At 37.5% G+C, this 72,089-nt stretch overlaps 1 protein-coding gene and 1 long non-coding RNA gene across 2 annotated transcripts; one reads left to right on the forward strand and one right to left on the reverse strand.

The window, feature by feature from the left end:
* Nucleotides 1-19,848: 19,848 nt before the first annotated feature.
* On the reverse strand, nt 19,849-28,149 carry LOC117660893 (uncharacterized). Its single transcript, XR_015731381.1, has 3 exons — nt 27,789-28,149; nt 22,811-22,895; nt 19,849-19,927 (listed from the first exon to the last, which is right to left on the reverse strand). It is a non-coding gene; the product is annotated as an uncharacterized LOC117660893 (long non-coding RNA).
* Nucleotides 27,836-57,602, forward strand: SPACA1 (sperm acrosome associated 1). Its single transcript, XM_034408954.3, has 7 exons — nt 27,836-28,319; nt 28,920-28,976; nt 35,790-35,891; nt 37,257-37,363; nt 38,529-38,664; nt 55,672-55,792; nt 57,095-57,602. Exons 1-7 carry the CDS (start codon nt 28,160-28,162, stop codon nt 57,300-57,302), a joined length of 891 nt encoding a protein of 296 aa, XP_034264845.1. The 5' UTR covers nt 27,836-28,159; the 3' UTR covers nt 57,303-57,602.
* Nucleotides 57,603-72,089: the final 14,487 nt, after the last annotated feature.

Genomic DNA, 72,089 nt, shown 5'->3' on the forward strand with positions numbered 1-72,089 from the left:
CTTAGGCTTCCAGCTACATTTCTCCTCTAAAACGTATGTACCGCAAAAGACAAAGCCTTTCTGTATGCTGAATACATCTTCTAAGGAAGGGAGATAGCCCAAAATCCCATTTAGGCATTTGTTTCCTCACAAATCCCCTAAATATTTGTGGGAGATTGTTTTCCCTGGGATTCCTGGAAACCTTTGGATGTATCTATCAACTACCAGAGGACCTTCAGGTTTTGTTTTGTTTTTCTTCCCCAAACTGCGTAATTTGGAGTTTCTAGAGTGATAACCAGAATGATGGCTTTGTAAGGCAATTCACAGTCTCTGGTTTGGCATGCTGTGCCAGCTAGCTGAGTAATGCTTGCCTGCTTCAGAGCGATGAATTTACAAGTGTCTATAAAGCACTCTGCCAGGACCTGTTGTAAGGTGTTATATGAGGGAAAAATAACAGAATTCATCTGCCTCTCAGGAGTGATAAGAGGAAGCAGTCTGCCTTTAAAAGAGAAGCAATATGCGGATTCTCTGGAGAAAACAAAGAGAAGTGCTGCATTTAAAAAGTAAAGGAAATAATTTTGTATTAAGTTCAGAGAAAAGTTTAGAGAGACTTAGGCTTGTCTGAAAAAAGAGTGACCAAACATTATGACTGGATATATGGAAACAAGATTTGAAAAAAGATAATTGAATTTAGACATGCATGTGGGTTTCTCCTTACTTTTCAAGGTCACTGCGAACCTTAGAGTGAAAATCCCCCCCCCCCCCAATACTGTCCAACATACCCATCTTTCATCTCTACATTTATGGTTATAAATCCTGAGAGATGACAAAATAATTGCTAAAGGTAATTCGATTTCTGATTTCTAGTTTGAGTCATGCAGTGTCCAAAAGATCAAGGAGAAAGGGAGAGGAAAAAGTTGCATTGCTCTCCATACTATGCCATTGCCAACCAAAACACCTTTAGGAAGTCCTCTGTTTTCTTGGGTTTTTTTTTAATATATATGCTAATAATGTATCTGAACAAAAGCCTGTTCATCAAAGCAGAAGCCAGTTTAACAATGTTTATATGGGATTTTCCATTATATATTACTGGACTTAGTTTGGTGCTCATGTATCTGTAGCCCGGGGTGAAATTCAGCCAGTTCTATCTGGCTCGGGAGAACCGGTAGTGGCAGCTGCGGGAGGCTCCACCTACCCACGCGGATGTCATGAAGTCGCTTTTTTGCGATGATTTTAAGCCTCTGTGCATGCGCAGAAGGTTTTGCGCATGTGCAGATGACGGCACGTGCAAGTGAAGCAAGAGCGTGCGCGGTGCGCGCACATTTGCAAACCAGTAGGGAAGGTAAGTGAATTTCACCCGTCCGTAGCCACAAATTCCCTCAGCCCTAGTCCAAGAGGATTAACATAATTGTATTATTTATCACTTTTCCCTTCCAAAGAGGTGTAAGGTAGGAAACAATTTATCAGTAGCCTTGATCATTTGGAAGCAGAAGGTAGTAATTAATATTATTTACCAATTGTTTTGCCTTTTTTATCTTAAAATGAATGGTTCTGTTCAAACAGCATGCCTAACCTGGGTGTGGAATTAATTAATTTTTGGGACTGATGCAATACATCAAACCAGAAACAGACTGGCTGAATTCACACAGTAGCTTTTACCCTCCTTCCCAAATCTAAATAGTTTAACATTAACCAAGTTTACTATATTTTGCCAATGCTGACACTCGGTCTGTCAGATTGAATATGTGGGAACACAGCCCCTATGTGTATGATGATCATTCTAGGATCATTTTATGATGGATAGGGAATAGGGAATATAAGAGGGGTGGGGTTGGTTTGGTAAAAATAGGAGAACCAATCTTTCTTTCAAGAATTGCCTATACTAAAATATTTTATGCTGATGATAGTTTAAATCCTATTGCTTTTTGAAGCACATATTTTCATTAAGATTATGTTTTCTTCTTAATTATTCTGAAGCTGTAAACCTACTGATAAATATTATGCTGGCATTATATCACTTAAATAAAGGTAAGTGAAAGATAACAGCCTAACTTGATCTTGGAAATCGGTCATTTTCAAATACTTTGAATTTGTGTTAAATTGTAGATAAACATGTGTAAAGCACTATTATGTACAATTGTAAAATTTTATTAGCTTACCTTGTCCTGTGCACCAGTCACATTGTTGAGATATCTGATGGTTCAACTTGATTAGACAATCCACATTTTGAGAGATCCTTTCTACAAAATGTGCTTGGTAGGGGCCCTCTCTGAATAGTTATTGTTTATTGATTTAAATTATAAATTGCCTACAGTACATGACAGATATGTGATCAGGCAGTGACAAAAGGAGGAGACTGAGATTGTATCTCTAAACATTGGCAATGGATCCTCCCAGTGGTGAAATCCAATTTTTTTTCTACCAGTTCCGTGGGTGTGGCTTGATGGACGTGGTGTGGCTTGGTGGGTGTGGCTTGGTGGGCATAGCAAGGGAAGGATACTACAAAATCTCTATTCCCACCCCACTCCAGGGGAAGGATACTACAAAATCCCCATTTCCTCCCCACTCCTGGGTGAAGGATATTGCAAAATCTCCATTCCCACCCTACTCTGGGGCCAGCCAGAGGTGGTATTTGCTGGTTCTCTCAACTACTCAAAATTTCCGCTACCGGTTCTCTGAACTGCTCAAAATTTCTGCTACCAGTTCTCCAGAACCTGTTATAACCTGCAGGATTTCACCCCTGGATCCTCCTACTAGGCTGTAGACCAGAGGTGGTATTCACTTACCTTCATTACCAGTTCACAAATGTGAGTGCAAGTGGAACCAGAGATGAAATGACCAATCAATACAAGGGAATATTAGTAGCTCAGGGATGAGCTGTGGAATCTTTGATGTTCTCTGAGCTTGGTTGTTTGCTTGCAGAGCTTTCACTAGTTTAGTTTTAATGTGGGTCCATTTGCTGGGGTAGGAATGGAGGAATTAAGGCATTAGACGGTATCCAAAGGAGTCTGTGGTTGGAGAGGACCAGCATCATTTTGCTTTCTGGTAAACTGGCTACTTTGTAAATAGCCACTCCCACTGTGTTGACAGTTTTACACATGCACATAAAGTTTTCTTTTGGGATGCACAAAATATGCCATCCAAATTTCAAGAAGTCCTAGATTTCTTATTGCACACAAAACTGAGTGATAACGTCTACAACACCATCAGCTTTTCCATTTGCTAATAATTCTCAGAACTTTAGAATGAAACCATATCTTGTCCATATTGACCTTCCCATTAATTAATCAAAAGGGCATTTGATATGGCATTTTCTGTATGTTTATGAACCTGGAGGTCACAGAGAAACATCTTCACCCAACATTGTTCAGATTTGGACAACATGACTTGGGCAAAAGCTGAGTGCATAGAATTCTGTATTCACTTTTCTTGTTTCAGGCTGGCCCATCAGTGAGCAAACGCTTTTCTAGGCTTTTTGAAAGGACAGCTGTTCACATCAATCAATTGACTTGCATCGCATACCAGTCTCATATATGTCATCATATATGGTGTTATGTTTGTTCATGAATACATTGGTAGTTTGCAAAGGAGTCATCTCAAAGGCTTGTTTGATAAGTTGTTGCAGGGGAAGATATATTTTTAAAACTAGTGCCTCAAAAGTTTTCTCTTGGCCAATTCTATATTGTGAAGGTAGCATTCTAACTAACAATAAATATTGCACTGCAACATGCTTGAAAAATTGGTCTTGCCACTGTGACATCCCAATCTGATTGGGTAATCTGTTAGGGGCTTAATTAAAAATAAGAGCTAAAAATATTTGTTAACACTGATTTCACCTAATGACACAGAGATAATTACTGCTCTTTAATCAGGACAGGATTCTGTTTAATTAGAATCAATTTAGCTAATGCTACAGCTATGCCAGTCATTAAAAAAAAACAACCCTAATGTTGGAAACTTGCAACCAAGCCTTGAGGGTTTTGTAACTGGCAGAGGGGCACTCACCATCTTCTGGAATATGCACCACTCTCTCAGCTTTTCTTCATCATTCAGATAACTCTTACCTTGAGTTGATTTTCCAGCCAAATTTGCAACTTGATGGTATGGAAGAGCAAACTGCTAGAGAAGATTGCAGACACCTATGCTCCTTCCTTTATCTCCCATTAGCAGAGTTGCTAATAAAGAAGCAAACTTGACACAAATGTAGCCTAGCCTGGCCTATTTTTGGAGCTCTGCAACCGCCAGTGAATGGAGAAGCCAAAAGAAATAAAATGTTATTTTCATTCAGAGAAGCTGGACAGCCTGAAGAAAAAAAGAAGTATAAAGGCCTAGCAAGGAACAGCACAATTTTGAAAGGTGTAAGAACTCTGCATGCTGGCCATTAACACAAAAAGCATTAACACAGAAGAAGAAAAAAATTAGAATAAATCCCAGAGAAAGAAAATAAGACAGAAGAGGCTCTGTAAGAAGAAAAAAATGTAATAGTATAGAGATAATGGAGTACAGGATAAAGGAAGCCCTCACAAACACTTTTAAGTTTTACATATCACAGTTGTAAAATACTTTGTTTTACAAAATAAAGTCTCCCCATCCCTTATAGGGTGATATTTGGGTCCAATGTTTTTGTGTCTTGCTCTTGAGTCTGGGTCAACCTAATTTGGTATGAATTAAAAAAAATCTGTGACAGATGGATACTGAGATGAGATTGGCTGTCCTGCTGTCCTATACGGACTAAGATAATAGATTTATTCTTGTAATTTTTATCAGATGTGACAAGTTTTATGCTAATATGTATAATGTGAAAACATTCATGTATTTTTTCAAAAAAATATATTTAAATATGGTCTTTGCTTATGTCTCATCAAATAATTGCATCAAGGTAATTATGAAGAAAAGACTTGTTTATAAAGGCATCAAAGTTGGCATATATGTGCAGGCAGTAAACCTCTCTCAACTTAATAGGTACTGTTAGTCAGAAGATGCTCGCCTCCTACTCGGAAGGTTGAGAGTTCAATCCTAGGTAGCAACAGATGTTTCTCTCCTAGAGCACAAAGGGAAAATATCTGCTACGAACTCCATGTGGTGTCAGGAAAGGCATCTGGCCAGTGAACACTCAGCTCCATCCAGTCCCCTGACTCTCCCTCGAATTAAGGGATTACGGGGTCATAAAATGGGAGTTTAAATCATAAATTATTTAGTGACTAAACTTACCTTTCTAACAAACTTTAGTGCAACTATAAAAACATAGTCTATCGTTCACTAGTTATGCAATTGTACCATATTCAAAAGCTAGAAATTCAGCACATTCTGCATAATTTATATATTTTTAATAATATGACAGCTGAGAAAAAATATTTAATACATGGGTTGAATGGGTAATGTATTAACTATGTTTAGATCATCAAATTAACATTTAATTGAATGGAAATTAAATGGAAATTAGCTTTTGTTTTGCTCTGCCCCCTTTCTTCCTGGCCTACCCAATCTTCAGGCTGCAGAATCAGCATACTAAATGAAATTCAAGTGTGGCCTTTAGGCTGAAAAAAAAAACTGGCTTAATCAAGCTTCTTTAAATGCAACTGAAGCAATCCTAAAAGCAAGCAAACACGAAGGCAGCACAGAATACGCTGCCCAGAGCGCCAGCACAGTAAGGTTTATAAGGTGTTATCCAGATTAGTGAAATTCCAGTCCAAATAATCAACTGATCACCCACCTAACTCAGTAACTTTGGCCCAATCATTGTCTCAACCTGATCTCTCTTTTAAGGTTACTGTCAAAATAAGATGGGAGACCAAGTTCTCAAAGAATAAGATATAGGCCTATTTTTAAAAATATACAGGTGGAAAAATGAAATATATCTTCTAATCAAAATCTATGAAATATACTTAAATATTCAGAATTTCAAGCCTCAAAAAAACAGAACTGTTGAAAGGATGGTGGCTTAAGTCTTCCAATTTATACAATTGGCTTATACAGTACATTTTGGGAATATTTGAAGAAACTTGTTCAGTATTTATTCATATCTAGATTTTCCAGAAATCCTTTCTTTTAAAGAAATGTTTAATTAAGAGGGCTTGATTTTATAGACCTTTGCTTTTAAAGGATGGAGCTTTGCTAACATGCCTCTTTTGGGTGTGTTGGAAGTTTAAGTGCTCTGTGTGTGCAAATGAGGGATCCAAAGACGATTCTAATCTGAGCAAAGATTTTGTAACAGAAAGGAAATTTATTTACAGGGACATGCATCCATAGGCAAACCTAGCACCTAGCTAGCTATATCTTGTCAGAAGAGTTAATGGGTGAGTACTTTTCAGGTTTGCAACCTCATGGAGAAACAGCAGGCAGAGGGACAATGAAGAAACACTAGTAAACCCTTAACTCTCTATCTGAAGCCTTATGCCTATATATCCTGTAGATCCTGACACAATGAAGAGTGTTACTAAATTTCAACCTCCAATACAATGACCAATGCTTTGATGCTGGATTAATACTGTTTTATGTGCTTCTAGGAATTATGATTATCCCTCTCACAGGAAGAACCTACAGTATAAATAGATACGATAAGTTTGACCCAGGTATGTTAGCTTCCAGGAGAGAAGATTAAGAAGGGACATGACAACTGTTTTCAAATATCTGAAGGGCTGTCACATTGTAGAGAGTTGGGGCTTATTCTCACTTGATTCAGATGGTAAGACTAGAACAAGTGGGTGAAACTTCAAGGATCTAGAACAATTAATCAGTGGAACAACTTGCCTCCAGAAGCTGTGATTGCTCCAACACTGGAAGTTTTTAAGAAGAGATTGGACAACCATTTGTCTGAAGTGGTGTAGGGTTTCCTGCCTAAGCAGGGGGTTGGACTAGAAGACTTCCAAGGTCCCTTACAACTCTGTTATTCTGTATTCTGTTTAGATAGAGATTAGTCATTAAGAAGTACTTCTTGATTGTAAGAAATCTCAATCTGTGGTCTTCCGGGTGCACTTCAAGGTTTTGGTTACCACCTTTAGAGCGCTCCATGGCTTAGGACCTGGCTACTTACGGGACCGCCTACTACCACAAACAGCCTCCCACCGGCCGGTACACTCTCATAGAGAGGGGCTCCTCCAGGTGCCGTCAGCCAAACAATGTTGACTGGCGGCCCCTAGGGGGAGGGCCTTCTCTGTGGGGGCACCTACTATCTGGAACGAGCTCCCCCCGGAGATACGGAGGATCCCGGATCTGCGCACTTTCTGCCGTGCTTTGAAGACACTCCTACTCCAGCAGGCCGGCCTGGCCTAATTTTTTCCCCTTCTTTTAAATTTTTAAACTCAAATTTTAATTCGTTTTAAATTATTGGGAGTTTTAAATTGTCTCGGGCAAAAATTATTTAATTGGGTTTTAATCATGTCTTAACTTTTGTATTTATGTGTTTTATTTCGTGCCTGTTCACCGCCCTGAGTCCTTCGGGAGTAGGGCGGTATACAAATTTAATAAAATGAAAAAAAATGAAATGAATCAATGCAAGAGACATGTCTTCCTCTTCACCTGAGGTTTTCAAAGAGGCTGGATGGGAGATGGTGTAGTAAAGAGCCTTGGTGGCACAGCAGACTAAAGAACTGTTAAGTAATACCAGCTGCCTGCAATTAATGCAAGTTCAAATCTCACCAGGCTCAAGGTTGACTCAGCCTTCCATCCTTTCGAGGTAGGTAAAATGAGGACCCGGTTTGTGGGGGCAATAAGCTGACTTTGTATAAAAAAGAACACCGCTTAGGGGGGCCCCGAAAGCCCTACTAAGCAGGTATATACAAAAGTATGAAGGCTATTGCTTAATGCATTGTAAGCCGCCCTGAGTCTCTGGAAAAGGCCGGCATATAAATAGAACCAAATAAATAAATAAATCGAACCAAATAAAATCCTACAGTGTGAAGGGGACTGGATTTGATGGTGTCTTAAATCTATTCCAACTCTATGATTCTGGGAATGATCAGATAAAAAGTCATCAGTATTTGCTAGCCAAAAAGAAAAAGGGTTGCATTTTCTTTTGATAGTTCTGAACCAGAAAGAAAAAATATTTCTTTTAATGAAAATATTTAGGTGGTATGTGAGATAATGTATACCAGAAATAACATTCTTATCATAAGCCAAATTTTTTTTTAATGGAACTTATACTATAGTATTGGGTAATTCTCTACCTCGTTTTTCTGCTGGATTAATTCTATCATTGGAGAAATAGATTAGTTTGGATACCATGGACAGTTCTCTTTGAAATCTCTATATTGCTGTAAACTACTTTATTCTTTAAAGAGTAGTTGAAATATCATTAATTCATTTATGTGGCTTGAACTTTAGTGATAAAACTACAGTTCAGTTGCTTAGATTTCAGAAGAGAAATTATTTCTTTTGGTGAGCATGTGTGCTATTCAATATTGCTTTAAAAAAAACACAAGGATGGAGGATGAGAAATGTGCAGAAAGGTTTTAACTACTATTACTATCAAAACATTTCTATCAAGAGGCACTCAACATGCAGAGAAAGGTTAATTCCATTTAAAAAGAGGGCAATTCCTTCCATGAGTCAGAAGGAAAGTCAGTTTGTGACACTTTTAAAGAATGTCAAATGGTTCATTTAAATATTTTAATCGGAAGAGTAGAGAGCGATTTGAAGATTTCTGCACTTCAGGCTTTAACATTTTCTTGCCTGTGGAGGCAATGAACCAAAGAGAGAGAAGCACTGCATTAAAAAACAGAGGGGGGGGGAGGTGCTTCATGATACAAAATAAATAAATAAATAAATCTTAGAAGTGTCAGTCATTCTGGACAAGTCCAGTGCTTGGACACCATCTCCCTCCCACTACATGTAGGGGCAAAAGCTATTTTAAAAAAAAAAAATATTTCTTAATATTAAACCCATGTTTACAGATTAAGAGTTGGAAGGGACCTTGCAGGTCATCTAGTCCAACCCCCTGCCCAAGCAGGAGACCCTACATCTGCCTCTACCTAGGATCAAACTCACAACTTCCTGATTGTGAGGCAAGAGCTCCATCCCTTGAGCCAGGAATTCAGCTTGAAAATATTGGGCTTGCATTAAAAAAAAAAACCCAGGAACTACCTAGGAAAGAAATTCTTATTATGTTTTTGTAATAATCTCTCTGCTGGTAGTAATTATTTCTGCCCAGATGTGCACCCATACCTTACAATATTTTAGTTGCTATTTCAGCCATTTCAATACCATTTTTATCCCATGCCTTAAAAATGGAACAATATAGCTGAACGATGGTTGCAATGGGGGTGTTGGAAGGTTGCAACTTTGATGGCATGATCTTGGAGTGCTGGGAATTAGACCTGTGTGTATATCCTTACTATAGCATGGTAATTATATAACATGGTAATTACTATAACTCTGCTTAACAACTAATTCCCACAACACTGTTAAATAATTTACTAAGACTGTATTACTATTATTCTTCTCTTCCTTACTAGTATCTATCTCTTCCCACTTATTACTATAACCATGTTGCTTGTATCTTTCAATTTATATTGTTTTTATTTGTTTCCTAGTACGATTTGATAGCTTATTAGTAACCTTGACTATCATTAAGTGTTGTATCTTTTTATTCTCGATGAATGTATTTTATTCTCCTTATGTACACTGAGAGCATATACACCAAAGACCAATTCCTTGTGTGCCCAATCACATTTGGCCAATAAAGAAGTCTATTCTATTCTATTCTTTTTTAAAAAAAAATTATTGGTTTTACCACAGCACCACACAACATACAAAACACAAACATGTTTCTTTTTACATATGTTTCATTCCTCTTACTTTCTACTATATACATTCCCCATTTTTCCCATTCTTTATCATTATCTTTATCGTCCCTTTACTTTTAATTTTCTTCATTTACAATATTTTGCACATTAGTCACCTTCTTCTCTGCATTGTTTATTCACATTTACTTTCTCTAATCTTGAGCCAATCATACCACTTAGTCCATACTTGATAATATTTTGTATCTTCCTTTTCTTTTATTTCTTTCGTTAATTTATCCTATCTCCACACAGTCCAGGATTATCTTAATTATTTCTTCCTCTGTTGGGATCTTTTCACTTTTCCAGGACTGTGTAGACTATCCTTCCTGCTGTAATTATATGCAGAATCAAATATCTAATTTCTTTACTGTAAGTTCTGTTCAATATCCCCAGTAAAAACATTTCTGGTTTCCAATCCACATTATAGCCAATTATCTCTTCTATCCAACTTCTAATTTTAATCCAATATTTTTTCACATTGGGACATGTCCACTATTCTGTTCTGTCCTGTCCTGTTCTATTCCACAGTAGTTGAGCTGCTAGGATCGGACCATATGATGGAGACTAAGAGCCCTGAAGCTGAAACGATCCCCCAAAGTTTTGATGCTTCTTTTTAAAATCAAGAAAAATCTTGTCTCTTTTCCTCCTCAGCCTTCTGTCTTCTCTAGAGGCCCTAACGATAAAATCACAGTACATATGAGAAGATGCACACGTAACTGGAGGGTGAAACTAGCAGGGAGCTCCACAATATGTGTTTCCCTCTGAAAGCCTCTTGGCTGTACAGCCTCAACTCCGGCAGGCCCAAGGGCCACAAGTACTGGTTGATAGAATCAAATACAATATTAAAATGTAAAAGCTCAGTGTGTAAAAAAAAAAAATGCAAAAGGATGTGGAAAGACTCATTTATGGACCTCCTTGTGAAAAAGGAGTCCAGTGATTCATTGTATTCCTCCGATTTAAGGAACAAGTAAATAGATCTTGGCAAGGGTTGTTGCTTGAAAGGGAAGGAACTGTCATCTCCTGAGCCTTGAGGATATTCTGAAATGAACGTGTGCTTTAATTTCAAGTACACAACTGGTGGGGGGGGAGGGAGGGAGTACACTCATTCCAAGCATCAGTAAGGTGTAGAACATGCTCCCACCAGGACTAAATTTAAAAAGATGTGCTTGGCAGAGAGGAACATATGCCTAGCATATGGACACAGCTGACAGAAGGCTTCTGCACTCTGTTCAAGATGAACACTCACATCTCAGCTGAACCATGGCAAATTTCAAAAATCCACGTCACTTCCTTGCCACGAAGAAGCCTGCATTTAGTCATCTGTTGTCAGAACACAGTCTCAAGCTAGCTTCACTGTTGCTGCAGATTGAGACACTTCGGTTCAGAGCCATCCATCTTAAATGCATCTCACAGCAAGCAGAACTTATCTGCTCTTTTCCACTTTAAAGACATAAGTAAAATGGTAAATGATGATATCCTTTAAACTCTGCTGATGAAAAGAACTACCTGATAAACTCTGCCCAGCATGTGTCATTTCGTTTGAACTATATTCTCATTCTCTCTCTGTCTCTCTGTGTGTGTCTCTCTCTTTCCTCCCTCCCTCTCTCTCTCCCCGTGCATGTGTATATACATGTGTGTTTATGCATTAAGGAACATGCAAGCTTTGCTCAGCACTTCTTTGTACTGATATAATGCAGTAGCATTTGATACTACTAAATAAAACGCTGGAGAAGGATAATGATTAAGTATAGCGATGTGGTAAATACTGTAATGCAGTTAGTTCTGTTCTATAAAGATGAAATCGAATTTTTGTCAATATTCTTTAATTCTGATAAAAAAAACCCAGAGTATTCTACATCATACCTTGTAAGGACTGTAACAGCCACCCTGTAGGATGGACAGACAGACAGACAGATGTAAGTGAACGGAATCCACACTGCTATTCAACATTTGCTTGTGGTAGCCTTCTTATGACACGTAAGCATCAAGAAAAAGATGTGCCATGGGAAATAGAGCAATATTTTTGTTAGCATATTTACAATGTTGACACCATAGAAAATGTCTTCTAGGGAAGGCTTTTCTGATTTATAAAATGGTTGCCATGATGGACATAGCTTAACTATAAGACCCACCTAAGCCCAAGGTATGGGAAGGATTTGAATTAGAGTCAGTGTAGTAATATACATATTGAGATTCAAGACCCAAATTCAGGGCTGCTCCTCCTAATGAGGAAGGGGCTACCTCTTCAGGGCCAGAAGTCCTTGGAGGTTGGAGAATCACAAGCACCTGTTAGGAGGAGCTGAAGGTAATACTTCTTCAGAAACAAGAGCAGCTGGATGTGAGGCACTGATAACATTACCCACAACATGTTGCCACTGGACCTGTCAAGGCTGAGAATGCACAGGCAAGAAACTCTCAGGTGAAATAATATTTTGGAATTCCCGCCACCATTCCCCCTCCCCCGCCAAATATGTGCATCCTCTTAAATATACTCTCACTTGTCCATTTTATAACACAAGGTGCTTATAATAAGCAAGCATGATTTTTAGCCATCTCCTCCACAGGACTGCACTCCTGCCCTAGCCTTATCACCTTATGTTCAAAGTTGGCTTGAGATAGGATATTTTTCACAGCAAAAAAATTAGCTAACAATTTACCTATGAATAAGAAGCATTACATCCTACACATACTGCACAAACCTACTATTTACTTTATCCAAGTAATAAAAAGCCTGGCAATAAGAAATTATATTTCCCTTAGGGAGTAGTTTTGCGAGTCAGTTTTGAATTCCGGTTGCTTAAGAAAAAAATCTGATATTCTCATCAGTTATGCTAATTCTATAGGAAATACAAGCTTCTGTTCTATGCTGGGGTGCATCACAATTTCCTTTTCCAGTTTCTGCCTTTGGAGATTCAGCTAATTGGAGGTGCCTGTCTTTGTGATATTTAAACACCTGCTGCATCTAGTAATTCAGATAATATTATGCAAAGCAGGGAAGGGGGAAAGCAAGAAGTAAGTTCCGGATTTAATTACATTTGGTCATATTTTTTTCTTTTACAGTCTGTTTCAAGATCAGCTGATCTTCAGAAACTAAGAGATATCATGGGAAACTACATAGAAGATGCCGATTTGTTTCTATATGCAGACAGATCAGGTCACTGACCCTCCCCAGTCTTCTCGGGGTAAGGGAGCTCCTTGGAAATTTCACAAAATGCCCATTTTCCAGAAGACAATGCAGGAATGAGGTTATCTTTCATTCTGGATAGGTGGGCATAGAACAAAGCACTGGCTTCCCAAAGGAAACCAATTTATTTTCTAAAAAAGCTGTTAGACTCAACAGACTCATCTAGACTCATGAGTCTAGATTGTACTTTGCTTTGCAACAAGTCAGTGACATCCATGAAAGATCAAAAAGGTTCAGATTGTGGTTGTGACATGTAACCAAAGCTCCATCTGTTTATACATGTGTCTACAAAAGGGGCAGATCTTTGGGGCTCCCATCTTGACTTTTTTGTTTTACCCCTCTCCACAGACACTTCAGGGTTGAGCCACAAAATAATACCTTTCTCTACAATCTATCAGAAGACAGCAAGTCCAAAGATACAGATTGAGACCCAGTCCCCACAATGTCAAAAGCACACGGCTTGAAACTACTAGTTGGATAGCTGGAAACTGCTCCTCCCTCCCCAAAGAGTGCTGTTTCAAGCCCTTTATGCTCTGTGGATGAGAGAAAAAAATGTAAGAACTTGAACCTGGATTTTGTAGTTAATAGGACTTACACTTGATGTATATGCTGGAATTTTTTTTTTTAATTTGATTTATATGCCGCCCTTCTCTGGAGACTCAGGGCGGCTTACAATGCGTTAAGCAATAGCCTTCATACTTTTGTATATTTATACAAAGTCATCTTATTGCCCCCATAATCTGGGTCCTCATTCTTTGTTCTTTAGCTTTTCTGCAGCTCTGCACCTCTGAATGCCAGTTTAGCATTGTTGCAAGAAGCTGGATGCTGCTGTTTTGATTGGCCAGACACATTGTGAGAGAACAGGGTACAACTAATATGCACAAAAAAGATTTGCCTCATCTTCTAATACAGATTTAGACAACTTGGCTATGCACAACTCTTCAACACCCCTTATTTCAGCCCTTCAAGTCTTGATAATGAGCCATTAACACTTAGTAGCAAAATGGCCATATTGCCACAGTACAATTTAACCCATTTGGGAGGTGGACAAATGTTAAATGGCATCCTGCTGCCACTTGTAACATCCTCCAGAAAGCAAAAACAAGCAGACACAAAATTCAGCTATAATTCTTCTGGTGCCATTATATCACTAGTGCTTTCCTAAAAAATTGAAATTGAAGTTGAAATGGAGTCCCTACCTGTCAAATATTACTCTGCCTACTCTACCATTTCAGTATATTTAGTGCTGAAACTCAGGAAGCAGGAAAATAGGTGATAAAATACTGTTACCAAGAGCTTATCATTTTCCCCCAGCAGGCATGACAATTAGCCCTGGAAAGAGTCAACTCCTGAGAGGCAATTCTACTTCAAAAACTTAACTGTGGTCATGTTTACACTGGGGACTTGACAAAATGTTTCCAGTGAATTAAAGGATGCATCACTGCAAGCAGTTGGATAACGCAGTATGATTTAAAGGTATCGTTCCTAAAGAAAAATGTGGAAACTATTGCTGCTTGCCAGCCTAGTGGACTTCCTAAAGCCAGTGGAGAGAGAATGGAGAGAGTTTAGAGTTTTTCAAGGATGGAAGAAAAAATGGCAAATTTCACATGGAATCTCTCCCCTCTCCCCCCCACCCAAACCCCACACAATGAACAAAGCTCTGAGCAACCGTGTATTTTTCAGATAGAGTGAACTATTATTTTCATCCGCACAGGTATGCTGGCTGAGGTGATGAGAATTATAATTTAATATGCAGAGGGCAGTAGGTTGGGAAAAGCTGCTTTCAAGCAGTGTGGAAATTATCACTTTATCAGTGATATATTATCAGTGATAAATTTCCAGGCATCTTTTTGGTCTGCCAGTCGAATACCCCACCTGAAAATGAGAAGCCATTTCTAATCTGATGAATGACAATCCCGCTGCAATTTTCCCAAACTGTGAAAAACCCATTTTTTCCCCTATGATAATGTTACAGAATCGCTGAGAGGCTCTCTTGCATTTCAGCAGACTGTGGAGATGATCTGTTTCCACTGAAGGGGATTTTCTCCGTTTCCTGCCTCTAAGTGTACTTAGCTGAATCATTACATGTTTATGTGAAACCAATCTTTTCTTCCTTCTGCCTCTCCCAAGGGATCTAAAGTCTTGTTCAATATGATTCTAAGGTTTGGGTCTTTGTTTACAACAGAGTTTCTTCCTCTCATCCCTGCACAGAAGGTTCTTCTGTTATGCAGGTTTGAGCATCATGTCACCAACTTATAGATATGTACCATCAGGATAGCTGCAACAACAACAAAAAAGGCTTCTAGATGCAGGTTTGTTACCGTTACTGGCTCTGCAGCACCCAGACATCCATTTACCTATTGTCAATTAATGATCTATTCACCTTTCATACAGCAGCAGAAAAACTCAAAGGAGAGTTTTCTTGCAACCAGGCAAACAAATGTAGATAAAATATGTGTAGAGAATTATGAGGAAAATTCATAGCTCAGATCATTGGGAGGTAAAACCTGTTGTCAGGCTCAAAGGATATTTAGCTGTTGGAAACTAAGATGGAGGAAATTAGGGTTAACATATAATGTGCTCTGTAAGCTCTAAACTCACAAGAATATGGATTCCATGGTTATAGTGCAATGAGTACCAATATATGTCTGGAAAAAAATGATAGTTTGTAGATATTCCAGATTTATTTTAAAAATGCATTGTACAGGTAGTCTTTGTTTAGTGATTGTCTTGGAGAGCAACTGTTTGCTGTTACAACAGTAATAAAAAAAGTAACTTGTGGCCAATCCTCATGTTTATGATCTTTGCAGCTCATATAATATAGCAATGGAAAGCGGAAGCAAGATCATCAGCATAGTCACGGTTTCATTTAGTGCCTGTTTTGCTTAATGACGGAGTTGCTGACAATTGTGCTCACTGAGGACTGCCTGCAGAGATTTTAGAAACAGAAGACCTCAAAGGTCTCAAACTGTTGGTTATAAATTAATATACTTTAAAAACAAAAATTGAAAGAAGCATGGCAGTTAAAAATATTAAGACTTTGCAGAGAATCAGATACAGAACACACATGGATGTACATGTACCGCATGTGAAAAACTACCGTTTTCTTTCTATCCCAAAATAACTATTTAATGCACGCAATTATATTAAAAAATACAAGGATGGGAGCAAATATCAATTAGTGAAATGACTAGAGTGATATAGGATGTTCAGCGGCTGAGTACTGATACTTGTAATTTAGGAATATCTAGAAAGAAACAGAACATATATGATGAGGTCTCTGCTAAAGGGCTACATAGATAACGCCATATTAATGCAGCACAAACAGGCTTGTAAAAGATACACTGAAAAAGAAGATCAAGAAATAGAAACAAGATTATTTCAAAACCCAGGAGAAATCATTGTTTCAAAAAGGTAAAGAGTTTATGAAATCGTAACATCTAATATTTTGGATTAAAATGATCCTATTTTAAAGGCTATCACAATGTAAAATCAGTTTCCAAAATTTCACATTATTACCGAATTTTCACATTGTATTTTGTGGGGTTGATCGCCCTTCATTAAATATTTCACCCTACTTTACTTATTTGTGGAAGTGACTCCCCATTTTCACAAGAGCAGGATTTCCATAAACAAAAGAATATAAATTGCCTTCAAAACATGAAAAATACTATTGTATTTTCATTTTACTGCCAACAATTCCTTGGATAAAAATAAAACAGCAAGAATTGCAGCTGTTCTTGAATTAGCTGGAGTTAAAGGTGAGCAAGGAGGCAGGCAGTTTTTGCTGACAACATCAGATTATTTAGGATAGATCTAAATTGGGGGTAGCAAGTATGCTTTGCATCCTGAGGCAAAAATATCTTAATCATACATACATTGATTGGATCTGAACTAGGAGTGACTGAAAAAGAAAAGGAAATTGTGGGTGGGAGATGTGGTATCTCCTGCCCACAAGATTAGCAAAGATGAACAGGAATTTATCACCACCATGTTGGAAATGTAATTTAGTGTCAGGATCTTTCTATCACATGTGTGGTTATGTAAGAAAGCCAGGGATTTTTGGCGCCAGATTAAGATATGGTTGGAGGAGATATTAGACCAAAGCATAGATCTGAAGCTAGAATTATTCCTATTAGGAATCACAAAAGAGAAATATAACAGCAGCAAGTCTGGTTTATGCGCAATACTGGAAAAAGGAAGAAACTCCCCCGGAAGAAGAAATAATAAAGAAAATCTTGACTTGTGCAGAAATGGACAAGCTGACACTAGAACTCAAAAATAAAGATGAGACAGAATACTATAAAATTTGAAACAAAGTGTACCAATGGCTGGAAAGGAGAAAAGGAGTTGGAACAAAAAAGAATTAGCTTGTAAAATGGATACTGGATAATATTTAAATATGTAAATGAGGACAAGGGATATTTATATAAGAACAAAATAGTAATGTATGTTAAATAGTAATTATATTTCTGTTAAAAATATGTATAGATATGACAAGACCTATATATATATATATATATATATATATATATATATATATATATATATATATATATATATATATATATAAAATATATATATATATAAAAGGAAATTGGAGTTGAGGTCTGGAAGTATATTATTAATCAATCTGAGGGTTCCCGTTTCATATAGATCTTAAGGAATCAAAAATTAAGCCACTGCTATAACAATGTCTTTGGACAAATGTAGTGTTACCAGCTTGGAATACCAGATGACTGGACATTAGAATTGTCTCGCAAAGAACAGTAGCATAAGATAACATTTCTCAGTTTAATTTCTGGAGGAGAAGTGGCTGAGTTTTTTTCCCTAGAGATATGGATAGAAGGATAGATGTGGATAAAGCTTGAGTATTATAGTCCAAGGAAAGGCTCCAAGAGTGACAGTATTAGCAATAGATACAGGTAGTCCTTGACTTACAAGTTCATTTAGTGACCATTCAAAGTTACAATAGTATTGAAAAAAGTGACCTATGACCATTTTACAGTTAGCATTGTAGCATCCTGATTGTCATGTGATCAAAATTCAGCTGCTTGGCAACTGGTTCATATTTATGACCACTGTTGTGTCCCGCGGTCCTTTTGTAATCTTCTGACAAGCAAAGTTAATGGGGAAATCAGATTTACTTAACAACTGGTTACTAACTTACCAACTGCAGTGACTCACTTAACAACTTTGGCAAGAAAATTCATAAAATAGGGCAAAATTCACTTAACAAATATCTCACTTAACAACAGAAATTTTGGACTCCATTGTGGTCATAAGTCGAAGACTACCTGTACTTATTGTCTGGAAAGGAAAGATTAGTAGCCTATAGAGAATACACCAACTCCATCGCCTGTGTGAATTATCAGATACTAGGTGTCATCGTGCTGGAACAATTAAGAGAACAATCCAAAGAAATTAACTTATATTGTATTATTAGGGAAACCTATGTACAGCTATTTATTAATTTGTTCAAAGAAAGAGAAAAAATGTTAAGAATGCCCACAATCATTATGGTGTCACAAGGTTTCATCACATCTTAAAAGGGATACTAGAAAGTTGAAAAAAAGCACAGGAATGGAAAAAAATATCCACAAAATTGAACAGGGATATTTTATTTCAAAGACTATAAATAAGATAAAAGGTGACAAATGTATACAACCAGATAAAACTGAAAGGTAGAGATACTTCTTCCTCCTTGTAGGAAGTGTTTCACTGGTGAAATTTAGGGAATGAAAATATATTTTCACCCAGCAGATATTTTCATACAAATAAACAAGATAGTAATACTGAATCCTATTTTACAATGATTTTACAGTATATACTTCCAATAATCAGATGATGCGAACAGCAAACTATTTTTGATGTTTCACTTTTCTAAAAACTCACATTTTTAAAATCTTTATGAAACCAAGTTATTTTGTCTTCTGCTTGGACTAGAACAAAGTCATATTTCAACAAATTCTGTATTTGTGGGCATTTTCAATTTTACTAGAGAGGATGCCTTGCTTTCCAACTATTTTTTATTCAGCCCAGCCTGGAGGAAAGCTGCTGAATGCAGTGTTGACGGCATGATGCTCTTGCTAGGTTTGCTGCTATATATAACAAACCTCACATGCTAGACTGATCTAGCACCATGGAGAAAAGAAGGCATTTCAGGCTTCTCAATCCATATGCTAATAGTTCAAAAATTAGTCTTTACTTGCAAATAATCACTCTGAAAGGTTCTTTTGTAAATGAATATATACCTACAAATACATGGGAGGATGGATCAGTAACTAGGAATTTTTGCAGCTTCTCTGTGAAGGAAAGTGAGGCAATTTGTTCATGAAAATCCTCAAAGAACAGGCAATAAACTCAGTGACTGTTAAGTGTGAAATGAGAACATGAACATTAATTGATGAGCATTCATCAGTCATTGATTGGTTTAAGTTAACCAATGACTGGCTAAAAATGCCCACTGCAAGCTTCAGAAGCCAAATACAATGCCAAAGGCATTTTTTTAAATCTGAAGATAGTAGGAAGAATAGATGGTGATGTGGCAGAACTCAAAATAATGATGTCTCTGTATTATCTCCTGTCGGCATGGGACATAAGCAGTGAGAGGTGCAATTTCAAACTTACCGGCATCCATAAATGAGAAATCCTGAAATGAAAAAGCCTTGGTCTGGCAAATGGGAAAACATAATTGTGATTTTCAAAAGCTTATGTATCATTGGTTTAATAGCAACGGAATGCAAACACAAAGACACACACACACACACACAAATCTTTTCACCAGGGGAAAAATGAATACAGTTTTTCCCCTAATCACCAATTTTCAGATGTTTTGATTTTCTGTTAACCATTGTTCCATTGTTTTAAAAAGCTCTCAAAACATTGGAATTCTTCAACTTACGTCAGGTTTGCACGTCCTCTTGATCATAATGGTTTCAGAATGGAGCCATTCTTATCTGAAAATATTGACTGAAAAAAGCTGTGTGAAAATACAATAGAAATAACCAACTGATAATGAGAAGCTGTTTGCCGTTAACTGTACATCTTCTTGACATAATTTAAGAAAATAGAGGAATTATTGTTAACCAAAGCTGCACCCAGCTCACACTCTTACAGTATATACTTATGCTTTTTTTATAAATAATCATTGACTTATGACCAGTTATTTAATAACTATTCAGAGTTATAACAGTCTCAGAAAGCGCCATAATAAAATGTCCTGTCCCTCCTGCAGTCACATGAATGCATTTTGGGTGCTTGGCAAGCAGCTGGTATTTATGAGTAACTGCATGTCCCACAATTATGTGACTATGATTTGCTATGGGTTTTTTTGCCAGTTTCCAGCATTTTTTGCTAGCTTCTGGCAACCTCCCCCCCCCGCCCCCATTATTCAGAAGTATGGATTCAGATTTACAATCATGCCATTTGTTTAATAACCAACCATAAAAATTGCCTCAAAATTGAGTCCAGGCACATAGGTGCCTCGTCTTATGACTGTTAAAATTTACAACCAAAATTCTGGTCTCAATTGCATTTGTAAGTCAACTGTATGCAAGCTGTATGCAGAAGTAAGACCACCATGTTTAATCAGGCTTAACAGAATTACAGTACACAGAACTTCCTATCAGATAAATGAATATAAGGCTACATATATTATGAACAGGCTGAAAATAACTGGCCTATTCCTTCCCCTTTTCCTTTAATTCCTTCCCCTCTTTTTTCTATTCAAGAATTATGGAGAGCAAATAAATTAAAAACAGTGGAGATAACCAGTGTAAATGAACATTATAGTTTTTTCTACTCTTTTAATATGATATAAAGCACTACTATGATAATTGTGTAAAGTAATAAGGGCAGTATTTCTTTTGACACATCTAAATAGGTATTCTAAGATCTAATTAATTTTAGGAAGCACTTGTAATTTAAATAATCAAACTAATTTGCTAGAAAAACAAAAGATTCAATTAAAAACAACCATTAATAGTACATTTACAGGCCTTATTTCATTTTTAAAAATTCAGCTGGCTCTTTCTCCATCTCATCATGCTAACAATTACATAACATAAAACATTATTTATTAGATGTGTGGGTTGAGTACAGATTTTATGAAGAGTTTAGAGAATTCTTAAACATTAATTGCTCTTATCATTTTCTAAACACAAGCATCTTTGCCTACATAAATTATTTTTCTTAATCGCCAGGTAGGCTATTTTTTTCTGTGTATCTACTACCGATAGTTTTGCTACATAAATTGGTGATTATATTTTATTACATGGAAAACATTTTATTGAAATGTAAATTGTGACCTTTCATAATGAGGTATCTGGAGTATATTTAAAATTTTACAAAAAAACTTCTCACATAGCTTAAATTACATTTGCATACATATTCAAGTGCAATGCTATGCAACTACCTATTGGGTAGTTTAACTATTAACTCTACTGCAAAGTACTTTAATAAGGGTCTCTTACACATTTAATTTTGTGCTATAGCAGGAACTATTTGACCGCTAGGTTGTATGTTCACCTTGCAGAACAATTCTTGTAAATCCACATATGATATACATACATGGATACAGAATAATATACAGCAAATTACCAGAATATGAAGAAAAAAAAACTTTAACTGCTGATAATACTTATTTTACAAAAATAATAATTATTTTGCAATAAAAAGCTAGTTTGATGTAGGGCAGGGGTCCTCAAACATTTTAAACAGGGCTAATTCACAGTCCCTCAGACTGTTGGGGGGCTGGACCTGCTGGGTGGCTAGTTGGTCATGTGACTGTGTGGGAGTGGCTAGTTGGTCATGTGACTGGTGGGCGTGGCTAGGTGGTCATGTGACTGGGTGGGCATGGCTATGTGGTCATGTGACTGGGTGGGTGTGGCCAATTTAGCAGTCCATTAAACAATACACACAAATTAAACTTTAATTTGTTATGCTCCTGGGGGTGAAAAGATTAGTGAAGGGATGTGACTGTCTTGGGGGATGTGGGCAGGGCAGCCTCATGGTCCCATGTGGGCTGGATTAATGGCTTTGGCGGGCTGTATCTGGCCCACACTTTGAGGACCCCTGCTGTAGGGCATGGGTGTCAAACTGGTGGCCTGTGGGCCGGATGCGTTGTGCACTGACCACACCCACCCCAGCTCCGTGAAGGGAAAAAACATCGTGAAATGTCACATGATGGCAATATGATGTGGTGAGTTTGACACCTGTGGTCTAGGGGTTTAAAGCACCAAGCTACAAAGCAGGAGCAGATGAGTTCATGTCATGCGTTAGTGTTAGCCATGAAAACCAGCTGGGTCACTTTGAGCCAGTTACTCTAACTCAGCCCAACCCAACTCACAAGGTCGTTATTTGTAGAAAAATAGGAAGAGGGAGGTGTGTTGGATATGTACATCACTTTGAGTATTTAAAAAAAAACAATAAAGATAGGATATAAACAAATAAATATTTATTTTAAATACCAATGTAAGTTAAAGGGAACACAGACAAAACAGAATGAGTATGTATAATTATTAGCAATTGTATGCACTCTATAGCATGCAATAAAACAAATCCTGTTGCTATGAAAATTTTCTTTAATGAGAATTCATGAAATAGCACATTTGATGGACTGAAAATACTTCAATATGATTTGTCTTTCCTTTTATAAATGGTATAGTCTTTTGTTTAAGCTTAAACTAAGTTGTATAAAGTGTATTATACAAAGTTCAGATCTGAGAAGCACTTGATCCTCCACATGTGCCTGAAGTGCAGCCATTAATTACCTCAGTCAATATCTTCTAATAACAATTTTGCAATAAGGTAAAGGGCCCAAAGTTGTCCACTATGAATTATAATGATTTATAACAAGAGATACCTGGTGCCTTCACGATATTTTGAATGACAACTTTCTCTGACAACTGGAGGAGGAACTTCAGTTTGCTTGCCATCTGGTTTTATATCTCAAAAGGAGAGAAAAAAATACTTTAAATTTCTAGGCAGCTTCAATCCTTTTAGATATAGTAACTACAATAGAAATGTGAAAATTGGCTGTGTCATTGTCTATGGTTTTTTTTTCTTCCCATGATGCTATTTAAACAAGCTTCATTCAACCATGAATTATCTAACAATATCTGATTTGAACTATTACCAAATAAATCAGACCAACATTTTAGAAAACGGGCAAACAGCATCCTGGAAGCTGATTTTCATTTCTACTAGCCCCTAGAAAGTTTTGCATCAGATATTTCAGTTGAGCTTCATTTTTAACAAATACAGGGAATATTATTTACGTTCTATGTACATATTTAATCTTTTTTAGACTATTTTTTGGACTGCCAGTCAAGATTTTTAAAACCTTAAATTCTCAGTCCCACCACATAATCTTGAACAAGCCAATTGCATATATTCTATAGTACCGTAGAATACAACTTTTATTTTATTTAACTACTATGGAAGTGTGAGAAAAGATGCACTCTTTAGCATCCAGAAGCTACCTACTTGGTTAGATTAGTTACACCAGAAAAAAACTGAAGCCTTTTAACACAGTATTTGGATTATATGGCAAAATAGAAAGCTCAGACAGGACTTGCTTTTTCAACAAGAACAGTAACAAACATCCTGATATTTATCAGTTTTCATCCTGATAATTTTTCACTTAGGAAACAGCTGCCTTCCTACATACACATTTAGGCAAACTATTGATCAAGCACTGACAGATCTCTTCCTCCACTTTTTTTTCTGGGTGATAATCTGTTTCCTCATTTCCCTTACCTGGTGAAGGGAATTAAAAGAACTGTGAAATTTAGAGCCTAGGGAAATATTGAGGTTTATTGAAGTTTATTGAGGATAAAAAAATTATCCAATTCAATGCTTTGAAAAGTTGATAACTATACTTAGCTTTGTGGGATTTTATTTTGCTTTTTACTAGGACACCAAAGTTAATTAACTAGGCTAGATGGAAATAGTGACTCAAGCGGGCAGATTTAGGGTAAGAATTAAAGGGATGCTTCGGAACATATATTCAATCAACTATGACTGGTATCAAAACAAGAGCCCAAGTTCTTTAATTAAAAAAAAAAAAAGATTTTTCCCCACAGTACTTTTTCAGCAGCCTAATTTAGGAGAAAATGTGTGTTAGTTGTTGCTACAGTATTTTAGGCCAGTTGGGACCTAGAAAAGTTGAACATCTGCTGGCAATTGTTTATAAATCTATAGACCTAAACTAGACTCGAGGTATTGCAGTTTTATTAAAACAGAGCAATCCAAGGTTTACAAATAACACATAATCCAAGCTGAGATTTCAATGTAAAGATTTCAGATTAGTAGAGCTCTTAACTACTATTCTCCAATATGTTATCAGTACAATAGTGAGTTTTACTTTCCTTTCTGTGGGAGACATTACTGGTAGGAAATTAAGTTAAATTAGTTTTGTTTTCTACAAAGAGGTCTGCAATATTTCCCATTTCCCACTAGAGAAAATTCTCTAATTTTGACTCTAACTTTCTTTTGGTGCTGAAGACTTTTTTATTCTTACAAAAACTTCTATAATACTGATTGACATTTAACAATTACAATTAAGTTTTATTTTGGTTACTATGGAAAGAGATGGAAGATCTAGAAGCATTAATTCTTCTTAATAGTGAAGTGTTACCTGTAGAGAATGTTTAGAATTAAAATTATCTAGGAAAGGCAAATTAAATTACATTATTGGGATACCATGACATCAACTGTATTGGATAGGCTGGATGCTTCATGTTGCATAACTAGCCTAAATTGTTTTGGCAAGAAAATCTGCTAGGGACAGTAGCCCACCATAGTTTCCTCTGCATATCTCTCCTAGTAAGGTAAAGGTAAAGGTTCCCCTTGCACATATGTGCTAGTCGTTCCTGACTCTAGGGGGCAGTGCTCATCTCCGTTTCAAAGCCTAAGAACCAGCGCTGTCCAAAGAAGTCTCCATGGTCATGTGCCAGCATGACTAAACGCCAAAGGTGCACAGAACGCTGTTACCTTCCCACCAAATGTGGTCCCTATTTTTCTACTTGCATTTTTTACGTGCTTTTGAACTGGTAGGTTGGCAGAAGCTGGGACAAGTAATGGGAGCTCACCCCGTTATGCGGCACTAGGGATTCAAATCGCTGAACTGCCAACCTTTCAATCGACAAGCTCAGCATCTTAGCCACTGAGCCACCGCGTCCCTACATCTCTCCTAGTAGCTACCTATATAAACCTGTTTCAGTTCAAATGGAATGAAAGCTGATCAGGCCAACTTTAATCCAAGAAGACACAATGTTAAGCATAAATGGTCCTTTTCAACAGGACAAAATTTCCACAAGAGAACATTCCAAGAAATAAAGATCACCCTTTCATATGCTGTAGAATTCTCATATTTCTGTTTCAAAGGCTCTTTAAACCTGACATTAAAATGGAACTGATTACAATCTCGTTTTTGGACAAAATTTAGATATCATTTACAAGCACAGTTCTACAATGGAAATAAATCCAAATTTCAGATAAATTGTGATTTAAAAAAAAAATCAAGGAAGATTTAAAAAGCTATTCTGATAGGTTAGATCAGTGGTTCCCAACGCCCATGCCCCACAGGGGGGCAATTTGATTTTTAATGGGCACAATTTGAACCTTGTTTAAACCTAGTTAATGGCATTTTAGGCTTCCTCTGTGTGAGTAGAGTTCACTTTTTGAGTAAAGTAAGAATTACATATCACGGGAGGGGAGGCCTCAGGATTTTAGAGATGCTTAGGTGGGGCATGCCCAAAAAAAGGTTGGGAACTACTGGGTTAGATTAATTAGATTAGATTAGATTAGATTAGAATTCTTTATTGGCCAAGAGTGATTGGACACACAAGGAATTTGTCTTGGTGCATACACTCTCAGTGTATACAAAAGATGGAAAGAATAAATGAATTTCACTCTATTCCAATGATGCCAAAAATTCTGGTCATTGTACTGAAAACTCTATGACTTAGAAACAATTGCTGGGAAGATGTATGAAATTGAGAATTTTATGAAATAAGCTATTTAGAGAAGGACTCAGTGGAACTTTACTATATCTATGTCTAAATGACATAACCAAAAAGATAGGTTCTGAAGCAAGTGTTCGGATTTGGAGATAGTTCCTAAAATCTTGAAATGATGTTCTTTGATACACTGCAGAGCAATTAGCAGTCAGTGTCCATCTGTTTATGTTCATTTGTTACAGGAGATGGTTCATTCAAAGTAAAGTTTGGAAGCCACATTCAAATGAAATATAAATCTATTAGTCACTTTGCATCTCTCCTCATTATATCTTTCTATGGAAAAAAATGAAACAATATACAGTAATTCTTTTAGTGGATATGTTTGCCAGGCATGCCTTTCTGCATTAACAGACATCAAAGATCACTGAATCACACAGCTTCTCAATACTTTTGAGAAAATTTTTGTAAAAATTGCCTTGACTAGCTACATATTCAGTCTTCCTCTCACCAGGATTTGAGATTTGACAACATACATGGAACACCCTAATATTTGCCAGCTAGCTAATTTATTATAACCTTGCTATGGTTTCAGTTAAGGATTCAGAGTAACTAATATTAATTAAGCACAGAACTATTTTTGCCTACTTCCTGCCCTAAGGTTATCTGAATGTATAATGCTGTCAAAGGATAACATTCGATTTCATTGGGTAAGCTTGTCATTCAAATATGCTGACAGAATAAAATTAAGACCTATAGCTGTGATGCAGGCACCATTCTAGTTGAATTATAAAAGATTAAAGAACCCTCATGAGAGCCATACCAGAGGTCCAGCGCAAAAAACTGATTATGTATTTAAAGCACAGGAAGTAGCAAGGTGTGTAACCTCTGTGACATGCTAATTTATTAAACAAATCTTAAAGCTTCACTACTGAGAGTGTTTGGTAGCAACAGGAATCAAGCAATCTGTAACTCACAGATTTTTTTGGGTTTTGTTGCACAGCCCCACTTGGGATCTCTGAACTGCACTTAAACTCAATGATTATGGCTAGTTTGAGACTGGGCATGAAGAGTTACTGTGAATAAAATATTCCTCTCCCTCCCAATGGCTCCACTGCAAATCCCTTAGCCCATCATTTCTGTTCTACAAATGCATGCCCCAGGGCAGAGGCCAATAATACTTGGGAAAAAAAGCCTGGGGCAAAAGAGAGCCAATGGAGTATGAATTTACATCCGTCCAGAAAGCAGCTCAGGGACAACCAATCCGTGATAAACAAAGGTCGTTTTGGCAGGAGTGCTGGATGCTGGAAAGTGACAAACCATCGCCTGAAATCACACCAGGCCTTCTGGGATTGTTCAGAGACAACAGGTGTCTTAACCATTCCAGCATATGCCTATCCATACAAGACAGGCTAAGAGACCTGGTGCTTGAAAACATCTAATAGATTAGGGAACAAATACAGGCGAGTCCTTGACAGTTTGGTTAGTGACGGTTCAAAGTTACAACGGCACTGAAAAATGCGACTTATGACTGTTTTTCAGAGTTACAACCTTTGCGGCATCCCCACGATCACGGGATCAAAATTCAGATGCAAGGCAACTCGATCATAGTTATGACTTTTGCCACCCCCTTTTGCAACCTTCTCAAAATCAATAGGGAAACCCCATTCACTTAACCACCAGGCTACTCATTTATGAACCGCAGGAATTCACTTAACAACTGTGGCAAACCGTACAACGGGGCAAAGCTCACTTAACAAATGAGATTTTGGGCTCCGCCGTGTGGTCGTAACTCGAGGACTGCCTGTACATTAAACAGAAAAGGTGTCGCCGTTTGGAGGAAACTTCCGCGCAAGGAATTAAAACGTAAAAGAAACCTACGGTGAGTCAACGTGGTTTTTGCGCAGCGGGGTAACTGCGGTTGTTGTGGGGTTTTGTTTTTTTTTTGTCCCTACGGGGGCTGCTTATAAGGTCTCTGGCAGAGAAAAGGGGAAAGATGCCTGGGGCAGAAAAGATGGTCGTATCTTTGCAACAAGTGGAGAGGGCCTTTAAAAAAAAAAAAGAAAAGAAAGAAAAAGGCGGCCGCTACTTTTTTTTTTCCCCCTTCCCCCTCCCTCAGGGAGCCTCCCTTCGAATTCTGAGCGGGTCGCATTGTGACGCCTGAATGGTTGCCGCCAGTGCGGCTCCCGCCCGGCTCGGCTCGGCTCCCGCGCGGGCTCGGCGCAGTCAAGGCGCCGCAAACAAACAAAAAAATGGGGTTCCGCAAAACGGGAGGCGCGTGCACGCTCGCCTTCCTGCTGAACTTGTTGTTGAACCTGCTACTAGCCGAAGACGAGCCCGACATCGGCTTTAACGACTCGCTGTCTCTCGAAGCGGCTTTAGCCGAGCCTATCGTGAGGCTGGTGGACTCGGGTGAGGGACTCGGGGCGGTGCAAAAGGGAGAAAAAGAGAGAGCGAGCGAGCGAGCGCGCGGTTTACCGACGCCCAGCCTTTCTGAGGTTTCCCGAAAAAAATAGGGAGGAGTCGAGAAGCACGCTTGCCCCTTGGTTTAAGAAGGGGGTGGCGGCGGCGGCTGGATATCATGGAAACACAGAACAGCTAGGAAAAAAAAAACCCTGCATATATTAATATATGTTCCTGGTGTTGATATTCTCGCAATGTGTGCTTCATAACTGTGTAGAATAAATGCAGTGTTGGATTTGGAAAATTAACATTAAAACAGGTCCCATAGAAAGATATACACTCTACTTCTTAGAAGCAGTTTTACCTTTTAAAAGGTCAAGTCATCATTTAAAATTTAAACAAAGAATATACACGGAAATATATGTCCTTGGGTAACTTAAATTGAGGCAGAGTCCAGTGTGTTTAACATTATTTTTTTTTTGGGGGGGGGGGTTGCTGGACCAACTATTAGCATTTCAGGTGAACTGCACTAAAGAATTTAGGAAATACATTTTACCCCAATTAGGTAACTACATCTTACCAGCTTGTGGTAATTCATCCTTTTTGTAGGTGAAAATTTGACTGAACCTAAAGAAGTAGAATTCGGAGAATGCACTGTTACGTGTGGTAAGCATATATATAAATAATGCTAAGGGTAGTTTTTTTTATTGTTTTAAGTTGCGTTTCCTTATTTACTTCATGGTGATTTTCAATAATTGTTAGATATAATTTACAAAAACAATCCAGTTGATTGTCATTAGAAATTTAGGTCAGATCTGTTGTTAATTTCACAGCCTGTAAGCTGCTTTTAAAAAGCCAGTTCCTTTTCTTTATTGGCTATGAGCTGCTTTCACCAAAGTAACAATTTCCCTCTATTTGTGAACATCTGTGAGATGTTCAGAAGCTGAAAGACCTTCTGATGCATCATCTCACAGATGTCTTCCCACTTACAATATTGCCAGCTCTATTAGCACAAATCACTTCTCCGTTGTAGCCTATTCAGCACTTATACAATTTATTAGTTGTGTTATGGGAAGTTCTGGCCTCAGAAGGAGTGGTGGGTTTTTAGAAGTAGAGCACTCATTGTCTAGTAACAGATGTCTGGCTTCATGCAGAGAAGAGCAAATCGGATAGGTGTTTCTCCCAGTGTGTTTATTTCTCAGGTAGCCGAGATAGAAAACAACCTGCCTTGTTTGTTGTTAGATTTCTGCAGTAAAACAGGAAATATCCACTTTCCAATGCAGCATTTCTTGTTAGTATCCTGTTTCCCCTAAAATAAGGCATCCCCTGATAATAAGCCCAATCGGACTTTTGAGCACATGCTCTAAAATAAGCCCATCCTGAAAGTAAGCCCTCCCCAAAAATAAGCCCTCCCCAAAAATATTTAAACATATGCGCAGCCAGTCCCCGCCATTTCCTCTGGTTAGGGTTAGGAAGACAGAGCTGGAAATCAGGTAAGATGGCAAGAGGAGCCCCATCTTGCTCCATGCGCCCCAAAGTAATAAGACATCCCCGAAAATAAGGCCAAGCACTTATTTTGGGGTTCAAAAAAATATAAGGGACTAATTTTCGGGAAAACATGGTAATACTAATATTTAAATCGTATATATGTGTGTATACACCTTAAAATCATACCTGCCACCCAGTTGGTATCTATTTTATAGTCAAATGATCTATATTCTTTCTGTATCCAAATAATTCAACAGGTCTTTATTCTGATCCACCTATTATCCCAGTTCTTTTCATTATACAATGCTTAGGTTTTCAGCAATTACAATAGGATTATTAACAGTAATTCTAAGCTGTAACACATCCTCATTTAGAGTTTTTCCCCTCCCCCAGCTCAATCAATAATTTATCTGGGTTGTCTTTTATTTCACCAAAAAATATTTTATGGTCCTAGCTTTATGTAGCTATAACCTGCTGCTACAAACATTGTAATGACTTCTGCCTTTTATTTAAGGATTCTTTCTTTTTTGTTTTGAATCACTGGTGACTTCTGGTGACTTCCTAAACAGTTTTCTTGACAAGGTTTTTCGGAAGTGGTTTGACATTGCCTCCTTCCTAGGGTTGAGAGTGACCTAGCTGGCTTGGTGCCTAAGGTGGAACTAGAATTCATGGTCTTTTGGTTTCTAGGTGCCTTTAATCACTACACTAAATTGGCTCTCTAGAGACTCTGCAGTCAAATTAATATATATCATCTTTGATGGCAAGATTACCAAGTGGGTAACCTGCTATCTTTTTTTCTGTTTCTTCCCATGTTGCAAAAACCTACATATTCCTGCCTAGAAGTGGCCTTTTTTCTATGGAAGAAAGTTTCCTGTTCTTTTCAAGTTGCTATTTCTAGAAGCTCTTGATATTTCATTCTAATCCACTTAAGAACTATTTTTTTTCCTTTCTCCTTTCCTTGATCTTCAGAAATCAGTTGTGAAATACATACCTATGATCCAAAGAGTTCTATTTAAAATTATGTAATCATTTGACTGTATTTTCTTCAGATGGATTCTGAATGCTTCCATTGTACTTAGAAATCATCCAGTCACTTGACTAGTTTCCATAGAGATTGTATTTGTTGTGAATAGACATATATGTTTATGGAATGGGAGTATAGGTGTGGATTGGGAGTATATGGGATTGTATAGTTAGCAAATACTCCAACAGCCAGAATTACTTAAATATATTGAATTTAGCAGAATGAATGTCAGAATAACCTTGACAGTTATAGACCCTGGATTATAATTTGGATGATAATAGCACAAGAGCAAGGATGGGATACCACAGTATGTTCTCTATCTAAAAAGGCCTTAGGAAGTGAATGGAGACCATTATCTCTCCCATCCCATCTATACTTTCCAAGGACTAGAAGAATTCTGTTTCCTAATGTGATTTGATTGCTTATTTGTTCCCTATGACTATCATTAAGTGTTGTAAGTGTTGTACCTTATGATTCTTGATGAATGCATCTTTTCTTTTATGTACATCAAGAGTGTATGCACCAAGACAAATTCCTTGTGTGTCCAATCACACTTGGCCAATAAAGAATTCTATTCTATTAAATTCTATATGGCTGCTGCTTTCCCTATCCCCCTACTATCTTTGTCATCATCAGTTTTGTGTCTATGAAAAATATTCCATAGGCTTGCAAAACTAGAAAAATAGTTTCAAGAAAAGTGTCAATTCCTAGCCATTTACATTTCTAGTTATTGTATTTTTGAGTTGAGCCATATTCAGCAATGTTGTAGAATCCTTATTTTGTGACAGCTCCAGTAAATATTGTTCCTTCCCTCTGTCACTTGAAGTAATGTTTTATGACTTACATGTAGTCCAAGAAATATTATAGTATCCATCAAGTTGTGCTCAATAGATTCCAAAGATCAAAACATCCAAATTTATTTTGGTATGCCTAAAGTATAATTCATTATTCCAACATTATTCTGTTTATCTCTAGGTCAACAAAACATTTTTTTAAAAAAAATCCTCTTTCTCTCTGTACTGTTCAATAAACAAATGTCTCTATAATGGATGATAATCTCTTTGATAATTTGCTGTGACTAAACATAATATTCTTTCCTCCCTCGCATTATATGTCATTTTAGCAAGCAGGAAATGCAGTATTTGGCATGAGAGAGGGAAGAAAAAAGGAAAGTAACATAGCATTTGTGTTTAATATCTTTACATTTTTTTAAACTATGGCATGGCATTGCTAAGTGAAATATTGACAATAGAAATTTGGGACTCTTTATCTGATTTGAATTGCATATATGTGTATCTCTCTACTGTTGGCTGGAATGCTCTGCATATTCCCTAGGAAATATGTGCTCTTAATTTTTTTTTACTTATTCCTGAGCAAAGAAGATAAGTGAAAATAATCTGAAATGATATATAGGTAGTCCTCGACTCACAACAATTCATTTAGTGACCATATGAAGTTACAACAGCATTGAAAAAAGTGACTTATGACCATTTTTCACACTTAGGACCGTTGCAGTCTCCCTGTGGTCATATGATCAAAATTCAGATGCTTGGCAACTGGCTCATATTTATGATGGTTGAAGTGTTCTGGGATCATGTGATCACCTTTTGCGAAGTTCTGACAAGCAAAGTCAAATGGGGAAGCCAGATTCACTTAACAACCGTGTTACCATCTTAACAACTGCACTTAACAACTATGGCAAGAAAGATAATAAAACAAGGACAAAACTCACTTAGCAGCTGTCACACTTAGCAACAGAAATTTTGGGCTCAATAGGCAATAGTGGCTTGTGCCTCATTGTATCAGACTCAATGATGGCTGTAGGGCAATTCATTCATTTGGACTGCTGGACTTTGCATAGCATGTTCATGGCTACACTTCAAAAGTAGGCTTGGTTTTAGGGGAGAGATAGGGTTTTTTTAAGAGGAAAAAATGGTCTATTAAAATTTTACAAGTTTTAAGGCACCAGCTTTGCCTCTTGACCATCTCCTCCCACACCAAACTTGGTCCTATTTTGTTCAGGTTTTGGAGTGTTACTGTGATGATGAACAGAGTCCCAACCCTCTTCATGTAAGTTATTTCCAGAATTCCATTGAAGTACATATTGCTATGGCTCCAATTACCAAAACTATATTTTGTCAGATAAATAGAGAATGTTTGGATATTTACTTTAACACTTTGCCCACTGGCCAGTTAGATGTGTTATGTGTTCTTGATTGGCCCTTTACTGCTCAAGTTCCCTTCCTTTCCTTTGCTAATTTGGCTGAATGTAGGCAGATATTTTTTTTAAAAAGGTGCTTACTTGCCTATAGTCTTAAGCATTCAATAGTTGGAGTTTGTGTACTTCTGCCTCACCTCTGAACTTTTTAATATAAAATAGGTTAAGTGGTGGTGTTCATTCTTATACTGTACTATGGCCAGTAGTGTGCTGAAGTTAGTACCTGATTGCTGATCGTTAAAATTTTCTGGAGTTTGACAAGCTGGTGAGAACAGAGCTCAGCTATTCAACTGACAACACAGCACTGGCAATGGAGCCATCAGTATCACTGAGGCTTGGAAGTGTTGGGAAAATGGGGTGGGAGGGGAACTGGTTGTTAAATATTCACCTGCACACCACTGACTGTGGCAATGCTACTGTACTATTCAAAATCAAACATTTCTACAAATACTGAATTAAAATTAGTATCTTACTCTGGAGAATGTAAATTTGAATACTTGATGGAAACAGTTTTGCCCGTTGAAAACCACCACAAGTACAGATCATGCATTCCATTATTATTGTCGTGTCCGACCCATCGCGACCCCATGGACAACTTTCCTCTAGACCTTCCTGTCCTCTACCCATCCCCCAGAGACCATTTAAGCTCACGCCGACTGCTTCAGTGTGTCTATCCAGCCACCTCGTTCTCTGTCGTCCCCTTCTTCTTTTGCCCTCAATCTTTCCCAGCATTAGGCTCTTCTCCAGTGAGTCCTTCCTTCTCATTAAGTGGCCAAAGTATTTCAGTTTCATCTTCAGGATCTGGCCTTCTAAAGAGCAGTCAGGGTTGATCTCCTCTAGGACTGACCTGTTTGATCGCCTAGCAGTCCAAGGGACTCACCGGAGTCTTCTCCAGCACCATAGTTCAAAGGCCTCAATTCTTTGACGCTCAGCCTTCCTTATGGTCCAACTTTCACAACCATACATTGCAACTGGGAAAACCATAGCCTTGACTATATGTACTTTTGTTGGTAGGGTGATGTCTCTGCTTTTTAGTATGCTGTCTAGATTTGCCATAGCTTTCCTTCCCAGGAGCAAGCGTCTTTTAATTTCTTGGCTGCAGTCCCCATCTATGGTGATTTTGGAGCCCAGGAAAATAAAATCTGTCACTGCCTCCATTTCTTCCACATCTATTTGTCTTAGTTTTCTTAATGGTGAGTTTCAAGCAAACTTTTGCACTCTCCTCCTTCACCTGCCTCAGAAGGCTCTAATTCCATTATTATCACTCTAAAATGTAGATTAAATTTATTTCAACATCTTAGACCAGGGGTTCCCAACCTTTTCTATACCCCTCACCCAGTTGTGGGATTCAAATAATTTAACAACTGGTTCTCTGCCCTAATGACCAGCTGGGTGGCTCAGTGGTCATTTGACGTGGCCAACTCAACGTCACGTCAATGAGTGCTTCACCTTAGCTGTTACAATGTAGTAAGGGTTAACCAGAGAGGCAGTTTCTATAAGCAGGGCAATAAAGATTAGGCTAGAAACAACACCAGAATGTTTCCTTCCTGCCTTCCTTACAGGATTAGCCGTGTAAAGTGGAAAAAAACAAAATAAGATTTCTTCCAACAACCAGTTCTCTGAACTGCTTAGAAAGTTAACAACCGGTTCTCCAGAATAGATGCGAACTGGCTGAATCCCACCACTGCCCTCACCCCTAGAACGCTTCTGATATATTCTCACACGCCTTACAAAAGTAAATAATTATATGCATAAAATTATGCATATGCACTTTTATTTTGAAACTTCTAAACCCAAGTTTTCGCACCTCCTGGAATATTATTTCACACCCCCAAGGAACCCCTGTCTTAGACATTAATTTTAAAAACCCTACAAAACGTATAATCCATTGAAAGGAACATTTTGAATCTGCTAACAGAAATTCATGTTATTCCTGAGCATACCATACACAGACAGTCATACACACAAACTCTATTCGTGAATAATTTACAAATATCATTTATCTTACAAGAGTTGCTTAGAGGTTGAGATGAATGTGACATCTGAAACATCCTTAATTTGTATCTTTCTGGAACGCCTAGATCCCATAACATGTTCACTATTCTGATTTTTCCATTGATATCAATAAGCATTAAGGATGCTCAGTACCTGATTGGAATGAGCTCATCAGAGCAAAAATGCTTCAGGCACCAGATGGTGGGTGCTTTGAAAGGCCAGGTTCATGAAGGCTGCAAGCTAACGTTGATATTTAAATTTTAATTAACTTGTTTGTTTCAGTAGTGTACAAAATGAAAGTGCATATCAAATTCAACTAAAAAGAGAACATTTTTTCATTGTGAGATGATGATTTTGAGATGGTTTTAAGCAGTATTTTAAAGACTGCGTTTTTTTTTTCCTGAAGGCCTTTAGAGTTTTGGCACTTTTATTTTAAAAGATTTCCAAAGAGAGGAAATTAAAATATAGACTGGGGACATATAGACATAGGAGAAATCCAGCAGGTTCTGACAGGTTCTGGAGAACCGGTAGTGGAAATTTTGAGTAGTTCGGAGAACCGGCAAATACCATCTCTGGTTTTGCCCCAGAGTGGGGTGGGAATGGAGATTTTGCAATATCCTTCCCTTGCCACACCCACCAAGCCACGCCCACAGAACAGGTAGGGAAAAATTTTGGATTTCACCCCTGCATATAGAGATATATAAATAAAACAGCACAGGTACACACATACTCTTTCTAATCATTTTGATCAAAGGTATTGGCATTCGAGAAGTTATATTAACCAATGGATGTCCTGGAGGTGAAACAAAGTGTATTGTTCGTGTTGAAGAATGCAGAGGACCAGCAGATTGTGGCTGTAAGTCATGATGTAATTATAAATTCTAGTTAGCCTATAAGAATTTCATGGCTCCTTTCCATAATAACATGCATTCATTATAAGTCTGGTTATTTATTTACTTAAACTTATAGGTCACATCAATCAAAATAGAAACTCTAGGCAGCTCCAACAATGTATAATATTAAAACTAAAGCAGCATTCTGAAAAAGAAGAAAGAACAAATGATAATAGAATGTCCATAGTGGAGAGAATAACACAATACTATTTAGCAAAAACAATATAGAATGCACAACAAGGAACCTGGTGGCGCAGCAGACTAAACTGCTGCTGTTAAAGTAGCACTTAGCTGCCAGCTGCCTGCAATTACTGTGAGTTCAATTCTCACCAGGCTCAAGGTTGACTCAGCCTTCCATCCTTTCGAGGTAGGTAAAATGAGGACCCGGTTTGTGGGGGCAATAAGCTGACTTTGTATAAAATAGAACACCGCTTGGGGGGGGGGGGCAAAAAGTCCTACTAAGCAGGTATATACAAAAGTATGAAGGCTATTGCTTAATGCATTGTAAGCTGCCCTGAGTCTCCGGAGAAGGGCGGCATATAAATCAAACTAATAAATAATAAATAAACAAGAAGCCAGATCACAAGCCATCCTCTTCTAGAACCTGCTGAAAAGGGCCACATCTCCAAAAGGATCAAACTTGTATCAATTTCAGGGGAAATGTTGTTTCTGGAGCAGAGACACAGCTTCAGAAAAGCCCTTTTTCTGAGGTTCCACAACATGACAGGACCTGGACTGAGCCAAATCTGCCAGGTCTGACTGGACAGAAAGAAACAACTAATATGAAGCCCTAAATCAGTGATGGCATATATTTTGGACTTTACAGATCAAAAATTTGGAAAATGCCTACCTTGACTCTTCTGACACCTCTCTCTCCCTCCCTCTCTCCCTCTCTCTCCCTCTCCCCTCTTCCCTCTCTCCCTTTCTCTCCCTCTCTCCCTCTCCCTCCTCTTTCGTCTTCCATCTCTCTCTCTGGAAATTATAATTTCCAGAGCTTTAGATGGTTGGAATGAAAAAGAAGAGGCTAACCACAAATTGGGCTAAATTCTTGGTGATTACATGGAGTATTCATGCAGTTTCCTCATGGAAGTGGTTCACCATTGTAATCTTCTAGAATGCTTTTTTCAATTCAGTTCCTCAATTTTGTTTACAGCTCTGTAAACAAAACTTGGACTCATATCCAAGTTCTAACCCAAGTCCAACCCTACTTAGTTTCCAAAAATCATTAATATAGTATGTAGTATCATATTTTAATATTATTTAATTACCGTATTTAAATAATATTTTAATAATGGCATGAAGTGATGATTAAAACTGTTTTCTTGTAGGGGGCAAACCTATTTCTGAGAGTCTTCTTAGTGTGAAGATACCATGTATATTTGTACCTCCAGAAAATCGATTTCAATACATTTGGAAAATGTTGATTCCAGACCAAGTAAGTAATACTGTATGTTTGTATCTTGTGAATTTATTATGTGATTTTGCAAATTATTTCTTATTTTGTATCTAAATTATCTTAATTTAACCATTTATTAGGTAGATCTAAAATTAATGCTACTTTTACCCGATTCTAAATCAGAGAAAAAGATACAACCTTGAATGGGAAAATTCAAAGTTAACATCAAAAATATATTCAAAAGTCATTTAAAAATGGTTCATTCTTTATTGCTTTCTGATCTAAATAAGGCACTATCTCTGCTCCTTGTATCATCCTTCATTATATTTCCCTGAGGAAAGATTTTTTTTTTATTTGCAACAAATCTCTTTAAATCCATCTCCAAATTCAACCACATTATTTTCGTCCATGCCAAGTCCAGATGAATTCTGTCTTTTAAAATATTTTATTTAGGATCAAGCTATTCAAAACCTAGGCAGAAGTAGAATATGAAAATAAACTTAATTGTAGACTATATAGTAGTCATTACTGTTTTTATTTTTATAGAAATGTTTATAGAAATTTGTCCCCTCATCTCCATTTTTCCATATTTAATTAAATAATAATAATTTTGATGTTAATATTTTCCTTAAAACATATTTCTCTGGAATATATAGTGTAAAAAAAAATCAATAAGAGTTATAAAATTATAATTCATTCTATATTTTATTATCATTAACACTTTCTTTGCCTTCCAGAATATATTAAAACCTGGGTTTCTCTCCAAATGTTAGGTCCAGAATATGAGGAGAATATATATGTGCATTTATTTTTATGGGATCGTAATGTAGTTACCTTTTGTTTTTGTAATATTGATTTGTGTGGATTGTTAGCAGATGGATTTATATATTTAAAAATAAATAAACAAATTACACATGGGCAACCAATTTTTGATTCTCCAATTGCTGCCAAATAGTTCCCAGCAATCTCTGTCACTGTGACAAATTGCAGGGTGCTTAGTGTTGTGGTTTGGCAACTTTTACAGGAGCATAGGATCCTTTTTTGGGAACTAAAATGATAACGTGACTGGAATCTTCAAAATATTCTTGTTTTGGACATTATAAGGGACCACAGGGAGAAAAGCACCAAACTTTTCACAAGATGTTGATGTAAATTCCTAATTATGAAATACATTTTGTCTTTTTTATCACCTTTGAATCAATAGCAATCCCTCATTATTCCTAATGATTCAGCTATTTTGGAAGTACACAGAGATACTCACCCCGTTGCATTTGAGTGTGATACAATAGAACATGATGAATTGATTGCATCTGTAAAATATACAGTGTACACCACAGCTGGTAAGTTCATGAAATTTGTAACTGTTTAGTCAGATAGTACTTCTCTTAAATGAATCTTTATGGAAAGAACGACACACTTGTTTGTTTGTTTTTTTTAAATTTGATTTATATGCCGCCCTTCTCCAGGGACTCAGGGCGGCTTACAATGCGTTAAGCAATAGCCTTCATACTTTTGTATATACCTGCTTAGTAGGGCTTTTTGGCCCCCCCCTAAGCGGTGTTCTATTTTATACAAAGTCAGTTTATTGCCCCCACAATCTGGGTCCTCATTTTACCTACCTTAGAAAGGATGGAAGGCTGAGTCAACCATGAGCCTGGTGGGATTTGAACTTGCAGTAATTGCAGGCAGCTTGATGTTAATAACAGTTAATAACAGCTTTAATCTACTGCGCCACCAGAGCTCTGTTGTTAATTTATTTATTTTCAATTAAATGTTTAAGGTGCCCTATCCTTTATGAATAGGGATGCGGTGGCTCAGTGCTAAGACGCTGAGCTTCTCAATTGAAAGGTCGGCAGTTCAGCAGTTCGAATCCCTAGTGCCACGTAACGGGATGAGCTCCTATTACTTGTCCCAAGCAAGTAGAAAATTAGGGACCACCTTTGGTGGGAAGGTAACAGCGTTCCATGCGCCTTTGGTGTTTAGTCATGCCGGCCACATGACCACGGAGATGTCTTCGGAGAGTGCAGGCTCTTTGGCTTTGAAACAGAGATGAGCACCGCCCCCTAGAGTCAGGAACAACTAGCACATATGTGCGAGGGGAACCTTTACCTTTATCCTTTATGACTGCCAGCAGCATAAAATATAGAAGATTTAAAATAACAATCCACCCCATACAATAATATGAAAGGAGTGTCTGGAGAAAACAGCCACTATCAAAAAGATCATGTGACCCACTGCTTTAGTCAAAAGCCAGGGGAAAGACCGAGGTTTTAAGGGATTATCTAAAAAATAGATCAGAGTGGGTTCCATACTGATTTGTATACACATCCACTTTCCTGGTTCCTGTCAGGTGGCATTGCTTAATTGATGGGACCAGGAACTTGCTAAACCTGCTGGATCACACAGGGCATTTTTGTATATGAGAGACAAGATATCTGAAATTCCATTAAAATAGGAATTTTTGGACTGGATGACACAAAAGAGTTGGCATTTTTGTGTATGTGTTTCTTTGCTGTCATCTAATCTCATCTGCAATCCATATATGGTGGCCATAATTTAATGGAAAAATGTTTACACCAGTCTAAATTCCTTATTCCCATTGAAAACAATATTTGTATGGCACCAGTTCATGTTCTGTTTTTTATTTATTTATGTATGTATGTATGTTAAGTTTCAGAAATGGCCATTTTTAATTTGTACTGTATAACATTTAATCTAGATTTTATCTGTAGCATTTCAGAAGACAAGAACAACAGGAAGTAGCTGGTGTCACTTTGCTCAGTTCTCCCCAAACCCTTTGTAAATATCTTGAAATACAGGTAGTCCTCGATTTACAACAGTTCACTTAGTGACCGTTCAAAGTTTCAGTGGTACTGAAAAAAGTGACTTATGACTGTTTTTCAGTTACAACCTTTGCAGTATCCCCATGATCATGTGATCAAAATTTAGATGCTTGGCAACTGGTTCATACTTATGACCATTGCAGCATCCCAGGGTCATGTGATCATTTTTTTCCAACCTCCTGGCAAGCAAAGTCAATGAGGTAGCCAAATTGACTCAACAACCAAGTTACTAACTTATCAACTGCAGTGATTTACTTAACAACTGTGACAAGACATGTTATAAAATGGGGCAAAACTCAATTAACAAATTCTCACTTAACAACAGAAATGTTGGGCTCAATTGTGGTTGTAAGTCGAGAACTACCTGTATTACAGAGGAAAATTGTAGTGATACAAGTACCTGCAGCTGTCATCTTGCATTTTGCAACCAGAGTAGATAATAATTCCAAGACTTCAAATGAAACCTCCAATCAACATGAAAAAATGCCCCCTTCTTTTGAAATAATGCTGTTCTTTTTCTACTGTAGTTACAGCTTATTCTTAACTATGGTAGGTAAATTTTTTTTAGGAAAGCTTTTGAAAAAGCTCTTATGTACACTGTGAGCTTATGCACCGAAGACAAATTCTTGTGTCCAATCACCCTTGGCCAATAGAGAATTCTATTCTATTCTATTCTATTCCATTCCATTCTATTCCATTCCATTCCATAAACTGTCATGTGGAAAAAACCTCAGCATGGAAACAATTTATATTGTCTCTTTGTAAAGAAGACAAGTACATGCAGACCACAATGAGACCATATATAGAAGTAGAATAGTGAGTATTAAACAATGCCTTAAATTATTGTGTAGAAGTAGACATTTTATTACTTTAATCTCCATACCTCTGTTAAAGCCTGAGAGTTTCATCTTGCTTTGCATTTACCCAACTTACTCATAATTGAAATTTGTAAAGCAAGAAACAACCTTGATAACAGGAAATAGAATTAAAACAAATGTTCCAACTCTATTATTCTGTTACTCTGTTTCTGAGACAGTATTTCATTTAATATATGTACTGTTAGTGTGCTATTGCTTGCTTGATATATTTTAAGCTATGAATTCACTGTGATAATGAAAATTGTATTGTTTTTAATATTGGGTAAATCAAATGATGTATCGAATTGACTTCTGCTGCCAGTGGCAATTTTGCTTCTCCCCCTACATATAACCCAGATGTTATATATTCTAGAGAAATGAGACATAAAATATAAAATTCATTTTAATAATGTGCTGTGAATTCTCATGTGTATGTTGATAAAAAGTAGGGAAAAGGAACAAGGAATATTGCTTAAACTGAACATCTCTATTTTTATCTGCCTTTTTTTATACATAACTACTGAAAATGAATTTTTTTACCTTTTCTTTAAAAATAATATAGTTTAATTCTTTTTATTCCTTGTGAGATTGATTTATCGCCCAAAGTAGGGGTACTGATTCTCTTGTCAGGAAAGAAGCGTTGTTGTTGTTAGTTGCGAAGTTGTGTCCAACCTATTGCGACCTCATGGACAACATTCCTCCAGGCCTTCCTGTCCTCTACCATCCTCTGGAGTCCATTTAAGCTCACGCCTACTGCTTCAGTGTCTCTATCCAGCCACCTCGTTCTCTGTCGTCCCCTTCTTCTTTTGCCCTCAATCTTTCCCAGCATTAGGCTCTTCTCCAGTGAGTCCTTCCTTCTCATTAGGTAGCCAAAGTATTTGAGTTTCATCTTCAGGATCCGGCCTTCTAAAGAGCAATCAGGGTTGATCTCCTCTAGGACTGACTGGTTTGATTGCCTTGCAGTCCAAAGGACTCACAGGAGTCTTCTCCAGGACCATAGTTTAAAGGCCTCACTTCTTTGGCGCTCAGCCTTTCTTATGATCCAACTTTCACAGCCATACATTGCAACTGGGAAAACCATAGCCTTGACTATATGCACTTTTGTTGGCAAGGTGATGTCTCTGCTTTTTAATGTGCTGTCTAGATTTGCCATAGCATCCCTCCCCAGGAACAAGCATCTTTTAATTTCTTGGCTGCAGTCCCCATCTGTGGTGATCTTGGAGCCCAGAAAAATAAAATCTGTCAGTACCTCCATTTCTTCCCCATCTATTTTCCAGGAATTAAGAGGGCCGGATGCCATGATCTTAGTTTTCTTAATGTTGACTTTCAAGCCAACTTTGTACGCTCCTTCTTCACCTGCATCAAGAGGCTCTTTAGTTCCTCATCGCTTTCTGCCATTAGAGTGGTATCATCTGCATATCTGAGGTTGTTGATATTTCTCCCAGCAATCTTAATTCCAACTTTTGATTCATCTAACCCTGCCTTTCTCATGATGTGCTCTGCATATAAGTTAAATAGACAGGGCGACAACCTTGCCAGACTCCTTTCCCAATTTTGAACCAATCAGTGCTTCCATGTCCAGTTCTCACTGTTGCTTCTTGACCCACATATAGGTTTCTCAAGAGACAAATAAGATGGTCAGTACTCCCATCTCTTTAAGAACTTGCCACAATTTGTTGTGATCCACACAATCAAAGGCTTTAGCATAGTCAATGAAGCAGAAGTAGATGTTTTTCTGGAACTCCCTCGCTTTCTCCATGATCCATGATCCAGCGTATGTTGGCAATTTGATCTCTAGTTCCTGTCTCTTCAAAATCCTGCCTGTACTTCTGGTAGTTCTCAATCCACATACTGCTGGAGCCTAGCTTGTAGGATTTTAAGCATAACCTTACTAGCATGTGAAATGAGTGCAATGGTGTGATAGTTTGAACATTCTTTGGCATTGCCTTTCTTTGGAACAGGAATGTAAACTGACCTTTTCCAATCCTGTGGCCACTGTTGAGTTTTCCAAATTTGCTGGCAAATTGAGTGTAGCACTTTTACTGCATCATCTTTTAAGATTTTGAATAGCTCAGCTAGAATACTGTCTCCTCCACTAGCTTTGTTGTTGCTCAGGTTTCCTAAAGCCCATTTGACTTCACATTCTAGGATGTCTGGCTCGAGGTCAGTGACTACCCATCTTGGTTATCAGGGACGTTAAGCTTGTTCTTGTAAAGTTCTGTGTAATTTTGCCACCTCTTCTTAATCTCTTCTGCCTCTGTTAGGCCCCTGCCATTTTGGTCCTTTATCATGTCCATCTTCGCATGAAATGTTCCCTTCATATCTCCAATTTTCTTGAAGAGATCTCTGGTCCTCCCTATTCTATTGGTTTCTTCTATTTCTTTTCACTGTTCATTTAAGAATGCATTCTTATCTCTTCTAGCTATTCTCTGGAATTCTGCATTCAACTGGGTGTATCTTTCTCTTTCTCCCTTGCCTTTCAGTTCCCTTCTTTTATCAGCTATTTGCAAAGCTTCCTCCGACAACCATTTTGCTTTCTTGCCTTTCTTTTTCTTTGGGATGGTTTTAGTTGCTACGTCTTGTACAATGTTGCGAATCTCCGTCCATAGTTCTTCAGGCACTCTGTCTATCAGATCTAATTCCTTAAACCTATTTGTCACCTGTACCATATATTCATCAGGAATATGATTTAATTCATACCCGAGTAGCCTAGTGCTTTTCCCTACTTTCTTCAATTTAAGTCTAAATTTTGCAACGAGAAGCTCATGATCTGAGCCACAGTCAGCTCCTGGTCTTGTTTTTACTGACTGTATAGAGCTTCTCCAGCTTTGGCTGCAGAGCACATATTCAATCTGATTTCTATGTTGACTGTCTGCTGATCTCCATGTGTAGAGTTGTCTCTTGGGTTGTTTGAAAAGAGTGTTTGCTATGACCATTGTACTATTTTGACAGAATTCTATCAGCCTGCGCCCTGCTTCATTTTGTACTCCAAGGCCAAACTTGCCTGTTTTTCCGGTTATCTTTTGGCTTCCTACTTTAGCATTCCAATCCCCCATGATGATAAGGACATCATTTTTTGGTGTTAATTTTATAAGGTGCTGTAGGGTTTCATAGAATCGGTCAATTTCATCCTCTTCAGCACCAGTGGTTGGGACATAGACTTGGATTACTGTGATATTGAATGGTTTGTCTTGGATTCAAACTGAGCTCATTCTGTCATTTTGGGGATTGTATCCCAGTATTGCTTTTCCTACTCTTTTATTGATTATGAAGGCTACTCCATTTCTTTTGAGGGATTCTTGCTCACAGTAATATACCTGATGGTCATCTGAATTAAATTCACCCATTCCTGTCCATTTTAGTTTGCTGATTCCTAAGATGTCAATGTTCAGTCTTGTCATCTCTTGTTTGACCATGTCCGGCTTGCCTTGATTCATGGATCTTACATTCTAGGTTCCTATGGAGAAAAAATCTTTACAGCATTGGGCTTTCCTTTCACTACCAGATGCATCCACAGCTGAGCATCCTTTCGGGTTTGGCCCAGTCGCTTCACTTTTTCTGGCACTACTAGTACTAGCCCTCTGCTCTTCCCGAGTAGCATATTGGACACCTTCCGACCTGAGGGGCTCATCTTCTGGCGTCATATCTTTTTTCCTTTTGGTACTGTCCATGCGGTTTTCATGGCAAAGATACTGGAGTGGGTTGTCATTTCCTTCTCCAGTGGATCACGTTTTGTCAGAGTTCTCTGCTATGACCTGTCCGTCTTGGGTGTCCCTGCATGGCATAGCTCATAGCTTCATTGAGCTACGCAAGCCCCTTCGCCATGTCAAGGCATTAATCCATGAAGGGGAGAAGCATTGTAGAATTCATTTAATTTTTGTTATCTCCCCCCCCCTTTTTACTTACCAGTAAGGCACATGGGCTGTGGACGCCCTATCTCTTGGGGTTGTGGGGAGGACATCAAGTGAGAGCATGTCCATGGAAAATAGGTATGGCAGCAACGATTACCAAGCTGTTAAACTAAAGCAGGAGGCAGACTGTGGGTATGTAGAGCCACTGGTTTCTGACAGAGGAAGTTCATTCTTTTACCTTTACCACTGTCACTACATAGATACGTGTACTAACAAGCTGACTCAGTAACTCTGGATTACATTTCTATTTCTGTATAAATCCTGAATTGTAAAGAAAAGTAGAGACTATTACTATTTATCCAAAGGAAGGCACTGAATTCAAGGCAGAGTCAATCTTCCTTTTATTGGTAAGGAAGCATAACAGTATAAAGATTTTTGTATGTGTTTATAAACTTTTTCCCCTTTTTTTTAATAAATGTTTTTTCTTTTGATATCTCTCTCTCTTTTTAGAAATCTGCCTTAAATTCACATTTTAAAACATAACAAAAATCTTTATACTGCTGAGCTTCCACATCAATAACAGGGTGATTGCTAACTCTCAATAAAAATTAGTATAAATTGACTAGCCACAAGAAATACTTTCCAAATTGTAGGGGCAGGGAAAAATAATACTAATGATTACTGATTACATTTATATGCAGTTTAAAGCACCTCATTTGTAAGATTTTCACCTACACAGTACAGGCACACTTCATCTATTGTATATAAACAACTCACATGTATTCATGCACACAAGCACATAGTTATGAAGGAAAAAACTGCAGAAATCTGATTTCAGCCATCATAAGCTTGCTTGTCCTTCCTTCCTTCCTTCCTTCCTTCCTTCCTTCCTTCCTTCCTTCCTTCCTTCCTTCCTTCTTTCTTTCTTTCTTTCTTTCTTTCTTTCTTTCTTTCTTTCTTTCTTTCTTTCTTTCTTTCTTTCTTTCTTTCTTTCTTTCTTTCTTTCTTTCTTTCTTTCTTTCTTTCTTTCTTTCTCCCTGTCTTTATTACTTTATAAGTAACTCAAGGCAGGAAACATACCTCATACACCCTCCTCCTCCTATTTTATCTACAATAACCCCAAGTGGTGGGTTGGGCTGAGAAAGATTGATTGGTTCAACGTCACCCAACCGGCTTTCATCGGTTAAGGTAGGACTAGAATTCAGTCTCCTAGTTTCTAGGCCAGCACTTTCACCATTACACCAATACTTCCACTTGTCAATGCCTGGTTTGAAACACATATGCTTTGTCAAGGTATAGATCTAAATCGTGTATGTTTGATTTGTGAAAATGAGACTCAGCAGACGCATTTTGGTGTGAGAAGCAGTTAGGAAAAATCATAGCCAGCAGTGAAACCGATAGGAGGTAAGGGAAAGGAAGGCACAGTAAGATTGCAGAAAAGAGGCACAGATAGACCAGTTGGGTGTGATACGTTTGAATTCAAATATAGCAATTAAGAGAAAGCATTGGCAGGATTTGGGATTTTGGTTTGGCTGAACAGTGGCCTGTGCAAAATGGTCCATTAGAATACTGTATCCGATGAGCCAGAATGTGACTCTTCATGTACAAAACATGTTTTCCATTTCATTTCGTGGTTGAAACAAGAAATTTAATCAGTAATCAGCAATACCCTTGTGCTCAGCTGCAAGTAATAAGGTCAGTTATGTAAATTCCAGTGAGTTAGATGGCTCTTTCTTCCAGGAAATTAGGCCTTCTTGCCCTGTTCAGTTTGTGTACTAATCTCATCTTCATATCATTCCCCACAAGATGAGCTTCCACCATCAGCCTCTCCGATGATGAGATACCATCAGTTGAGGTTCATAATTTATGGAGAGTGTTTTCATAAATAATAGTGGTTCCCCCATTGCAAACACTCATCTTGTACTTATAGACAGCAATGAGAAAAGCAAAACTGGGTCTTTTCTTGACTTCTTACCTTCCTTTCCATCATTCTACCTTTCCAACCCTTATGTTTGCATCTTCTATTCTTGGTGATAGATATGTAAAATTATGTTTTCCCCTCCATCATTCATAAATAATTATTTAAGACAAAACGGTCCTTTTCTTCCAGTAAATAAGGGCATTTTCCCCCCCTGGGCTTATGGCTATTCATGGATAGTTGAGGAGGTAAGCTTTGCATGCATACAGTTTCACAATGTTTGATGTATTCTTTTGAAGCTATTATAGTTTTACAGCACTTGTATTTCATGACATCGAAGTTGATTCATCTCCTACCAGCCAGCCTTATTGTCAAACAGTCGTAAACAAAAAACACATAACAACAACAAAACCCTAATAGCACAGTATTTTTAGTTTAAGGTTTTCTCAAAGGATTCTGAGAATGGATTTTTTTAAAAAAAATGAGTTGGGGAAAAAAATAAAAAAAAACTTATTAGTCAGTTCTTCCCCATCCTTTTATAGGTTATGTTTTGCTGCTGTTAGTGGTAGTTTTCCTACCATTAGTGCCCCAATTTAATGCCATCAACTAGAAACTCAATTTGGACACAATTGCTATTTTGTAAATAGAGTCTTCTCTTAGTATGAAGAAAGTAGCAGTGCAATTGTCTTTTATTTGCATGCATTAAAAACTAGAGATAAAAAAACCCTGTCATCCTTCAAACAGTTGGAATAATATAAACAATGTATCCAAGAAAAATGTATTTTCTTGTACATCATGTACAATTCAGAAATTTTCATTACGGATTTGGAGGCCATAGGGTAGGCAAATGTAAAAGGCACATCAACTATTATGAGCAATCTTTCAGTTCTGAGATGGATTTAAGAATAAGATGGGTATAGTGTAAAAGCTACCCAAAGGGAGCATTTTGGACAAAGTTCATTTTCTGTTGTACTAATCTTTGATTGTTTATATTCACAATTAAAGTGGCTTCAATTTCTAATCATGTACTGGTTCAGAAACTGTCAGATTTAAAACTTGTGAGTTTGTTTTTGTTAAACATGAGTTACAGCAACTGGATTCTGTTGCAAAACACAAATACTTCTAATTATGGGCCAGGAAATTGCTTTGCACATCAGAATATACTATGGGCATATCCGGTCTTTATAAAAAGTCATTCCTAAATACTCCACCTTGCTCCAAAAATTTAGGATAGAAAAAACATTACTTTTGCTAATACGTGGGAATTTAAAAAAAAATCCCTATGCTGATACACTACAAATTGCTGGAGATCTGTCAATAGATCTTGGTCTGCATGTTGCCCATACTAACAGGTTATATCTAGTAGAAATAAACTAAAAACCCTTTATGTTTTTAACTGTTTTTCCATCATCTCATTAATAAATGATTTTGGTATATGGGCTTGTCCCCGCACTGCTGCTCTATTTCATACACAAGCCTATTTTGGTTTGTAACTTGCTTTTGACAAAACCAGTGACATAAGGCAGTTTATTCATGTTTTCTGATAATAGTTCTGCGGGGGAAGCTGTGTGTTGTAAGTGAAAGGGATGATTCTTCTTATCTTGCCATGTGAGGAGAGAGCCAGACGAGAGCCAGAGTGTGCTCCTTGTTCTGCCACCCATGTGAGTGAGTGTGTTGGCAACAACAGGGGAGGAGGTGGAGGCGGCAGCTGGCCAGTTTTCATAAATGGCAGCATCTCCCACATGAACATGGCACAGTTGGCTGTGCTGAGGCAATTCCGCACTCAGTTTTCATTAATTCAGTCCATTTCCTTTGCAGGCAAAGGCTGTTGCTTTGCAACACTTTGCCCTGTAAAACACATGTGGCATATTAACTAGATTTGTCATTATCTGGGATGATCTAAAGAGGTTTAATAATAACGATAACATCTAAAGAACACAATATTCAGCCGTTTTGCTGTTTCTGCCGAGAAACAAAATATTTCCCTTTGCCTTCCACAGATGACAGCTGTCCCAGCTCATAATTTTCAAAGAATTCTTCTCTCTCCTCTCCCCTTGGATTAATATCCACACAGGATTCCTTTTCCTAGAGATATGAAGTCTTCAAATCCTCAGAAGTTTTTTTTTTTCTCCTAAAGGAAAGGAAAAGTATTGTTCCATGTCACCCTGTATACAGGGTATGTAAGACCCACCTGACTCGAAACTTGGATGTTCAAAGTTGAGAGTTTGCCCCATAGCAAAAGATTAATATAGAAACAAAAATCTTGGAACCATGAACAAGAAAGAGGGTACAATGCATCCTTCAGTTCTGGAGGAGAGCAGTTTGAAGTAGTCCTGCTATCTTTATCACTATTATCAGGTGTCCATTTCTAAAATCTTTTTTAGAACTTTGTGCACAAGTAGAGTAATTTGAACAAAAACCAATACAAGCCTCATATAAAACGCACTAATAGTATCTGAACTAGCTTGAAGCCTTTTTTTAAAACAAGAACTATCAGATCTGTGTTGCTGCTGTAAGTTTTGGGATAAGATCTAATTTGAGAAGGTTCTTAAACTCTTTTTAAAGTTTTCCATAACATCCTCAATACAGAAGGGTTTTTTTTGTTACATTGCATATACTGTACAAGTAAACATTGGATCTAAACAATTCTTAACTGAAATTCTTAACTGCTGTATATGTTTTGCTGGAGCATATTTTCAAGTTTAGGGAACCAATAACAGTATTCAAACCCTTTCTGCCCTCGTGGTAGCTTCTGACAACTAGCAGAGGAGAGTTGCATTCTGCTTTTCTTATTCTGAAGATAATATTCTAGATATCTTTTTAAGCTATTATATTACTGGAACAGAGCAAAGATCAAATGAGAGTGACCCATCTCTATTTGCAGCAAAATCAAAAATAATCCTGATTTGCTCATTTGCCTGGCTTGCCAGCAGCATTTCACTAACATTGGCTGATCTCAGAATTCTCAGTAGGATCATATTTGGTTAGTATTTTGATGAAGATCACCAAGGGTGATTTCTAGGCTATAAACTAGACTGAGAAAAACCATCCGGGAAGGCATCTCCATATTGTAAGAAAACTATATAGACACTCCATGAAATTATCATGAATTGAGCACAACTTGAAGAGAACTTTAGCTTATATTCTCAATTTATATATGACTATTTCCACATCTTTGAATCACAAGTATGTCTCTCGCTATCACCCTAGTCTTCGATATCTTACCACCATCTCTTCAAGCCTCAGTTTGATTCATTGCACTATGAAACCCCAAATTTGGTCTCCCGGGCTCTTCTCTATCTACTGTATATATCAGAATAAATTCAAATACTGTTTGCACTTCCTTATTTGCTTGTAGAATGTTTGATGAGAATGTTGCATATTTGATGAGTGCATATTACATATTTTCTACATAAGCTATACTTATGTATTTAGGTCCAGAAATAATTTTTGTCTGTGTGCACAGAACCAGTTTGTTATGTTACACTTACAAATAAAAGCTATCAATCTAATAGATTTCCGTATCACACGTAAGAAATTAGAATAGAGTCGTATCAATTACAGAAGTTTATCATAGGTGATACATTTGCCACAAAGGGATGTTTGGAAAAGGCCTCGGAGACATCATGATAGCAAAAATTCATTAAAACATACCCATTCTGTAACCACCTTATATGAAGTAAATGAAACTTCTGAGTAAATGATGAAACAACTACTAATATTTAAATTTATTTTAAATTTTATTTAGTATTTATACTAGATAATGGTGGAAGTACCATTAGTTTTATGAATAAAGTCAAATGGCTTAATTGTCTACAAACATATTTGCCACTAAAAAGAACATTCAGTTGATTTCTTGATTTTATCCTACCAGCAGGGGTGGGCTGCTGGGGGTTTGCAGAGAACCTCTAGCTAAGATTCTGTGCAGTTTGGAGAATCTCCAAATCCCACTCCTGGCTGGCCTCGCCCACCCCTCCCCTCCCAGGAGTTCCCATGTGGCTTGTTTTGGATGCAGGTAAGTGCAGGGCACGCAAGGAGGCTCAGAGAGGACAAAATACAGGCCTACCGGAAGTTCAGGAAGGCCGGAAATGGGGCTTGGGGAGCGTTTTCACCTTCCCGAAGGCTCGAGAAAAGCATCCGGAGCCCAGGGAGGGCAAACACCCCCCTTCCTGCACCACACCATGGTGCAAAAGGCCAACTAGGCCATGGCCACCATGGCCACGCCCACCCAGCAACCGGGCAGAGAACCCCTTGCTAAAATTTTTGAAGCCCACCCCTGCCTACCTGCCAAATTGTTTGAAAACCTTTGAATCAGAAAGATCCTGCATTTAAAACAAAACTCATAATGACTATAACGAATACTTTTTCTACAATGTAGAATCCAACCTGCGATTATTAATACCTATTTATGTGTATGTTGCAATCCTTGAATACTTTTTAGAGCAAAAAACAGGAATCAAATTTTCTAGTTGTATTTTGCTTCTGTTAGAATGTTTATTATCAAGTCAATGGCACTGATGATTACCTCAAGGGAGAGATTCTGGCTTCTTACTGGTTTCTAAATAGCTACCAGACTATTTGAAGCCAGATGATTACACTGTCCTACTGTGCCATCAGAGAATTGTGTGGCTCTAACAAGCATTGTGGCTATGAGTCTAGAGAGTGAATGTTCATAGTCTAATAGATACAATTGTTATGATTAAAGAGAAAACATCTATTAGGCAATTATCAGTTGTATTAACATTCTTAGGGGAGTAATATGTAGGTTGAACTCATTGATTCCTTCTGAATGAAAAGGACTATACCTGTTGTTTGAGCCAATGCAAGCTTCCCTCATCATGTTTAAAGAGAGGACTGTGAATCCAGTCTGCAAAGTAATAGCTGTTTGCTATGGTTGTAATCCAAGTAAACTATTGCAGTTATAGTTTGCATTTTAAAAGCCATTCACACAACAACCAATAATAAAATATGATTTGTCCAATTGAATCTGATCTTATATTATCACATTTTATATGAAAAACCTAACCTTCATGTAAATTTAGAATGCAACTGCCAGAATTTCCGACCAGGTGGGGATTTTTGTAATTCAAATACATTTTGATGTATTCAATGTGAGTGCTCCTAATTATATAAACAGCTAGGCTTGCTGCATCTTATGTTGCCAACACATTTTTTTTATTAGTTTATTTGGGGCATCTTTAATAGATGCCCCAAATAAAGCCTGTAGTACAGTGGACTAAAGCACTGTTATTAACAACTGCTGCTTGCAATTACTGCAAGTTCAAATCACACCAGGCTCAAGGTTGACTCAGCCTTCCATCCTTTCAAAATTAGGTGAAATGAGGACCCGGATTGTAGGGGCAATAAACTGACTTTGTATAAATATACAAAAGTATGAAGGCTATTGTAAGCCGCCTGAGTCTCCGGAGAAGGGCGGTATATAAATTAAAGCAAAAAAAAAAATTTTTACTACTGGCCAAAACATGAAGTATTTTCAATATGCAAATGAAATAATAGTGACTTGCAGAGTTTTTGTTTAATTTAAAATAATGTAGTATTTCATGTATTTGCAATATCACTACAATAATGATATTACATCATCCATGACTATCCTAAAATATATCCAGTCGGAATTAAGATTAAAGAAATTAGATTTTAACTGGCAAAGAATCTAGGTAGTTTGACAGCTGCAATTGTTATTCTTTCTTTGATATTAGACTTACATAGAAAAGATTACAATAGTTTTGGTTCAGGATTATAAAACCTTGGTTGGTCTTTGATGACGGTCTTCAGGAATATGGCTCCTGCTAATTGAAGAGCACGCAACAAACAGAAACTTGACAGAAACATAAGTGAGAGACAAGGATATGTTTGCCTTTGGACAGAAACAACACCTAAGTTGTGGGTGGGGGTTGAATTCAAATGATATTAACTCTGAAGAAGCATTGCAGTGCAAACTGGAGGGTATTGGATGCTATGCTAGGGAGAAGATAGAAATACAAAAGAGATTGAAAAAAAGCAATGAAAAAAAGTGAGAGGGGGACTAGGGAGGAGGCTAAAAAGTAAGAACAATAGTGGAGAGATTTGGAGATAAAGCCAAATGTTCTGCTGGAGCAATGGTATGACATAAAGATTGCATTAAAAAATCATTGAAAGGGAAAGGGAACTTGTGGCTCTGTATGTTGCTGAACTCCATTATTCAGCAGGGTAGGCATCACAATGAATAGTCAAAGGAGAGTAGAAGATGCAGTTTGAGAGTTTTGAAGTATTAACTTAATCTGTGCCTTATTGGAAGATTGGAAGATGTAAGTAAGGAAAGCTTAGAGTGTAGATTGGTTAGTATTTGAGTTTCCAGTTCTTATTGCCCACAAACAACAGGAAGACATACCAAGTGAACTGATATTTATTAAATTAATGAAGGGTAGTGAACTAGTGTTGGTCCAAAGGCCAAACGTATTCCAGGCAAGCCAGGCAATCTATAGTTCCAAAGAGTTGAGCTGTAGCCTAGAGCAAGCAAGGATAACAACTACAGGCATATAATGGAGTATGTGGATGATTTTAGGGCCGTGATGGTGAACCTATGGCACGTGTGCCACAGGTGGCACGCAGAGCCATCTCTGCAGGTACGCGAGCCAACACCCAGGTCAGCTCCACAGTACATGCCCGCACGCCTCCCTCCAGCCAGCTGATTTTTGGTCTCTTTGCCGGGAGACTCTGCTGCGCCCGCTGCGGCCTGTTTTTTGGTCCCAGGAGATTTCAGAGAGGCCTGCTAGCACCAAAACAAGGGTTGTGTGTGCATGTGCGAGGGGTGGGGGTCACACGCGCATGCATGGGGGGGCATTGCATTATGGGTGTTGGCACGCGCGTGTGCACTGTTGTGCATGGTTGCCCTTTCGGCACCTGAGGATAAAACGGTTTGCCATCACTGCTTTAGGGGATGAGGGGAAAAGATGTTGGCCAAGAAACAATCGGACAAGAGAGGCAAGAGTGCCCAGTGGCTTAATGGTCAGAAAAAGAAGCACCCACTCTAATTTATCAAGCAGTTAAAAGTGGTGGGAAATTTGTATCTTCAAATTTGCAAGATTACACTTAATGTAACCTTGCAATAAAACAGGATTACCTATTTAGTGGTGTTTTCTGTCTGGTTTACCTGGAAGGGCTGACAGGTATAACTACTTCTCATGTGTTTTCCCAGCAAACCTACACATATGGACTTAATCCATAAAACCTGATGATACACCATTCTTTCCCTTACACATTTGTTCTATTCATATTCATAGGTCTAATTAACATACTACCTCATGTAAACATGTAAAAAAGACAGAGAAGATAATTGTTCAAAACGGGTTATAGTGACTTCTGAAAATGAATCATTGTGGAATGTTTCAACCTTAATCATTACAAAGGGCAGAGGAAGCTGTCATCTGTAACCAGTTGCTGATTAGGAAAAAAAAATACTTTAATAGAGAGACACGTCCTGGTTTTAAATCTAGTGGATGACTTAGTGAGCCCCCAGAAGGTTTATTTGATTAGGAACAACTGCTATAAACCTGAACTAAATTCATATTTTAAATGTGAACACTTCCTCTTCAGACATAAGAGTAGAAAGCAAAAGTAAAGATTTTATATCCAGTCTGGACACAATTATATTGGTCCAGTATGCTCAACCAATACCAGTACAATATACTACTATAATTTCTTATTTTGAGTTTCAGGCATGATCTTTGAGATGTTTAAATAGAATCATTAAAATGTAGTTCAGTCTGGTTAGAGGACAGAGGATTATTTCTTTTAGTATTTTTTTGAATGTCATCTAGTAATTCAGTCTTGTGACAAATGTGTGCTATTAAGCTGTCATTGTGTATTACCATCTTAAAATAACATTTCAAAAATGCCATAAATAGAGATGTTCAGATACAGACACCCAGTATAGTAAAGTATACTTTTAAAATAATAGATAATGACATGTGAAAATTTCCTTTGTTATTATTTTGTTCTGTACTAATCATCAACTTGGGAGTACAGCACTTTCCACAGCTTTTCTTATTTTAGCTTTTTCTCTGTTAGAATCATTCTTTGGATTATATAAAACAGGGGTTTCCAGTCTTGGCAATGTTAAGACTTGTGGACTTGTGAAGGTTTACTGGCTGAGGAATTCTGGGAGTTGAAGCACAAGTTTTAAAGTAGCCAAGATTGGAGACCCCTGGATATAAAGAATAACTCCAATAGTCATGACTCGAACTTCAGTTTTACTTCAAATATTATGTATTGTTTTGAACTGTATTTTATTTACTTAGCCCACCTGAACCTCACACTCGTTAAAATGTTTTATGTAACACTTCAAAGGGCTATTGCACTTTAAGTCAGTTTTTAATGGAAATCTTACTGCGAGCAATTGTATCTATTTATTTTTCTAGTTTCCCACACGTTCTCTTAAATTATTTCTGCTGCTATACTCTTAATCTTATCAGAGTGAGGCAGCTTTTTTCCAACTATTTGAAGGTCAATTTTGCCTAAGAGTGTGGTAAAGCTCTGTCTTGTTATTGATCTTACTATTAAAAGATATTCCTTTATGTGTCTTGTTGTATCACAGAAACTGCCCAATTTTAATTGAATTTCTTCGTTCATTTGCCATTTAGAACTGTTCAGTCGATATAAAGCAATTTATGATAGTGCAGGTGTATGGCATCCTTTCTTTGTATTTTTTAGCTTTTCATAAAATACTATCTAACCCTTAAAATGCGTGGAAAATGAAGACTTTTTTCTAATTTTCATCTAGTTTAATTTTCATCTAGTTTAATTTTCATCTAGTTTTAATTTTCATGCAGTTTATTTTCATAACGGGCATCACAGCAATGAGAAGTTTCTTTCTCTTTAGAGCTGGAAACGAGACGTTTCAAGAAGCCAAGTACAGATATCGTATTGGTATTTGTCCTCATAACTGGAGTTATTGTTTGTGTTGGAGTTATCTTCGCAATAACCTTCATCATTCTTAATTGGTAGGTAGAGCATACCTAAATTTTAATTGCATTAGGATTTGCGTTTGAGTAATAGTTAACATTCACACTACCCCTCCTCTCTCCAGAAGCAGTGCTGTACTCAGGAGAGAGGTAGGATGATGTGTGAACTCCAGAAGGTAGCTTCAGTATGTTCAAGTACAAAACAAAAACACTCACACAGACTTGCTTCTCTGGCAGATAAGAGAGAGAACGAGATTTCTAACATTGCCAGATGCTTTTAATTGAGATGAAAAGTCTTGCACATGCGCACATGTATACATAGTCATGCATACACACATCAACATGAACAAAAACACAATTGCTTCTTCCTTAATGATATACTTATAGTCCTTCTCCAGAATTTCAAAGCAGGTATTTATAAGGCCAGCCTTCCTAAGAACACAGATAGAGGTGGTGTAACCTATAAGAAATTTCTCAAAGAAAGATCCAGGAGAGGCATGACACTATGCTGAACATCAAGGAGACTGTTGAAAAAGAAGAGGAAGTAACTTGACCGTGAGCTAGGAAGAGGGTGTGGTCACTAAAGAAATGGAAGAAAATTAAAAGGCAAATTAGCAAAGATGGAAAGGAAGGAGCTAGAGAATATAAGAAAATTAAGAGGAAATTAGATCAGAAATTCAAATGTTAGAACTACATGGTGTAACATGAAACAGGGCTAAGAAGACCTTTAGTGTCCTTTAGTGTAACAAAGTTATATTAAATAATATAGCGGTACTTACTGTATATCTGGAAACTCCTACAAAAATGGTTGGATTGAGAAGTTGGATTTCTCTCTTAGATAAATAGGAAAATCCATGGCTCAGTATAGCTGAGCACACTTTTGAATGGCGTGTGCCTCAGGTTTACTCCCTAGCATCTCCAGTTAGAATTGAGAGAGATTATGTAAAATGTTTTTTTTTTGCCAAAGAATATGCTTAACATTTGGGGGGGGGGCTGAAGATTATAAAATAAATTAGGTAACATATTCATGATCCTTATTGGGTCACTCCCACCGCCCTGCCCAATTTTAGAACTTACATTTCTGTTGTTTGTTTGTTCTCAGTCTCAAAGTAGCAGAGTGCTGTCCTTTTTTAACAATCATGGCTAGATGATTTCTGAAGAATGCAAAAATAAGATTTGGCTACCCAATATGATAGTGCTAAGCTAAAAGACTTATAAGAAATGTACCTACAATACAGAGAGAGATCCCTTTTGCTAATTTTGTTAATAATAGCTTATCTAACGTATCCAATACCTGTTGACATTTGCTCAATTATTGTTTGGGTGTGATTTTTATTATAGGGCTGCTGTGAAAAGTTTCTGGCAGACGAAAGTTTGGAAGAATAAGGATGATTTAGGTTCAGTGAGAACATCCATGGGGCCGGCAACCACAGTCGAAGCATCTCAGATGTCGCAAGCAGAAACCTCTGTACAGGAACAAGGTTCCTATCAGGAATGGAATGCAGCAGGTGGAGAAGCAGAAGGGGAAGGAGAGAAAGGAAATTATTAAAAGAAAGAGGAAAAAAAACTATTTTATATCAGAGAGATTATATTAAAAGATACACAAACTATTAAAGAGTACCACTTCTAAAAAGTGACTTTTGCTGCTTTGATGAACATTGCTTTGAAACAATAAAATAATGTGGTGTGAAACTGTAGGAACCAGATATAAAGGTGGATTTCTTCTGTTACGATTAATGTGATTCACCGGAGGCTTTTGCCTTTCTGGGTTCTTGAAAACCAAAAATGAAATATTTTAATAAGGAGTTACCAAACTTGCAACAAATAAATGGCACTCTGATTCTAAATATTTATTTTGTTGTATTTTTCTATGATGTATTCATGTTTTACAAAATTATGACAGTAGATTTACTGATATATGTGATATTTTAAGGAATTTATGACTTGTGTATGTGCATTTGGCTGTATGCCAGGGCAGACCTTTGTTCCTGATTGCCATTGAATTCACTGCACTATTTTGCAGTTATATTTAGCAATCTATGAAAGACTTTTTCATGATGCGACATGTTAATAATATTTTCAGAAAGATAACATGATGTAATCTCATGATAAGCTTATGTGCTGCCCACATGATATATTATAGTAAAAATGGAAGCAGGATTCACATACAGTGTTAAACACCAATAAACATTAAGCATAGGTTGTTCTTTTTCAAGAGGTAAGTGGACTTTCTTGTTTTTCTTTGAAAACGTTTCATTTCTCATCCAAGAAGCTGTTCTGAAGAAGCTTCTTGGATGAGAAGCAAAATGTCTTCAAAGAAAAACCAGAAAGTGCAGTTGACTCTTGAAAAAGCACCTTTGGGACAACCATGACCTGGATGACTGAGAATCTCTATAGATATTAAGCATAGATTGTTGAGTAAGCCATTGTGCCATGGGTCAAACACATTAAGTCAAAATGACCAGGACCATACATTATGCAACATTTTCCCAACACATGTTACAATTATATGTAATAGAGTATTGTGGTTAGCATTCAATCATGTTCAAGTCCGTGGTCAATTATTACTGAATGACTTTGGATTGTTTACCATCTGTCCATTCAACCTACCTCAGAATTGCAGGGATAAAATTAGAGAAAGTGTACTGTATTTACTGTAGATATAAATATAAATAAATACATAAATTGTAGAATTCAGATAACTTATTTTCTGTAATAATAATAGCTAAATTTTCATATTTCCGATGTCAGACAAAGAGATTAGAGTATGAAGTTGAGAAGCTGAGATCTTTACAAGTATGGCTCCAGAAAAAAAATTAAAACTGTGTAAACTTAATTATGAATAAGGTAGGACATCTTAAATATGCTATAATAAGTAGCCATTGCTGAATTTAAAAAGGCCTAGAATAATTAATAATTGTGCTAAGAGTTATACTATAGTTATAGTAAAGATAGTAAAGTTATACTATGCTATATAGAATTGGTTATGATGTACATAGAGGTGGTCTTTAAACATTCAGTAAATAAAAATGATCAAAAATGTGAGAGCTCCCTGAAGGAAGTAACCCTTACTTATTTTTCTTCAATTCAGAAAGTGATGGGAGTCTTCTAAATGCATCCCCTGTAATTCTTTAAAGCACTTATCAACTGTTTCTGTACATTTATTTTTAAGAAACAAAATTAACATTATTGGATATAAAATTCTACATTCAAAAATGACATGTTGTTTCCCTAAGCAGACTTTGGCAACCAATAAAAAGACAATTGTATTCTGAAATGGGCATGGTTTTCTTGTGTCATTTAGTGAATGAATTAGAGCATCTTAAAATCTAATTGAGAGCCAGTTTGGCATAATGGTTAAAAGTGCAGGACTAGAAGTTGGATGACCTTGGGCCTGTCATTCCGTCCCATCCCTCTCAGAGAAAAGGCAATAGCAAATTTAAAAAGTTGCTAAGGAAACTGAAGGAACCCATCCAGAGTGCAGACTGATTCAAAAGTACCAAGATATATATACAATAGTCTCAGTTAAGAACCATTCTCAGCAACTATTCGAACTTGCAGCAATGCAGACAAGTGGTACTTAGAACTGGTCCTCAGAGTTGTGCTGTCACACTGTCCTTGGGATCACATGATGGTGATCTGGACACTCCTTCCACAAATGATATCCCAGCCAAGAGGGACAACAGCTCTGACTGGAAAATGTGGGAGTCCGTGTTGCTAGGTGGCTCAGTGGCTAAGACGCTGAGCTTGTCAATCAGAAAGGTTGGCAGTTCGGCGGTTCGAATCCCTAGTATAGGTCTCCTGTGTGAGCAGGGGATTGGACTAGATGACCTCCAAGGTCCCTTCCAACTCTGTTACTGTTATGTATTTACTAGCATTCCATCTGGAGATCTGTGGGTTACAAAAACCCACAGGCAAGTGTGCATATTGCATGCACTCACCTACACAAAGGGAGTTTTCACCTAGACTTGATTTCTTTTCGGTCCATTCCTATTTTGTCTGAGAGGGTAATACAAATGAGGTGATGTCTCCTTTCTGTTTTACTCTTTTGCTTGGGAAAACTTTTAGTAAAGATCTTGCATTCCATCTGAGGGGGAGATGCCTGAGTGATTAAAAATGCTGACCTTGTCAGCTGGAAAGCTGATAGTCCAGGTTCGAGACCCAAGTGCTACACAATAGGGTGAGCTCCCATTCCTGCCCCAGCTCCTGTCCGCCTAACAGTTCAAAAGCATGCAAATGCAAGTACATTAAGAGGTACCACTTCGGTGGGAAGGTAGCAGCAATCTCTGCACCTTTGACGTGTAGCCATGCTGGCCACATGACCACGGAAAATGTCTTTGGATTACGTTAGCCATGAAGAAATAGAGATGAGCACCGTGCCATAAAGTTGGACATGATTGGATGGGGAAATCCTTACTTTTAGTTCATCTAGAAGAGCCAGTTTGGTGTAATGCTTAATGCACCAGACTAGAACAGAAGACTTTGAGTTCTAGTTCTGCCTTAAGCACAAAACCAGCTGGCTGACCTTGGGCTAGTCCCACTCTTTCAGCCCTAGGAAGGAGGCAGTGGCACACCATTTCTGAAAAAAACCTGCCAAAAAAGCTACAAAGATTTGTGAAGGCAGTCTTCGAAAATTGGACACAATTAAACGGAAGAAAATAAAAGCACATCTGTGTATGTATATCTACTGTGTATTTCTCAAAAAATTGAAGGTGTGTTAATTTTTAAAAGATCATAATATATGAACTAGTTTCAGTTGATGTGGGATCTAATCATGTTTAATGGATATGCTCTTCTTTACAGTTTTATGAATGCCTAACTCAACATGAAGGTAATAATCCGAAAGATTTTCATTATATTTTATTACTTAATTTAGTCACAGGCATTTAATAAAAAACAGGAAAACAACAGGGATTTTTTTTTCCTCCCATGGTACTTCGTAACACTGATATTTTACCAATATTTTAAAATTTTCATGCTTCATAAAACAAATAAAAAATAATCATGGAAAGAAATTATTTAGTACTTGTATGATCAGTGAAGATACTGTATTTTCTCCAGGGTGCTTAAGATTCAGGAAACTATCATTTGAATTGTGTATCAAACACTAGTTTCAACTCATCAGTAACATTTCTAAAAGTTTACATTACCAATAGTCCTTGACTTACAACCATTTGTTTAGTGACTGTTTGAAGTTACAATGGCACTGAAAAAAGTGACTGATCATTTTTCACACTTGCGACCATTGCACCATCCCCAACGCCACTTGATCAAAATGTAGATACTTGGCAATTGACATGTATTTATGAGGGCTGCAATGTCCTGAGGTCATTTGATCTGCTTTTGCAACCTTCTGAGAAGCAAAGTCAATGGGGAAGCCAGATTCACTTAATCATGTTACTAGTTTAACAACACAGTGATTCACTTAACAACTGAGGCAAGAAAGGTCATAAAAGGGGGCAAAACTCAATTGTCTTGCTTAGCAATGGAAATTTTGGCTTCAAGTGCGGTCATAAGATGAGCACTACCTGTAATTACGGTTGTGAATAATATAAATTCAGAGTGGAATTCCATTTTTTTACCTCACACATCAGTCTAGTATTTCCAGACAATAAAAAAGCACCTGGAAGATTTCAGACCGTATGATTTTATCCATGTTTATTTAGAAGCAAGTATCATGAAATTCAGTGGGTCTGTCTCCAGAATAAATACATGTATTTAGTTTTTAAGTTTGCAGTCTGGTGCCTGTACAAAATCCCAAATGATCACAATGTTGCTTCTGGATTGACTGATACAGGATTATGCTACATATATAAACCAATATGTTTTCTTAATATATATATCTAAACAATATGACATTTGTGTTTGTATCTGTATTTGAATCCACCAATTCATATAGAAAATGACATGTTTCCTTTTCCTTTTAATAGTTAGTAGATCAAAAAGCTGTCAGAAATATTATGTAAGACAAAAGCAAATATTTTGATATACGTGGTCTAGCACAGTACTTCTCAACAGGTGTTGTGTATACCACAGACCTCACAAGTAGTTTAGGTGGGAAACACGGTATGCAATTTAAACTTTAAATCTGAAAGCTTACCGTAAACTATATTAAAATGGAATATCTATCAATTTATAACATCTTTCTTGAGGAAGAAGTGGACAAATCAGGGATTTTGTTGACTATAGCAGAGACAGAACACCTGAGAATCACTGTGGCCAAAGTGGAGGAACAGCAGTAGTGGGTTTCAAATCCCGTTGCTACTGGTTCACTTGTGGGAACGCGCATGTGACGTTTCTGCACATGTGCAGAGACATCCGGGCGGGTGGGCGGAGCCTCCCGCCACTACCGGTGAGGAAGAGCCTGAAACCCAGAAAGCCATCTTTTAAAAAACTGGCTTCTTTTCCAGCCATTTTATGTACAGGAGACATTGCAGATCAAGGCCATAGTGTGGAAAAGCACATTGTCTGTTTTTGTGATCTTAGTCCAGTAATATCTTAAGGAAGCATAAAGTGAACTTAATTATTCAACTCTATTTCCTTAATCCCTTTATATCTCTAATCTTAATGAAGACAGGAAACCTGAAACTTGTTAATTAAGTAATTTATTTCCTCTGCTTTATATCACAAAAACACCATCTAATTATTCCTGAGTTGTTGGGTGTTTCCGCCCTCTCCCCTTGCTTTCTTTTTTTCTTGTTTCTACACTACCATTCATCCTTCTGTTGACAGCAGTTAGCTTTTGCAGATATTCATGCTTGCAGAATCTCATCCATTTATGCTATATATTAAGTGTCTTCAACATGGCAAGAGGGAGAATGTTCATTTTCAAACTGAAGTTGTGCAGTTCGATCCGCTTGCATCCCAAAGTCTGAAACATTCTTTTCACTCACACCACTACTGCGTATATAGAGTCTCTATCCATGAACTTCTTGTTGTATTTTATCTTAATTATAGTTTCCAACCTGACTTCAAAGATAGGAGCTTGAACACTATCATTACTGAAATGTAATAGTCTAAATAATATTAATACTTGATATCTAGATACTTCAGTTAAAAAAATGCTTCATTCCAGAAACAGACATCAGGTAGAAATTATTATATGCATTATGTCATCATGATGTACATGATTTTACCTACTCTCTTTATCTCCCCAAGGGTATTCCTGATGCCAGAATGCCTTCTAAACAAATGCAGATTGGAGGACATCCAGTTCTGTCCAAAACCAAAAAAGCTTGAGAATATTCTATCCTCTACCATCTTCTTTGTTTACCATCTTTATCTTACCAAGCACATACTGTTCATTATTAAAATAGCTTTACATGTAATCATGGACTTACAACCATTCATTCAGTAACTGTTCAAAGTTACAACAGCCTTGAAAAAAGTCACTTAGGACCAATAGTGGCTTCCACTTACCTTCACTACTGGTTCGGAACTGGGAGCATGCGTGTGCTTGCTTTGCTTGCGTGCGGTGCGTCTGTGCATGCACAGAGCGCCCATGATAACATCTGGGCGGAGCCTCCCCCACCGCCACTACTGCTTTGCCTGAACCAGGGTGAACCGATAGAAACTCACCACCGCTTAGGACCAGTCCCTGGAGTTATGGCCATCACATAACATGTGCATAACATAGCATCCCCACAGTCAAATGATTAAAATTTGGGCTCTTGGCCAACAGAATGTATTTACAACAGAGTCCTGGGGTTATATGATTGCCATTCGTGACCTTCCCAGCTGGCTTCCAACAAACAAAGTCAATGGGGGAAACTGGATTCATTTAATGACCATGTGGCTCGCAGCAATTAAAATACTATAAAAAAAATACACAGCAAACATAGGTATAAAAATGCAATAGACAACTGTACAACACAGTCTATAGCGGAGGTATACCAACACTTGTCACAATAATAAATACATCCACTATACAGGTTTTACCACACCTGGGACTCCATGCCAATGGCAAAACCAAGTCTTTAAGACCTTACAGAAAGCCAGTATGGTTGGGACCTATCTGGTCTCTTGGGAATGATGTCCCAAGGAGTAGGAGACATGAGAGAGGAAAGGCAATTCTATCAGCTGGCACTCCCTACCAGTTGGGACCCAAACCATCTCTCTCCTGATGGATCCAGTGAGATGTGTAGATGCACTCTCCCATATAATTATTTCCTCTCCCATATTACATCTACAAAACTGATTAGGTCCATCAGGAGGAGATGCTCTGGGTCCCAACTGGTAGGAAATGCCATCTTGTAAAGCCCAAGAAGACCACCTTTTCTGTCATGTCTCCTGCAGATCAGAGAAGATCTGACATGGAAGGAGTTAACTGAAATTCTATACACATCTCTAGGGATGTCAATATCCAGGATATGTCCGAAGGTATTCAGATACCATGATGTGCCTATACCTACAAAGGACAGCATGATGCAGGCAACGATTCCCCGGGACACTCTATGAAAGCAAACATTGGACTTTGAAGAACCAGGATAGCAAGACTACCGAGGTTGGAAAAGACTTCAGAGAATACCATGGATACCCAAGAATATAAAAATAAGTCATAGAATGAATCAGTCAGAAAGGATAACCAGTAGCAAAGACTTGATTACAGAGCTAAAGGGTGCATCATTAGAAGATATGAAAGGCCAGGTTGAGGACAACTCATCTGGAGGTCTATTTATAATGGTCACTAAGAGTCAAGAGCAACTTGTTGGCACATAATTTGGGATACAGATTAATTTATGCAGTTAAGGCAAGCTGCTTTGCATAGATAGTTCTATTCTTTGTCCTCTTAATATCTTGTTGATTTACCCATCCGAAAGAGGGAGCTGCCCTACTCTGCCTAACAGCAGGGCTGCCCCAACTACACATCGACAAAACAAAAGACACATCAGCATAATAGAGATGCCTGTTTTTTTACTTTAAACAATATGAACAGAGGGTTGAAAGTGTCACTTCATGGCACTACAAATCCATTTCTATGCAACCTATGAGTTGCCGTAGATTAATTCTTTATTTTGTACAATTTGTAGTACATAGATAAGTGCTAAATAAATGGTAATCAGCAGTTATAACGGTAATAGTAATTCTCAATTACTACAGTTTCTTGCAAGGAATTGAATTTGTTTTAGTTTTGGCTATGGGGATACCCTGTGAATTTCTGAATGTAGAAAATCATGTTCATTATCTGAACTTGAAACAAGAGCAAGGCAAAGAGGATTAAAAATATCTTTGTCCCAATGAACGAATTTATTTTTATTATTTCCGTGCATGTAATTCCAAAGAGCAGTTAATACCCAAATGAAGCCTTTGTGTGGAATAATTTTTTATGAAAATGGGACAATAAGTATGATTGGTTAGCACATGCAAGGTAACCATATTCTCTCTCCCCCCCCCAAATATATTCATTTAAAGGAAACACAAAATTAACAGTTCATCTTTTGTTTATAGCACTGCTTATCTGGAAGCTCAGAGAGAATAAGGGCTTGTAGCCTACCAATGGCCATCTTATGTTTACGAACATCGCTTTTTCAGAAGGTTGTGGTGAATCAGAGCCATTTCTAAACAGGGTATTTAGAACTTGAGCAGATCTATACCCCAAACCAGGGGTGGGTTCTACTTACCTTTACTATCAGTTTACGATGGGATTGCGCGCACGACGACATCCGGGGCAGTGGGTGGGGCCTCCCGCCAGTTTTACTACCAGTTCTTGTGAACCGGTCCGAACTGGGGGCAACCCACCACTACCCCAAACATAAAAATCCTTAAAAGTTGAGCCAGGTTTGCATGAAATATCAAACCACCCAAACCACAAAGGTTCAAGCTAACTCAGCATGTTGTGGAATATATTTGTCAGACCTTTACCAAACTTGGCATGTTGTGTGAGGGGCATACACAGTAAGGGCAGCAGTAAAATTTGGAACTTGCCATAAATGCAGATCTTTTGTGGTAGATCATTATCATCATCTGGGTCATGACTTTAATTGAACTGTAGTGTGACTATACAACTATAGACTATACACCAAGAAGAGTGGGTCAACTTATTTTCCAAAGCACCTGAGGGCAGGACAAGAAACAATGGATGTGTCAGATGTAAATGCCTTATTCTCTAATGTGTAAATAATATATGAACGGGGTATCATGGGTTAACTTATTCTTCACTTCTTAATGTATTCATAATTCACCACTCCCACTTATAGCTCCACCCATTGTATATATAAGGAGCCACCTACACCCTTTTCCTCGCTTCTATCTGTGAATATTCAGTGAATATAGAATGCCTATTGTAAATAAAAGGAAATATATTTAAACCTTTAACTCTTACTAATATTATTGAGTCTGATCCTGAAAATATTGCAACAAGCTGGTAGCAGAGGATGGTTAATTGACTCAATAAAAAAACTTAAAAATGTCTAAGAAAGATAGGCCCAACACCAGGGCCTACAGCAAAGAAATGGAAACAGAACAAGAAATAATCAACGAATCCACAAACGCAATTTCGAGAGAATCCGAAGAATACACCACTGAAGACGAAGAAATAATAGATGAAATTGATGACCAGAAGGAAATCAAAATAGAGAATAACGAACTCAGGTCAGAGATATTAAAACTATTAAAGAGCCAGAAGAATGATGAAAGCCTCATCGCGAAACTCCAAGATATGCTGAAGAACAGCGGAGCAGCGAGAGAGAAAAACATCACTAATGAAAAGTCTAAAGACCCAAAAATAGTGAGTGATATGACTGCAGAGAAAGTCATTACGAAGAAGAAAAACGGTGATCCCGCGCGAAATTTTGAATGGCAGCCATCTTGGTTTCAACAGGCCTCCAGGATGAGCGAAGCAGAGCCAATCAAAATGCTCAATTCAAAATTTCTGGCGCGAAAAACGTTATCAAACAACGAAAATGAAAAAGAAGATTCAAACTCCTCAGAAGAATCAGAATCAGAAAGTGAAGATGATTCAACAAACTCCCAAATAAAATCAGCAATGAAAACGCTTTTTGCTGCATTTGGGCCAAAACTAAAAATTAACAAACAGCTACCGAAGAAGAAGCGAGCGAGCAAGCCGATGCCTCAAGACCTGCCCGCTCCCATCCTAACTACGAGAACGCCGACACCCAAACCCAGAGAGCCCTGCCGGTACCGCCCTACGCCACAGACCGAAGCAAGCACCAAAGCCCTCAGGGGAAGAGGAAGAGCAGCCGCCATCGTCAAGACTCCCAAAATCGAACCAGAGACCGATTCATCTGAAGAGGAGCAGAACGAGCGAGCCACAATGGAGAGAACCTTCCACGACGACTCCAAAGAAGAAATGGACAACGCGCATGCGCAAAACTACGCAGACGGTCCGGGAAGACATGAACTGGCGAGGAGACCATGCAGACTCGTTGCGAGCATCCCCATGCCGTTTTGCAATTTTCTACACTTGCGAGACCACGGACTACCTCAGGTTGTAAGTAATGGACACAATAATGTCGGAAATTTACCCAGTGACTTCCCAAAGCTAAGGGTTGATGGCGTTAATTTGCAAGAATGGTATCAACAGCTCCAGGTTGTCTTTATGAAGGAAAACTTATTATTTTTTATCACTAGTCCCCCAAAAAGACCTTGGACTCTAAAAATAGATTGTTTACACCATAGAGCATTTTTCTTAATAATATCTAGTGTGTCTCCTGCAATGTATCATAGCATTAAGCCAAATCTGACTGTTTCAGAAATCATTCAATGCATGTTTAATTTGTTTCACAGTGACAGTGTAGCTACCACCACAAGGATGTCTAAAGATTTCTTTTCATCTAGGGTAAAACCAGGGGTTTCCATAAGTGAGCATTTAATATATTTAAACAAAATAAGAGCTGAGCTGCATTTGAGGGGGGAGGTGATTTCAGACCAAACAATGAAAAGTGTTATTATCAACTCACTTGATTCATCATGGGACAATTTTATGTCACATTTAGACACTATCAATCTAGGATATTTATCCATAGAAAGTCTATCCAATAAATTGATAGCAGAAGACAATTCAAGAAGGAATCGTTCTAGCAATCACACAGAACACAAACCATATAGGAAAGTAGCTTTCCAAGAAAAATATAATGAAACATTTAAATGCCACAATTGTGGATCCAGGGAACACAATAGAAGAGACTGTCCCAAAATTTCAAGAGAAAGGCATAGGTCAGAATATAGAAACAAATACAATTATAGACAGTCTTCCATAGATAGACATAGATATAGGAGCCCACCAAATTACAAAGAGAATAGAGGGGGCAGAGATAATTCAAAGGATAGAAAATCTGGCTCACTGAACGGGCTAAATAAACAAGACAACACTAACATACAGCAAAATGAGAACAATAATTGGCTTATTGATTCTGGAGCAACTAATCACACCACTAATAACAAAAATATATTGTCTTCATTTGCAGAAGATAAATTTGTAATAAAGGTAGCTAACCAAGAAAAGGTGCAAGTATTAGGTAGAGGGAATGTAACCTTGCCTGGTCTAGGAAAAATAGAGGGGGTATTGCTAATACCTGAGATACCTCATAACATACTAAGTGCTATAAAACTAAGTAGAGATTCTGACATTAACATTGTTTTTTCAAAAGGAAAAGCGATTTTGGAGAAGAATAAAATAAATATAGGCACAGTGATGATTAAAGGAGGCCTACCTTATCTGATAACTAAGGAAAAATGGTTGCATAACATTGACTCAAATATGGAAGATTGTATTGAAGTAGATGATGAAAATATTAGCAATAGTGACAATGATGAGTGTAAAACATCTCATGATCACAAAGATGCACACAATGAAAAAAAACCAAAAATAGGTAAGCCAATTCATGATGAGTGTGCTCACATCTTACATAGGAAGTTAGGACATGCCAGTTTTCCTGTAGTACAAAAAATGACTGAACACGCAGAAGGTGTTAAAATAAAAAATTGTGAAAACTATTTGGAATGCTCAGTATGTAAATCTACAAAACTAAAAACTAGCCCCAGGCCAAGAAAATCTACTAGATCAACTAACAAAATTTTTGATTTAGTACACATGGACTTAGTTGGTCCATTAACTCCATCAATCACTTATAGAAAACGTTACTTCCTGACAATAGTGGACGATTATAGCCGCTATGGGTTTGTTTATACATTAAAACACAAAGATGAAACATTTCAAAAATTTAAAGAATTTTACAAACGCATAGAAACACAACACAACATCAAAATAAAACAAATTATGACAGATAGGGGATGCGAATTCATGTCTAAAGAATTCTCCCAATGGTTAAAAGAGAAAGGAATGTTACATTACACATCTAGTCCATTTTCTGCGTTCCAGAACGGGATTGTAGAGAGGAAAAATTCCACATTACAAACCATGATTAGATGCACATTGGAAGATGCTGGCTTAAGCAAACAATTCTGGTCAGAAGCCTTACATTATTCAAATTACACACAAAATAGAACATGGTCCAGCATTGTAAATAAGACACCATATGAAGTGATGTATAATAGAAAACCAAAATTAGCACACATGCATATATTTGGAGTCACTGCAGACGTACACATACCTAAACAATTAAGAAGAAAGGGAGAAAACGTATCCAGAAGACTCAGATTTATGGGATATGAAACCGGTACTAAAGGGTACAGATTCATTGATAACAATAACAAATTTATAGTCTCCAGAACAGCTGTGTTCCATGAACAGGCTAACTGGTCTAAATTACATCTTAATGAAATATTTCCAAATAAATATAAAGGTACAAAATCTCATGAAGAAGGGATCATAGAAAAGCAAAATATCAACAAAAATAAGAACAAAACCAAAATTTGGACAAATAGCCAACACAAAATTAAGACAGACACATTAACAAAAAAGGAAGCAAGATATTTGCATGATAACGATAGTAAACCTGAAAAAACCATTAGAAACACCAGAAATCAAATGCCAAATAAATACAAGGATTACATAATGCATATGGATGGTGAGCCAACAACACCCAATACATATGAGGAAGTGTTAAAACTCCCTCGTGAAGAAAAGGAAAAATGGGAATTAGCGATGAAAAAAGAGATGGAAAGTTTACAAGGATTAAATGTATTTACACCTGCAATTGCACCTAAGGATAAAACAATTATTGGTACCAGGTGGATATATAAAATTAAGAACTTAGAGGGAGGCAATACTCTATACAAAGCTAGACTAGTTGCACAAGGTTATGCACAGAAATATCCGGAGGACTATACTGACACGTATTCCCCCACAGTAAGAACAGAGAGTGTCAAAACAGCTCTAGTGGTAGCATCAGCACTCAACCTTGATGTATTTCAATACGACATACAGACTGCGTATCTACACGCTAAACTAGATAAAGAAATATACGTAAGAGCACCTCACAGTCAATACACAAACAAAAATGAAATTTGGTTGTTAAACAAGAGTTTATACGGGTTAAAACAATCTGGTAAACGATGGTATGATTGTTTAGTGAAAGTACTTAGAACCATGGACTTCAACGCTACTACTGCTGATAACTGCTTTTTTGTCAAAAAGGATGATGATTACATTGAATTTGTATTGATTTATGTGGATGACATTTTATACATAGGAAAACATAAAGAGAGAAGAGAAACCTTTGTAACCAAACTAAATGAACATTTCTCGTTAAAATCTCTAGGTAAAGTAAACAAATATCTTGGTGTCCAAATTAATAAGACTAGAAGGGGATTCAAACTTACTCAGAGAGATAAGATTGTAGAACTTTTAAATAAATGCAATTTAAACAATGCCAAACCTTGTGATACTCCTATACAAACTGATTTTCTAAGAAATACTGATGAATCTTCCCCCGAATTCAAGGATAACACATTTTATAGATCAATCATAGGTTCACTTCTTTATATATCTAATTGGACTAGACCAGATATCGCCTTACCACTCAATCTATTATCCAGACATGTCAGCAAACCAACAATGTATCACTGGGAAGCTGTTAAAAGAATTTTAAGATATCTGAAAAGTACACTAGACTTTTGCTTAATATTAGAACCTAAAGACAATAAAGAACCAAAGCTTACATGTTATGCAGATGCAGACTGGGCTGGAGACACCTCATGTAGAAAAAGTACATCTGGTTATATATTTCTCTTAAATGACTGTCCAGTTTACTGGTACACTGGTAAACAAGAACTAGTGGCCACTTCAACGACAGAAGCGGAATATGTTTGTTTATCCAAAGCTGCAAATAACCTTGTATGGTTTAATGATTTAATTTCAGATGTTTGGAAAAAACCTGTTTTGCCTTTTGTTATGCATGAAGATAATAAAGCAGCCATTGAAATATCTAGATCTGATGCCATTGGACAAAGGTCCAGACATATAGATATAAAATTTAAACATGTGAGACAATTATCTCAGGATGGATTTATTAAAGCAGTGCATTGTGATACCTCAGAACAATTAGCTGACATATTGACAAAGCCTTTACCTTCTAAGCAACACAAATATTTAACTTCTAAGTTGTATGTATTGTATTGTCCTGAATCTGAGTGTAATTGGTGTTGTATAACGAATCGGCATTTAGAGGGGGATTTGTCAGATGTAAATGCCTTATTCTCTAATGTGTAAATAATATATGAACGGGGTATCATGGGTTAACTTATTCTTCACTTCTTAATGTATTCATAATTCACCACTCCCACTTATAGCTCCACCCATTGTATATATAAGGAGCCACCTACACCCTTTTCCTCGCTTCTATCTGTGAATATTCAGTGAATATAGAATGCCTATTGTAAATAAAAGGAAATATATTTAAACCTTTAACTCTTACTAATATTATTGAGTCTGATCCTGAAAATATTGCAACAGGATGGAAACTAATCAAGGAGAGAAGCAACCTGGAACTAAAGAGAAACTTCTAACAGTGAGGACAATTAACCGGTGGAACAGCTTGCCTTCAGAAGTTGTGGGTGCTTCATCACTGGAGGTTTTCAAGAAAAGACTGGACAGCCATCTGTTTGAAAGGGTATAGGATCTCTTACTTGAGAAGGGGTTAGACTAGAAGATGTCCAAGGTCCCTTCCAGTTCTATTCTGATTGATTAATCAACATGGGGGGGGGGGGAAGGAGACAGAGTGAGAGGGGGGAGGATGAGGAACAGGGAGGGAGGGACTGATAAAAGATAGATTTTGTATTTACAGTTCTTACATATAGAGTATACTTGTTCATTTATAAAGTAAAAATAATGTATCGTGATGGGATGACACTTTAATCAACTTTAATTTATTAGATTTGGAATTCTCCATTGTTCTCATTAATCACTGCATTTTGT

Source organism: Pantherophis guttatus, chromosome 1 (genome assembly GCF_059756535.1).
Source record: "Pantherophis guttatus breed Tessera chromosome 1, ASM5975653v1, whole genome shotgun sequence".
In the NCBI taxonomy this organism is placed as follows: Eukaryota; Metazoa; Chordata; class Lepidosauria; order Squamata; family Colubridae; genus Pantherophis; species Pantherophis guttatus.

Coding starts and splice junctions, on each gene's coding strand:
- SPACA1 (XM_034408954.3), top strand. CDS start 28,160: ATGGGGTTCCGCAAAACGGGAGGCGCGTGCACGCTCGCCTTCCTGCTG. Junction 35,892..37,256: donor AGGACCAGCAGATTGTGGCT/GTAAGTCATGAT, acceptor GTTTTCTTGTAG/GGGGCAAACCTATTTCTGAG. Junction 37,364..38,528: donor AAATGTTGATTCCAGACCAA/GTAAGTAATACT, acceptor TTGAATCAATAG/CAATCCCTCATTATTCCTAA.